We start from the raw sequence: 72,089 nt of genomic DNA on the forward strand, positions 1-72,089 counted from the left end.
GAGCAAGATGTTTTTAGGATGCTTTTTAAATGTTAAGCTTAATGTGAAAAGTCACTGGAACTTACATACAGTCGGCTCTCTGTAAGGCAGGTTCCACACCTGTGGGTTCAATCAACTGCAGACTGAAAATATTCAGGAAGGGGCTTCCCTGGTGGTCCAGTGGTTAAGAATCCACCTTCCAATGCAGGGGACACAGGTTCCACCCCTGGTCAGGGAACTAAGATCCCACATGCCGCGGGGCAAGTAAGCCCATGTGCCACAACTACTGAGCACGTGGGTCACAACTAGAGAGAGGCCCGTGTGGCACGAGGAGTACCATCCCACAACTAAGACCCAACACAGCCAAAAATAAAATAAATTTTATTTATTTATAAAATATTTGGTAAAAATCAAAAACAACAAAAAACACTCAGGAAAATAAATTCCAGAAAACTCCAAAAAGCAAAACTTGAATTTGCTGCATGCCCCAGCAACTATTTACATAGCCTTCACATTGTGTTATTATAAGTAGTCTAGGAATGATTTACAGAATACAGGAGGATGTGTGTAGATTACAGGTAAATACCATGCCATTTTATATAAAGGACTTGAGCATCCTTGGATTTTGTTATCCTGGGGGGGACACGTGGGTAGTGTCCTGGAACCAATTCCCTGCTAATACTAACTACTAAGAGCTGCCTTATTTACATCCCAACTTTATTTTTACTCTGTAGCTAAAGTAACTGCAATATGGCAGGGTTAAAGTCAGTAATTTGGCCTTTACAAAGCACTCAACACTTGCAAATATACTTTTCCAGGTCCTTCCCCCACGTCCTCCACTTACCTCTGATGTAGCATTTTCAAGCTTCTAAATAGTTCAAGAAATTTGAGCTGGAGGAAAAAAAGTGATCCTACAAATACCCCCAGGTACTGTGGGTAGTTGGCCAATTAGTCCAAGGTTAGACAGCATGTTAAATATTGAGCTAAAATCAGTCCTTGAGTTTCTGGTTCACTTTCGTTGGATACCCTCTTCAATGGTTCTAAAATTAGTAGTTAATAACCACACTCAGTTGTACAGTGGTCAAGGTTTGTGGGTGAAAAAAAGAATGAAGAGCACTGAGACATTCATTCCATCAACAATGACACCTAATACAGTGCCCCTCTGTAACATGGACATAGCAATCACACCATTCTTCTGGTGACCAGGAAGAGACTGGATAAAAGACACCAGAGGAGAACCTCAGGAAGTCCTGAATGACTCTGGCCGTGAAGGGAGCAATGAGGTTCAAGCACACAAGTTCATGGAGCAAGAAAAACAAAAATCCTCACATCTGCTCCCCAGACCCCATCCTCAAAGGCTAGTATAAAAGTAAGAAAGGGCTGGGTCAGCTTAATAAATTTTCATGTGTCTTTAGTTGCTTTGTTAAAAATAATATGCCTAGAAGCCTGCAGATGAGGTAAAATGTTGAAAAGAGGCATGTTCCACATAGATCTCTCGAGCATTCCTAACACTGCCAAAAACTCCTTAAATCTTCCGGGAGACAAAACAGTCTCCTAGAGGGAAAAAAGTCTAACAGAGCTGTAGCTGTGATTTTCCTTTTTTTTTTTTGCGGTACGCGGGCCTCTCACTGTTGTGGCCTCTCCCGTTGCGGAGCACAGGCTCCGGACGCGCAGGCTCAGCGGCTATGGCTCACAGGCCCAGACGCTCCACGGCATGTGAGATCCCCCCGGACCGGGGCACGAACCCGCGTCCCCTGCATGAGCAGGCGGACTCTCAACCACTGCGCCACCAGGGAAGCCCTGTGATTTGCTTTTATTCCTAGGGTTTTTTTCCCCCCTTAGGTATTTAAAATCATATCAGAAATAAAGATCATACCAAAAATAAATTATTTTTTGTCATATAGTAGAATGTCACTGAACTGAACTTTGCCTAACAACTAGCATAAAGTTGTCGATCTGTCTTGCATTAGCAAAAACGAAAATATGAATAAAAATAAGAAAATGAAACCAAAGAGAAATACTATTGAGAGGAAAAACAAAGACAAAATTCAAATTTACTTTGAAAAATCTGATTTTATTTTCTGAATCAAAAAGAAGCGTATTCATGTTAAATTTAGAATGTTTAGCTTTCCATTGATCTCTCAAAATACTTTCCAAATATTGTTGACAGTGCTCAGAACTGTGTAAAAGTTAACATCCAATACCACATTTTTTTTTCCAATACCACATTTTAAAGAAAAACGTTTAAATGCAGGACCTATTTCTAAGAAACCCTTCTCAAAGGTCAAGGCATTGGCAATTCTAATTTTAAAAGAAAAGAATTTTAATTATTGGAAGTTTAAGTGACAAAGGTTTTCAAGAGCTATATATCAGATCTCTTTTAAAACCGAAAAAAATTTAATTTCTGAGGGACTCATACCTGACAACTCCAATTAAACATGATACTTCCCCACCCCACCCCCAAATTACTAAATGCGTTATTTCACCTTGGAATAGGAAAATTATAAAATGTAATTTAAAAACTATACTCTTTCTATATATTAATACATCATTTTAACTGTCATGTTTGCTAGCAGAATTATAAAATTAAAACCAAATTCTACATTCAAGGGACAAATGACAAATGCTTTCATTGCTTTATTTAAGAGTCTATCCCATTCTTTGTTGTCTTCTACCCCCATATTTTAAAATCATGACCAAAGGTCAGAAGTCAATCCATTTACCTGAAATGAACAACTAGCAGATACTGGTCCTACATCTGTGTCCTTTAACAACTCAGTATTCAAAAGGCTGGGGTAGCGGGGATTTATAAGAACATGACTTAGGAACACTTTAGAATTCCAAAGTGACTCTGATACCCACATCCCTAAAATCTAACAAACGTTATTCATAGGCTATTCACGTGTACTGAAGCATGTCCAGCATGCAGGTGAACTTCTTTTACTTGTTCAAATTGAGGTAAAACAGACAAAAAATACACAATATTAACAGAAGCTGCATAATTAAAACTAACCTTCTTTTGCTGCTTATTTCATATAAACTGATTTTTAAGTTTCTTCACAAAAAAAGAGATGCTATAGCCAATAATTTCTCCAATTTCAGTCACCCAAAAAAGTACGCTTCTTCTTTCAAAGTTGTTATTAGTAAAGAATGTTTTGAAATGAAGAAAAACATCTTTCTCCAGAATGTGCATTTTGTACTTAGAGTGATACAATTTCTTATTACTTTATTTTTCAAATTTAGAAGGAATTCAAGTCTGGGTACTATCTGATATTTTTTCAGATACCAAGCAATACCAACAGGATTCATAAATATGGTTTTCTGACAGGTAAATCGGCTAACATTTACAAAATACCAACAATTCTTCTTTCAAGCTTAGGATGGCTGAGATTTAGTAGTTACGATTAGTTTTTCAGTACAAATATGCATTTAAATCTTGATTTGTTTTGGCCAACATTTTAAATAGTCAAATTTTACTCCACTTCCAGGTTTTAAATGAAAACATAGCAACAAAAAAAAACTAGTGAAAATTACCCAACTGGCACAAGTCCCATATTTCAATGTTATTTTTAACCCAATAATTATAACCTACTGCCAGTAATTATTTATATGTATCTACTTGTTTTTATTAAATAAGCACTGGTCGGTTATATAAAAGAATTTTGCAAGAATGGTACTTGGCACTGGGTTACCTTAATGCTTCTGGTATTAATAGAAGCACTTAGAAAAATACCAGCTCTTAAGCACTTTTTGTCTGTAATTTGAATTTCCAAAAGCTTTTTTTCAATGTTACTTTTCCATTGGTAGATTCTAGGGAGTCTACTCCCAGCTGATCTGGTTGATTTTAAAAAACAAATAAAAAATCCCTAAGTCACATAATAATGGGACACTACACTTGCTTTTTACAGCATATGGAAATAGTTCCAGGCAGACCAAAAGTAGAAGAAAACCTGCCAAATCAAAGTATTGTAAATAAAGTTCATCTTACGTACCCCAGAGCAGAAAAGCTCAAAAATCAAAAAAATAAAATCAAACCCCCCCCTTTCCTCCACGCAAAACCCCACCCCAAACACTTTAGTTCTGAGCCTACCATTTCCCTAAAATGTTAATACCAGAAGCTTTAAGGTACTTAAAGCTGCAGCAGTAACATAGAAAGCGCCACACCACAGGGGAAACGCTACAAAGGGTTCAGCAGCCGCCCACTCAGCCCTCACCACCCTACCCCAATAACACATAAAAGCTCCTGTGGAAGTTGTTTTTTCTTATGCTAATAAAGGCATACCACCTAGTGTGCTAAAGACTAAAAACTAGCAGCATTAGAACAGGAAAGTGAAAATAGGAAGGCTACAGGAATGATCTAAATGCCTACTTAGGAGAAACAGAGCAGCAGACAGGACCCTGGCCCTCTAGTGTTTGCAGGGAAGTGGTGGAATTAAGCAGTTAGATTTACCCACATCAACACAAATTTAACAAAACTTCTGCAAGACACCAGAATAAAACCTGACCTTTCCAGTCAAAGGGCACAGAGAGGCCTCATCCATGTCCTGGAGTTGAATGAGTTCAAAGATTGGCAATAAAGGAAAAAAGAAAGCATTAGGGGCGTGATGGGAACCAGCTTGGCAGTTTATCGAACAGTCACCCCAAGTTTCTCCAGCACACGAACACCCTTTTCTTGGTATTCCTGTCGGGTCATCCAGAAGTTGTCTTTGTCCTTCATGATGTCCGCTAGAACTGCGCCACCCAGGAATACCATGTGCTTTCTGCGGGGTGGGTCTTCAATGCGGATTTTGAATTTCTAAAGGAGAAAGAGGAGATGATAAAACGTCACACGCATGGTGCTTTCTGCTTTATGAAAATGACTTTTCTTATATTCTCTTGTTGAATTCTCACAAAGGTCCTGTGATATAAGTATCTCAGTTAGAGAGAGAAATTTTGTAATTTGCCCAAAACTCACAGCCAGGAGATCACACATCCATCCCAGTGTGCTTAGAAGAGTTGCAATGTACACCTGTGGCCCCATCGTTAACTACACTCCTTGTCACTCTCAAAAGCAGCCTGATTTGAACAATGAATTCCATGTTCACCCTACCAAGAGCCCAAGTACCAGAGCCCTGTGACAGGTTTCCCACTAATGGGCAAATCACCTGGCCAGCTGTCAAATGAAGAGTTGGGATAAGAGAACTGCTATAGTTTCTTCAAGGTCTCACGCCCCTATGATTGTAGTCCCATGCAATAGAGTAAGCTTTAAGTTCTTTTCTTATAAGCAAAGGTCACTTTCTATTCTCTCAAATTCAAACGAAATGTTCTCAAAATAAACAAGGCCTAATACGGTCAAAATAAATTATGAGGATGTTGGAAAAAATGAACACAGTAACCAAAATTAAAGACAAGCAGGAGCCACTATTAACTGTCTAACAAAGACCTCCATCTGTAGGTCAGTCAACACCTGAAAGAGAAACCTCAAAATGAAACAGCAGTTTTATTTACAAAGTCACAAATCCCACAAAAAGACTCAAAATAACTATGTCATTCTACATTGTCTTTACGTCACATAAATGAACCGTAGGATCTGTCATAACACATGACATAGAAAAACATCTGTTTACTTATTAATTCTGAGGCTAACCTACTGTTCTAACTGTTCTAGTTACTTTTTTACTCTTTGGCAGGGGTCAGCAAACTTTTTCTGCAAGGGACCAGAGACTAAGTACTTGAGGCTCTGCAGGTCTCTCTGGCAACACCTAAAGGCAGCCAGAGACAATATGTGACAATAGGTAACACATTATATGACAAAAGAATGGGTCTGGCTGTGTTCCAAAAAACTTTATAAAACAGCCAGGTTTGGTCCAGGGCTATGGTTTGGCAACCCCGCTCTCAGGGGCACCTGGCTAGCCCCTGAGGACACCACTGCCGCTGCAGCTCTCTCAACTGGCTGCTATTTCTCTCTCTCACTACCTGCCTAACTCTGGAGGTTGGTAACAGTAATTCTCGTTCACTGTTCTCCCCTCCTCCATGCAACTCCACAGCCACTCAGAAACTCATCCTATCTGACTATTCCATCCACTACCCCTCTTTGCCCAGGGCAGCTATAGATGCCCAGGTTATTCCTCCTCATACCTGCTCTGTGGCACGTGTGCGTGCTCTCTCCACCATGTCCTGACATCATCCTCAGTGATTCTGTCTTTCTCTCCCTCACTCGGCAGAACACCAACTCGGGTGATCAACTCTCTTGCTCTGCCCCTGCCTTCAAGCAACTGAACACGTGTCGGGAGAAACTCAACATCTAGCTTAAAACGTTACCTCAGCTGAGCCCCTCAGTGCTGCTCGGCAATCCCGTGACATTTCTCTTCTCTCTTGCACTCTGCAAGACACCACTTCACACCTCCTCGTCTATCTTATAAACCTCTCCCAGCTCCTTCCTCCTCTCAGAGCCTCCTAACCTGTCTTGTGATTTCACCTTTCCTCCTCCCTTCCCTCAACAATCTATTCACCACCCAGACTTAATGATCCTTTAAACAAGTCAGATCCTACCATCTCTGCGCAAGATCCTCCTTCCTCAATAGGAGGAAAGCCAAACTCTTCCCCGTGGCTGAATAAGACTTACATCCTGACTACCTTTCTGAGCTCACCTCCCAGCCCCCGCCCTTGCTCACTCTGCTCCAGCCACTCCTGCACACTCCCACCAACGTGGGGCTCTTCCTGCCTGGAAGATTCTTCCCCCCAGAGAGTCAGGCTGCCCACTGGCTCACTCCGTTCAGGTCTTTACTCAAAAGTTATCTTATCTCACGGGAGTACTTCTCTGATCACACTACACAAAGGAGCACACCGTCTCCCCCAATCACTGCCCGCTCTCTAGCCCCTAACTTGACTTCTCCATAGTGCTTATTACTACTGATATATTATTCACAGACTAAACGCGGGGATTTTTGGTTTTGTTCACCACTGTTTTGTTTCTCCCACCATCTAGACAAGTGTTTGGCACCTAGAAGGAGTTCAAGAAGCACTTGCTAAATAATCATCTGAGACTGATTTTAAATTATATGTATACTCAAAGTCAGACAAATGAGTGAAGTACTTAGACAACATGGCTCCTTTTGAGTCTTTTAATTTGTTTAATGTATGAGTCCACACACAATTTAATTTCAACAATTTGAGTCACAAATAAAAGATGTGACATAGTGTCTCTAATACATACAGCCCTCTGTAGGATGTAATCTCATTACATAAACTGACCAAAGTTGGTGAGATGAACCTCAAAGATTAATTTAGAATTAAACGACTCTTAATTGAGTGCATAGTATGTACAGTATACTTCACACAGTCCAGGGTTTGTAGAAAAAAAATCAATGCCAAATAACCACCAACTGTTACGTACTAGTTTAAAAATTTCTTCCTACTCTACACACCAACAACTACCAATTAAAGTCTGTTTCAAGAGCTATGATAGTTGACGGGGATGCAAAAGAACTGGAGACACGGTGTTGTTTACAATCTGATTGGGGAGATAAGACATATGCAAGAAACAGCCAGAAAATAACTCAGTCAGAAACATGAGACAGTCCAAGAGTAGCACTGAATGCTGACTACATATTAAAAATACAAGTTAAAAAAAAACAAACCCAAAGGGGTCTTTCTCTCCCCATAGTACAACAGGTTCTTCCCATATACTTACAGGCACCTCTGGCTCCAGGCTGTTTGTTACAGATGAACCAAAACATCTGGCCCTGGGCCCAGGTGCCTCGATACACTGAATACAGAGGTGCCCCGGCACTAGGACCGCTCTGAGACAAAGCTCATCTTGAACCATTTACTTCTTCCTACCTCTTCAAGGCTATACTAGACTGCATTAGGAATTTGTTTAGAAAGACTTCTTGCTCCCTCTGGTGGCTGTCAAGAGTCACAAACTATTTTACAGGGTTTTAAAAGTATGTTAACAGTTGGATTATTGACTACTTACAGAAAGTTTTTCCACATCTCCCTTCAACACTCGTTCTAAGTAAAGCTGTTTAAGCTCTCGTTCCAACCGTGATGGCAGCCCAGGGTACATAGTAGACCCTCCAGAAAGCACAATGTGTTTATAGAATTCAGATCTAGAAAAACACAATAGGTATTCATTAGGCGTTTCAGATTAGGAAAACAGTATCTCAGAGTTGCTTTTATTTACATCAGCCTCAGGTGGCTGCTGGGAGAATTAAATAAAATTCAACATGTAAACCACAAGGCTGAATGTTTGCTATTACTACTGTTAATAGATAATAAACCCTCTTTATATATAAAATTATTAGCATTTTGATAACAATACTTCTAAAGCACATAACATTTCCTTGCAAATGTAATTGAGTCTTTTAGTAATGACCAGTTTACATTACAAACTTGCAGTATTTGGACTGTGCTATCACAGTGCTTCCATGGAGCCACTTAGATGTGGTTGTTTACTATAATTAACCATATTCTACCACGATTCCAGTTCTTGCTTGCCCCTTTGCTTTGAGGCCGTCAGCCACTATTTTTGGTTAGATTGATGTGCTTGCTTCTTAGAGCAGTCCTCGTTTTCTTCCTTAAATATGCTGTAGGTCATGATACCAGATAATCAAACCTAAAATAACCATATGTAGTAAAAGTAACATCATCTGAAGTGAGGGTCTGAGGAACTCTTCTCCTAGTAAAACTCAGGAGCTAAGTCACATCCATTTTGGCCTCATTCAAACTCACTTCCAGGTTTTTACTTACTTTCAGGTTCTCAAAGGCTCAGGCTATTATAATTCTAGCTTCTAGAAGAAGTTCTGTATTGTATTTAATTGCAGAAGTATGCACATGAGTATGACATCAACTAAGTTGTTGAGGTATAGCTACATGTAGTAAGTGCCCATGAGCATTTATTTTTCTTTTATTTTTTAAATTAATTTATTTTTATTTATTTATTTTTGGCTGCACTGGGTCTTCGTTGCTGTGCACGGGCTTTCTCTAGTGGCGAGCAGGGGCTACTCTTCGTTGCAGTGCACGGGCTTCTCATTGCGGTGTCTTCTCTGGTTGCCGAGCACAGGCTCTAGGCACGCGGGTTTCAGTAGTTGTGACTCGCAGGCTCAGTAGTTGTGGCGCACGGACTTAGCTGCTCCGCAGCATGTGGGATCTTCCCGGACCAGAGCTCGAACCCGTGTCCCCTGCGTTGGCAGGCGGATTCTTAACCACTGCGCCACCAGGGAAGCCCCCCATGAGCATTTACATGTATGCTTTCAACACACAGGACATGCAAAACAAAATCTGAGTTGTGCTGCTTTCCAGTGCTAGCAACGTGGAGAGGGTACTGAACCTCACTCCATTGCTTTAGGAACATCAAAACTTTAATCACTACCAACAGGAATGCACTTTGAAATATAATTTTGCTATTAGTGATCATTAAATCAAGGGACAAAAGCATCTACCCAATCCCTACCATAAGAATTTATCATAATTATGAAGTCTAGATGAGATTTTTGATCATCTTCCATTAGATTTATAGCTTTTTATAAGCCAACTGCAATTTTTATTAATTTCCATTACCAGCCTGTTCCCCAGCCAGCCCACAAAAATTAGGGGGTTATTTCATTCAGGGTTAAATAAAGAAGTAGGCAAACACTTGCTTAATAAAATGCTTCTGAGTGAATTTCTCAATAACTTGAGTACAAAGGAGAGCTTTCTAAACTATGACTCAAACTCTAGATGCAATAAAAGATTATAAATCTTTTTATATAACTAAATAAAAACAAAATTGTGTATGGCCAAAAACACCATAAGAGACAAATGAAAAATGACAAACTGTCTGCAATAGATATCACAGAGCTAATATAAAAAGAACTTTTTCAAAAACTGAGAGAAAACATTTTTTTTAATTCCATAGAACAGGCAAAAGCCACGAACAGATAATTCACCAGGATAAGATATAAAAATGGCCCTAGACATAGAAAAATATATTCAACTTCAATCTTAAGAGAAACGCAAATTAAAACTACATTAAGATATCATTTCTCACTCATTAGACTTGGCATAAAAGTAAAATGCTGAAAAACTGTGTGAACAAGCTGTTGGGGACACAGGTGCCCTCATATATGACTGGTGGGAAAAAGAAAGGGTACAACTTTCATAGAAGGGAACTGAGCAATAACAAAACCACACACATTTATCCTTCAACCCAACTATCCCCCCAGACATTTTTTCAGAATATATTTGCCCAGCAGTACAAAGATACGGTGTGCGCAAGGTTATTAAATGCGGCAGCATCACACTGGAGAGAAGAATGCAACTGGAACAAAGAGTAAGGACAACCCCTAGGAAGTGGCAGATGTAGAGAACAAACGTGTGGACACCAAGGAGGGAAAGCGGGGGCGGGGCAGGGGATGAATTGGGAGATTGGGACTGACATACATACACACGTGTATAAAACGGATAATAAAAACCTGCCGTATAAAAAGGCGGCAGTTTTAGACCTTAAGAAAAAAAGCTTGTTTCAAATACATTAAGTGAAAAAAGCAAAGTGCAAAGGAGTATTTACGGTATGCTACCTTTTGTGCAAGAAAATAAAAAAGAGGGAGGAGGACTAGGGTGAAAGACAAGGGGTGGGGAGAGTCATACTTCTGAGTATACTTTTTTGTATAGTTTTCACCACCTATTCAGAAAACAAAATTAAAGATGAGCCAGGAATATCCTGTGCCACAAAACAGAATGAAGTAGAATGTGCTCAAAAAGAGATGAGGGCACATCAGAGGACACAGCAGCTTGCTTGAAGGGGCTCTCACAGGCGATATCAGGAACAATTTAGCACCAAAATGAAATAAGGCAGTAATAAATTATAATCCACCAAATAAAATCATGAGACCATACTGATAATCAACAAACAAAACAAGGGAGAAAGGAAAAGGACTTCTTTATGCTAGAATGCCAACTAATAAATACAGAATGACAGAATGAGAAAAAAAATCACCTTTTTGCAACCACCACAATACAAATGGATTTAGGCAAGAATCATCAACAGAGGCCAAAAGGGGTGGGGGCCAGAGTTTGATGAGGAACAGATTTACACAGTCTCAAAGTATCTTCCCACAAATTACTTAAAAGTCAGGAAAGGAAAAAAAAAGAAAACGTACACAGTGGAGAAAATAGGAAACTTCATTAAGAGTTTAATACTAATATCACCAATTCGGAGCAAACAGACATCACTCCGGATGTAATAACCTGAGAAGGACACATCACTTAAGTACTGTTCTAGCCAAAAATGCACAATCTAAATCTAATCATAAGAAAACATTCAAACCCAAATTGTACTCTGCAGAGATATCAATGTCATAAAAGACTGAGAACTATAATAGATAAAGGGTGACTAAGAGACATGACGACTAAATACAATGTGTGACCTTAGATTTGATCCTTTACTGGAGAAAAGAAAAACTGTATAAAGGACATTATTGGGACAGTGAACAAAACTGAAATACAGATGGTAGATAAAAGTATGTCAGTAATCAATCCCCAGAACTCAATAATGCACTGTGGCTGTAAGAGAATAGCCTCATTCCTAAGAAATACAAAGTGAATATTAAGCAGTAAAGAGGACTTATGCATACAACCTACTCAAATGGCTCAAGAAAGAAAAGAGAGAGAGAGCACACAAACATGCAGAATGTTAAAATCAGTAAAATGGAAAACTGGATCGTGTATAGGAGTTCTCTATTCTATTCTTACAACTTTCAACATTTAAACTATTTCAAAGTAAGATTAAAGAGGCACCTGAGACACAATGATATATGCTGTTCAACAACCAGTGTCATCCTATCAGAAACCTGAGTGAGACAACAGACAACTTGGTCATTCTAGCTATTTATATTCCATCTATTTCTTTTCGTTTTTTTTTTTTTTTTTTGCGGTACGCGGGCCTCTCACTGTTGTGGCCTCTCCCATTGCGGAGCACACGCTCCAGACGCGCAGGCTCAGCGGCCATGGCTCACGGGCCCAGCCGCTCCGCGGCATGTGGGATCTTCCCGGACTGGGGCACGAACCCGTGTCCCCTGCATCGGCAGGCGGACTCTCAACCACTGCACCACCAGGGAAGCCCTATTCCATCCATTTCTGATAAATAACTTTGAAACAACAATTTCTAATATACCTGGTATCGATGTCAGCTGCCTGGATTGTGTTAAAAAGCAATTCAGCAACACCTACTCCCTCAACATTGATCAAGTGAGGCTGAAACAAAGCTTCTGGTGCTTCAAATCTCTCTCCCCCAACTTTGATAATGCGGCCATCTGGGAGCTAGAAACCAAGAACAATCAGGTATCAGCAAAAGATTTTAAAAGTTCCTAGTGCTCTTTAGATGTTAGTACTTATAAACTTATAAACACCTGTTCTAGAACCAAAATCATTATCAGCAATATATTTCTCTGAAAATACATTTCTGAAAAAAGACAAAAAAGGTAAATTAAATACATCAAAATAATTGTTTTTATTACCATGCTATGTTCTGCTTTTAAAATGGTATGTCACGGCCCCAAATAGGAGGAATTTCTTGGAGGATTCGCCAACGCACGAGTGTGTGATGGTCCACTGGTGTGTGCAGGTGAGTACTACAGGTGGCACTGATCGCCCATGGCAATTGGATTTTTGCTGGGGTCAGTGCTGCTCATCATTTTAACACGTTTGGAGTTTATGGATATTTTTACCATGGAGCACAGACAGATTCAATTAAAAATTTTAAGTAATTTCTTTCACCAAGTAATTACTCTGGGAAACTTTATTATTTTGTCATCAAAACACTTTATATCACGTGTGAAACTTCTGTCAAATCATTTAATCTAAAAAAATTGTATGATTAAGAAAACTTAAAGAATATTGACCTAGACTATTTATTGGGCAATTCTGTTGTATCCTACTTACTAGGTCCTATTAAATTTTAAATGATAATGAATAAATATAATTTTAAGAAAATGAGATTTAAACAACTGGTCAGATACCATTACAACATGACCTTGTGCAGAAAACTCTTAAGTTACATCATGTTTATATTTAATTAAATGAGAAATGTTAAACAAAAACTCCCTCACAATTCACTGAATTGACCTAAGTAACAAGCATGCTTGTATACGCTGGCATTGGACACATTTCTGTACGACATACCACAATTAGTTTTACATTAACATTTCTTACAGTATATTTGTTTAAAATAACATAATTAAGATAATTATCTTTAGATTCCAAAACTGACTTTCCAATATGACAAAGCATCATGAAGCAAGTTCCTTAAGACATTTACCCCCGTTTGCTATGATTGTTTACAAGTATGTGCAAAGCAATCACTCCAAAATTATCTTTTTATAAATCACATCAATGTCTTTAAAACAAAATTTACCCTTAAAAAAAATACACCTTAAAACCCAAACTTGAAATCACCCCAAGATACATGGAAAAACTTCACATGGCACACTACTGTTACCAAAACCTCTGTACCTGGCCCTTCCAGCCTCTGATGGTGTGGCTCTTCTCAAAGCTCTATTTGCAGGCCAGCCTGGGGTCACCTACCCTAGGAACTACCTCTTGGAACTGTTAAAACTGTATGCTTCCCATTTCTTTGCACGAAATCTTACCCTTTCCTTTATTTGTCCACTCTTATCCCTCTTCATTTACTCATCAGTTCACTGTTTATTTGTTGCATGTATTTTTGTAACCTACCTCAAACTCTCTGAGAAAGGAGAATAAATAAATAAAACGTGTCTTACACTTCTAGTTCCCTTATCCTCTGCCTCATGACACTTTCTTCCAAAGTCAGGTAGGTGACAAATTATAAATCTAGGGTAACTGCCAAGAAGGCTTCAGGAAAGAATCCCCAGAGCAAATCTGGAGATCATTAAGTTGCAAAGTATTGACTTATTGACTATTTGGATCAGTATCTTCTAAAATTAAACAATATAACTTATAAAAATTTATAATTATTTTTATTCTTTTTTTTTGATTTATTTAGTTTTGGCTGTGTTGGGTCTTCACTGCTGTGCGCGGGCTTTCTCTAGCTGCGGCGAGCGGGGGCTACTCTTTGTTGCGGTGTGCGGGCTTCTCATTGCAGTGGCTTCTCTTGTTGCAGAGCACGGGCTCTAGGCGCACGGGCTTCAGTAGTTGTGGCACGAGCTCAGTAGTTGTGGCTCAAGGCCTTAGCTGCTCCACGGCACGTGGGATCTTCCCAGACCAGGGCTCGAACCCATATCCCCTGCATTGGCAGGTGGATTCTTAACCACTGTGCCACCAGGGAAGTCCCTATTCATTTATTTTTGTTTTTGTTTTCTTTTGGCTGTACCATGTGGCATACACGATCTTTAGTTCCCCGTCCAGGGATCAAACCCATGCCCCCTGCAGTGGAAGCACAGTCTTTTTTTTTTTCCAATTTTTAAAAAAATAATTTTTATTGGAGTACAGTTGATTTACAATGCTGTGTTAGCTTCAGGTGTACAGCAAAGTGAACCAGTTATACATATACATATACCTACTCTTTTTTAGACTCTCTTACCATATAGGTCATTACAGAGTACTGAATAGAGTAGCCTATGCTATATAGTAAGTCCTTATTAGTTACCTATTTTATATATAGTAGTGTGTATACGTCAATCCCAATTTCCCAATTTATCCCTCCCCCACCTTATCCCCTGGTAACTGTTTTTCTTTTTTTTTTAATATCTTTATTGGCGTATAATTGTTTTACAATGTTGTATTAGTTTCTGCTGTACAACGAAGTGAATCAGCTATATGTATACATATATCCCCATATCCCCTCCCTCTTGATCCTCCCTCCCACCCTCCCTATCCCACTCCTCTAAGTCATCACAAAGCATCCAGCCGATCTCCTTGTGCTATGCAGCAGCTTCCCACTAGCCATCCATATGGAAGCACGGAGTCTTAACTGCTAGACCACCAGGGAAGTCCCTATAATTATTTTTTAAATGACTATTATGTACATATTTGTGATAGGTTGAGTTTACACGAATCAAATGGTTTAAGAATACTTGCTTTTATTGCCTATCACTCAATTTCATTTTAATAACTACTAGATCCTAGCAGCACCAATGACATATTGGACCTTACAATTCTTAGTTGCAGGGGATGCCCTGTTCATTGTAGGATGTTTAACAGCCTTCCTGCAAAGCTGTAACAACCAAAAAATGTCTCCAGATGCACTGATCAAAGATGCAATGTGGAAGTACTTTATACCCAGATGAATGACAGACTTAAAGACAGCAATACATTAAAAATTCAGGGAGGATCAACTCCCCTAGTGTAAACTATAACTAGGTTCTAAGTCTCATCAGTTTCAATTTCAAGTTAACATTTGTTTTGAACATCTCATTAAGAAAATACTAAGTCAGGAAGACTGCCACCTACTGACTTATAAAAGCCATCCTATAGGATGACCACTTCCCAAAGTATCTCAGAACACCAGCCCCATGAAATGCTGAGGAATTACTGCAATCATGTACAAATCAGCATATCAAAGGCTCTGAGAAGTCCTTTAATAAAGTGAAATCAACTCTCTCCCAAACTTACCTGAAAATGTAGCCCCCATTTTAATTTTTGTGAAATACCTATTAACATCTCACAGAAATAACATTATGTGAAACCCATGCTGAAAAATGCTATTCCAGGTACTAGAATCTCAAAATAATATCTCACATCTAACTGCATCCTAAAGTAGAAAAGCAATACATGATTCTTGCCTTATTTCATGTTATACGGTATCCTAAAATAATTAAATCATAGAATCATAATGTAGAAAGACATTAAAGATCACACATATACATATTATAACAACCCAAACCAAAAATACTGGATTCCAAGAAAACCTCCTTAAGCATACACCAACAGCCAAAGTTGTCCATTTTAAAACCACATATATATTATACACTGGAAATACTTACTGTGTAAGATTCAACTAATACTGTAGTTTCTAAGGCCAGTTTCTGCTCTTGCTCAATATTATACCCCACATAACACAATTTTTCTTTAATCATGCGAACCGTTTCAAAATCAGCAGAATGGTTGAAGGCGTAGCCCCGCAACAGAAGCAGCTGGTACAAAAAAATAGCAGTAAATCCACAAGTAATCTGAATGAGTTCAACTCTGCAAAAGCGATTAATGCTCTCTAAATATGTCACATCAATACCAAATGCAATGGGCAGTGAAGCCTTAGCTCTTACTGAGTATTTCAGAAATGGGAATATTACTTGCCATAATAGGATTTATATTTCAGTTTCACAGAGAGACAGAATTAACAGTTCATGAATAATAAACGGCCAAAATGAGCAAAATATCTATTAATAAATAATATTTTACACTGGACTCCTGTAATTCTGCAATTTGCTCAATCAATACCATATTCATGAAATACCCCAGGTCTTAACAAAGTTTTATCCCTAACTTCTATTATGTCTGACACATATTAGATGGGCAATAGCATTTGTTAAAAAAAAAAAAAACCCACATAATATGCATCATAAACAACATTTTCATATAAAAACTTAAGAAAACAAATCCCCTTATCTTTGTGCTTATGTTCAAAAGAAATCCCTTGGGCACTCCTTTGGTAGTCACCTTCCAGTAGAATTTTGGCTTAGAATGAGAGTATTATAATTCTCATTAACAATCTTATTATTACTTTAAATGAGATTAAAGGAACCCAGTGTCAAGGTGAAGACTTAATGCAACCTAATTTACTGCACAGATTTCATCCTAGAACAGTCTCTTCACAGCAGCACCAATGACATATCGGACCTTACAATTCTTAGTTGCAGGGGATGCCCTGTTCATTGTAGGATGTTTAACAGCCTTCCTGCAAAGCTGTAACAACCAAAAAATGTCTCCAGACACTGCAAAATGTCCCTGGGGGGTAGCATTATCCCTGACTGAGAGCCACTGACTGACCTGGAGAGAATACACTAACTACAGAATTCTGGTACAGACAACATTCTAAACCTTTTTTTCCCACATTACAAAAAACCCACATGCCTCCAAATAGTGGCCTTATATACTTTATCCAGCAATGTTTTAAAGAAAATTATAACTAATTATATTCACAAGTACACTTTATCATCCACCTGTTCAAAGGAAGGTCTTATGGCAGGAAGGTTGCCTAGGTTGTTCAAGGAAGTTTTAGAGTCTTCCTCCATCTTTGAAATACCTCTCTACCCACTCCTTGGGAATAGTAAATATAATTATGTAATGATGAACTCTCATTAGTATACAAGAGATCACGTGTGTGAATCTCATGGATTTTATATGAATAATGAACTGGGCCACTCCTCTGGTGGTGCAGATTAGCTAGAATCCTGAGATGATACATTTAATTTTGTGTTAAGTTGGTACACACAAAACTACAAAATCTAATTCTATGATATATTTTTTTTGTGCTTACCTTGATAAGATATCTGGTAATATCCCTCCCAGCAATATCCAGTCTCCTGGTAAGGTGAGGGAGAGAAAAGCCTTCATACACTGGGCAAATGTGAGTCACACCATCTCCAGAGTCCACCACTACTCCAGTTAATAAGCCTGTGGAAGAACAATGAGATTGTAAATAAAAAGCCAAATCAGAAAAATCAAAGCCAGCAAATTTCAAATATTGGTAAAGAAACCAAACTAGAAACGTCACCAACCAGAATGGTCTAAAAGCCAGCATTTCTTTATTATTTGCTTATTTTGCAGCTTATTTCGAATACACAGACACTAAAGTCAGTGTTCTCTCACATGCCTCCTGTGAGACTTTTAGTCTAATCATGGGCTACCCCAGGAGATAGCCCTCGGACTATTTTTCAGACCTAGGACTGAAAAATACAACATGGTCTTTATTTTTCCTTCCAACTTAATCTGGATCCCTGAATTCCCTTAAAGTAAAATTTTCTAGAGCATCATGGATAACTTTTACGAAAACCATTGTGAAAGGTAAATATTACACAAGTTGATAGTGAACCTGTTGAAATAATCTAGTTCTTTATTATTATTTTTGTCATATGACAAAACTGTGTTTGGAAAATTTGTTGATACTAGATAGCTAGAAATCTGAGAACAATTCATCTTGACTAGCCGAAGGATCATTTCAATTATTCACCAGAAACCAAAAAGACAATGTCAGTTAAACCTCTTAACAAACAGCAAAGAAGCTGCCCTGTTTCTCATAAGTGCTATTTAAAACTATAAATGGCCACAAATTACTGTTTCACCTTCTGTGTCAGGGTTAATTCAGGAAAGACAAAACTTTTTCTGACTCATGTTTTCTAGTAGTTTTTAATAGTCTAATAATATTTTTAACAACAAAAAAAATTTTAACCAGAATATGCATTATCTACAATTTGCTCAAGCATTCTTTTATCATTGTCCCATCCCTGTCCCATCCCTCTTTCTCATTATGCACTAAGTAACTGATTTATCTTGGAATACGTTTATTCAAACCACCTCCTACTGAAGTTGATATAATCTGTTTTTCCTTGACTGATTTTTTAAGTTTCATAAAAATCATACACTGCCTCTTAAGGTTGCATTCTTTTAAACAAGAGACTTTCTATTGTAAAAAAGAAGAATCCACAATATCATTAATTCAAAAATACTCCCAGTAATATCAACTAAAGCAGCAATTTACATATTTTATTTTCCAAATAGACCTTCCCATCCAACCTCACCTTATTTCCTACACTCCCACTAGGTTACATACTGGCCTTTCCCTTACGTATTTGACCGGATTCCAGTGCCACACCCTTCTGTCACTGGATTATTCATTCTTTCCACTTCATTCCTAAGGATTCTTTAAAGCTCAATCTAGTTCTTACCTTTCCATTTATACCTTCCCTGACCACTTTAACTTCCAGCCCAGACTCCATGATTTGTTATTCCCCTCAATCCTGTCTGCAAAATGCAGTCAAACATACTTTCCTGAATCACTGTGTTACCTCTCTCTTATTCAAAAACCTTCCCTGGCTCCGAATGCTGCTTCTTACTTTTTTTGGTTTAACTGGTTAGCACTAGTCACCTTGTTTAAGAAGGAGAATTTTTCCACGGCTTAGAGTTCTTTTGATTAAGAATTCAACAGTTAAAGAAAAATAGCTAAGTATCAGGAATTAAAAGAGGGTATCTTCTCCTTGGACAGAAATAAATTTATGAATACTGCTAGAAAAATCTGTTAAGGTAAATTTCATTCAATTAAAACAAAATATCATTTCAGCAGAAGTGTCCCATCCCCACTCCCTAAATGCAACTATTATCACCAATTTCAAAGCTTAGATTCAAAAATTTTAATATCTATTTTTCCAAAGTATTTTCTAAAATAATTTCTGAAATTTACTTTTAAAAAAAATGAAACAAAATTACCTAGGTGCACACAAGCACTGATCACTCACAGCTGGGCTGTAACTGCCTTAAGGACAAGGAGACCACACGTAGCTTATGGAGTAGCTTACTTTACTCACTGCCATATCCTCTGCACTAAACAGACATCGAGGCACATGCTACACTTGGTGAATGAATAAAGCCTATTTAAAATTTTAATTCTCCCCAAGTACTTTCTTAGTATCTATATGTAGTAGTAAAGACAGTTTAAAAACCCAGTATGTATTTTGAAAAGTGATTTTTACTCATGCACGTGTAGAATCAGATGGATCACTACAATATTAGTTTCCCAAGTACAACTGACCCCTGAACAACATGGGGGTTAACGTGCATATAACTTATAATTGGCCCTCTGCATCCATGGTTCCTCTACACCCCCAGATTCAACCAACCACGGACCATGTACTGCAGTATTTACTATTAAAAAATATTCATGTATAAGTGGACTCATGCAGTTCAAACCAGCATTGTTCAAGGGTCAACTGTATTGTCATACACTGCTTAAGTACTAAGGCTTGAGACTTAATTGTCACCTCCTTCAGAAATCTTCTCTGACATGCTGAATCAATTTCTGTATCTGTTCCCCATTAGATTCTAAGTCCTTGAGGCATCTTTACATTTTAAGTGCCTAACAAACTCTGTAGCACATATTTGATGGCCCCTTAAGTTCTCAATAAGACCATCAGGATATAAAGAGTCCTCCCTACATGGCTACTATTTTATTCCCAATGGACAGCAAGGCAGTTACTAACGGCAGTACCAAGAAAACACAGTAGCTCCCCTCCATTAAATCCACCTCAAAAGTTAGGAAGGCACTCTCAAATGTCTGCCTTTTCCTTTGTATTTAATCTATTATGTATTTGACAAACATGATTTATACTAACATTTTGGCTCTATTTTTTTTAACTGCCAATTCTGAGGACAAATTCCATTTTCATTCTCCACTTTATAAAACATTTTTTACTTTAAATAGCCTAAAAGAGGGAAGCTTCTACTTTTAAAAAAATTGAGAAGTTTCTTTTTCCTAAGTCTTTCATTGTTTAGTAAAGAAAATAAAAATGTGTATATTTTATTTGACAAATTTTAGAAATTGTAGAAATATCTGAATAAATATTTTAAATATTTGAATAAATATAAATACATATATATTGTGCTCTTCTGGGACTTACAACTTACCGAAAAATCAAACTCCTCTGACATCAAACATATTTAATAAATATCTGCTGAACTGATTATACTAAAAGTTAAGCTTCACCTACCTTGAGCATACAAAGTCAAAACTGCCTGGATGGCTACATACACTCCAGAAAACTGATAAGTTTCAAACATTACCTGAAAATGGAAAAGGAAAGGGAAAAAAATTAGTATTTAGAAATTACATAGTAAGTATGTATAAGGTTTCTTGATGGTCAGAGTGGATTAGCTATCCAAAATAGAATCAAAGAACCCAAAAGAATCCTCCATTCTCTTTAGCTCTTTTTGCCTCTACTGAAGTCCTGCTGTCACAGAGCTCCAATTTGGGGGACAGATTTTTGAATACACACTAAGTCCCCAAGCATTTCATAAGTGCTACAAAGCAAAGATTTCTGAGTGTTTTAGTTAATGGCTAATTAGAGTGAAAGAAAGCATTCTGCTTTTGAACAAGGCTTTCTTCTCAACTGATGTCCCTTAAAGGAAATATCTTTTAATTTAAAGACAAACTATAGAAATTGCTTAACTGCTTACCTTCGCATCCCTCTCCCTCAACCTGGGCCAAGAAAGACTGTGGCTCTACCTCCAGCAGTTAAAAAAAAAAAAAAGGTAATAAAACAGTGGGGCAGGAAAACAAAAATAAACACAGCAACTCCTGAATGCTGGCAGATCCTGAATGCTCAGCAGCTGAGCCTGCCCTCCCCACTGGAGCCAAGGCTGCGTTCCACTCTCTGCCAAGGTACACTGCAGGGAGGAGTTCCCTCATGCCCTCTCTGCTCCCAACCATGCTCATTCTCTGTAGTGCAGGTTGGCTGGGAACATCCTATAGGATTTTCTCTGTCATCTACACTGAGCATTCCTTGATTGGCAGTGCTGACTACCGCTATGAATATCTCATATTTAGAAATTTTACAACTGACCACAATAGGAATTATACAGAATTAAAATTTTACAACTCTGGGGAATTCCCTGCAGTCCAGCAGTTAGGACTCTGTGCTTCCACTGCAGGGAGCACAGGTTCGATCCCTGGTCAGGGAACTAAGATCCCTCATACAGCGTGGTGCAGCCAAAAACAAAACCAAAACCAACAAAACTGAATCACTGTGCTGTACACCTGAAACTAACACAACATTGTAAATTAACTATACTTCAATAAAATTCAATTAAAAAAATAAAAAAATTCTAAAATATATACATACATAAATAAATTTTACATCTCTGAAACACATACTCATCAATTAAACAACTAGATATTCTAAGTAGTATTCTACTCCATCATCCTTTATTCCCCCACCACAGGGATGAAAATGGAAGAGTAATGCTATACAGTTGACCCTTGAAAACACAGGTTTGAACCGCGCAGGTCCACTTAATTGCAGGTTTTTTTCAGTAAATAAATACTATACCACTACATGATCCGAGATTGGCTGAATCCAGTGATGCAGAACTGGAATAAAGAGGGCCAAATGTAAAGTTATACACAAATGTCTGACCGGGGGGGGTTGGCACCCCTAACCCTGCACTGTTCAAGGGTCAACTGTATTTGCATTTATCAACTTGACAGTCTGTTAGAATTTGTTTTTACTTATAAGATCATTAAAAAGTATCTGTAGTTCTAATACAACTTTCTGGATGAGATTGAAGTAGGGCATTATCAATCATAGCCAAATTTGCACTCATGAGTAAAAAGGAGCATTAAACTAAAGATGAGACCTTAGAGTGCAGTAAGACTAATTCTTGTCATTTTTGCAGATTAAAAAAGTATGTGTCCTAGTCAAATAGCTAGTTAGTGGATGACACTATACCTGTCATCTCCCTAACTTTTCATTTGAAAGAAAACTTGGCTTTCATTCTGGTATTGTGTTACTTTCTGAAAGGTTTCCTTGTGTAGTAATCTTTTGATTTAATGCAAAAATATCTCTTCACTCTGATTTTGTAATGAGTTGCTAAAAATAAATAGCAATTACAAATGACTACTTATCCATCACAAAGTATTAGTGATTGTAAACCATTCAGAAAGTGTAAAATGGGGCTTCCCTGGTGGCGCAGTGGTTGAGAGTCAGCCTGCCGATGCAGGGGACGCGGGTTCGTGCCCCGGTCCGGGAGGATCCCACGTGCCGCGGAGAAATTACATAGAAATTACATCCCATGAGCCATGGCCACCGGGCCTGTGTGTCCGGAGCCTGTGCTCCGCAGCAGGGGAGGCCACAACAGTGAGAGGCCCGTGCAAAAAAACAAAAACAAAAAAAACCCAGAAAGTGTAAAATGCAATTAAAATATGAGCTAATACAATAAAGCCCATCTTTCATAGTTTTAGGGGTGGCTAGAGGAAAAAAGTAATAAAATACGAACCATAAGAAATGATATGGATTCTGTAGCTAAAACCATGATCTCAAAATTTTAAAACACTTAATATAAAAATTCTAAATCTCTTCCAAAATTTCCATAAACATCTGAAGATAGCCACTGAGTAAAACAAGATATTTACATTAAGTAGTATCTGGAAAGCTACTAAAATACAAAGCAATTAAAGGTTTCTATCTCATATATAACAAAATGAAAGACAACCTTGAAAAGTTACCTATCTAAACTATTAAGAATGTAGACTTTCTGCTCTCTGTAACTGCCTACCTCATTAGCCGTTTCAACCTCCTTTCCCAGCTCTCCTCTATCTCCCTGGCCTTTCGCTTTCTCACCTCTGTCTACTATCACTTCTTTGGAGAACCATATTATCTATATCCTCATGACTCTCCCAAGTTTTTATCCCCAGTCCCAGACTCTTCTCCTGAACTTGATCTTAATAACCATCTACTTGACATTTTTGCTTGGATGTCTAATGAAGACCTAACACGTCCAAAACTGGACTGCTGATCCATTTCCCTCCCAAATCCTCTTCTACTATCTCAGTCTTTCCCCATCCTCCAGTTACTCAAGCGAAATCTTTGCCGTTATCCCTCTATTACCCACATCTAAGAAATCAGAATATATTTTGGCCCTACCTTCAAAACAGAGCCACAATCTGGCCACTTCTCATTACCTTCTCTGCTACTACCCCTAATCCTAACCATTATTAACTTGTGCTTAGGTAACTGAAAAAGTCTCCAAACTGGTCTCTCTTGTACCCTTGCCTCCTTATGTTCTATCTACATTCAACACAGCAGCCACAGGAACCTAAATCTGAGCATGTCCCTTCCTTGTACATTTCACTTGGAGTTTAAATCTAATTCCCTATTAGAGCCTACATGGCCCTAGATTGCCCCATTACTTCTCCCACCTCGTCTCCTGTTGCTCTCCCACACTGGCTTCCTTGCTGACTCTCTAATATGCCAGGCTTGCTCCCATTTCAAGACCTTTACACTGGCTACTCCCTTTGCCTGGAATGCTCTTCCCAAATATATTCTGGCTAACTCCCTTTGTTTAAATATCACCTTCTCACAGACACATACTACCACATTCTATGAAAAACGCAGCCTCCCTACATTCCCCATCCCCCTTAACCTACTCTTTTTTTTCCCTTTAGCATCTATTATCTTCTAACAAACCATTCAATTAACTCACTTTTTGCTCTTTTGGTCCGTTTTCCCCTGCTAGAGGATAAACTCCATGGCAGCAGGACTTCGCTTTGTTTACTGGTATATTCTACTTATAAGTAATGACTAACATAGTTAGGTGCTCAATAAATAGGATCTGGGAGAAAATAACAATTATTCTTATTCCCTTTATTCTTAAGGACAACGGTAAGATAAAAGAAAAAACATGTGCTTTAACATCACATCACAGAAACACATATGTGCGCAACCCATCTAAAAACTTACCTCTACAATCTTCTCTCTGTTTTTGGTTGGGTTCATAGGAGGTTCTGTGAGCAAGATTTTACAATTCCTGGTATCTATGTTAAGTTTCTCTGGTCCAAATGTATAGTCCCACAGGTGTTTCATGTCATCCCAATTTCGTACTATGCCATTTTCCATTGGGTAATTAACTTCTAACATTGAGCGTAATTCACTTGCCTCATCACCAACCATAAGATCCTAGAAAATTATAATATCAAAGCTTTAGACCAAATTTTTGTATAAAATACCTTCAGAAAATTATCCTCTCATAATATTTTGGAAAACTTGGGAATAATTAATTTTAATCTTTCTGGCACTTTCAGACAAAGTTCTTCATTCCACAAGTTAAAAAGGTCTTTTCTTTCATGAACAATGCCTTGCAAATCTTAATCATGAATAAAATTTTTATGTACAGCGTGGTTTAAATCAATAAATTGACCTTACCTTTAATACATATGTTTCCAAAAGAAGAGCATTAGCACAAATAAACCCCACATTTTCATATTTTGGAGGGTTTTGTATGAGGTTTCATCTGTTTCTTTTGCTCAAATGTTCAAAAAATAAGGCCTGTGATATGTGAGATAGCACATCAGGGAAAAAAAAACTTGTAGAAAAATGCTCAATGCATGCAGCACATTTCTTTGTACTAAATATCAAAATGATAAGTGTAACTACTATAAAGCATAATGAGAAGCAAAAAATAAAAGGATGTTTTATTACACTGTAAGAATGGACATATGCACCACATAACTTGTAAATTTCACAAACTTCTACCTATATATGCCTCAATTAGAATTGAAATTAAGTTTCAATATATGCCTCACCAAGATGAATGATAATTTGTAGAGATACAAAAAATTAAGACAAAGAGAAGCAATTCTTCTTTAAAATTATCTCATGAGCGACATCTTCAATCTTAAAGTATAATACTGGAAAACTATGCTATTACACACGAAGCAGAATACTCACAAGTCTTGTCTCCAATGACAGCATACTTAAGATGACCCACATTTCAAAAGTCAAATTTTGTGTGTATAATAAGGCTAACAATGTCCCAGAATTTAAACTTATTTTAGAAATCGGCTAGTCAAAATGCTAAATAATCTTGATTTCTACATATACTGATGAATTCAATTAAAAAAAATACCCCTAGTATCAGAAATAGCTACTATTTGCTATAAGACCTTAGGATATTTTAAAACAGAAGTTTAAATACATGTATGACTTTAAAACTTTTAAAAATAACTATTAAAAAAAAAGAGAAGAGATAAACAAGGATGAAGACTCTAAAAACACCACCAATAAAAAAAACCAAACAGATTTCCAGAAAATCCACTGAAAGCAACAACAAAAAGGAAAAACAAAGTTAAAGCACATGCTAGAAATGTTCACTAAAACTTTTCTGTTGCAACTAATTTTGTATAAAGTTAATTTACCATAACTTAATACTCAAATTGCTTAAATATTAACTATTTAGAATCATCTGATAGGAAAATGCAAAACTAAAAATCTATATTTGTGAACTCTAGTAACTGACATGCATTTATTGAATTACTTATGGAGAAGTATACTGATAATTTCAAATACATCAAAAGACAAGATACACTGATGGACTGACAGATGGATAAATGGATAGATATGTGATATATCAGTATAGTAAACATTAATATCAGAATCTAGGTGATGGATGTATGGGTTTCACTGCAAAATTCCTCCAACTTTGCCGTGTATTCTAAACACGTCTTAATAAAATGTTAGGGGGAGGAATTTAAACCTCCAAGTACATATATTACTTTTGGCCATCAATATAACTTAATATACAATTTTGTTACTTTCTTCTAGAATATATCTTTCTTTGTGTTATACAAGGTAATAACAGATCAGATAATTAGATGGTTTATATCATCGATATATATACACAACTACATTTCAACAAATTTAGTATAAGTCTGGTCTGATTTCATCAGACTGTTTAGTTTTTATTCCATGCAAGAATAGAGGCTTACATATGTCTGATCTAATGCCAACTCAAAATAAAAGTGTCATGGATCTACTTCTAGGGCACACATACCATAAATAATTAACTGAAAAAAACATCTGGCATTGAGTATCTTACCATCCCTCTGAACAAAGAGGACATTTAAAATGGAAGAAAACGAGTATTAACTTATCAAATTAGTGCAAATAGTCTTGACTAACTCAAGCTACCTAATTTAAAAACGTATCGATATCTAAAATTTTATTTCAAAAAATCCTAAAACATATAGTTTTCCTTAGAACATTTTAACTTCCAAAACCCCAAAATGATAAAAGGTTATGTAACTTGCCCACACCTCCAAGACCAAAATTATAAGCCATCAGATCAGGCCTTAGTTTTTTACCACCCACCTCATCATTGGACCAAGCCTAAACCATCACCTATTACCTGAAAGAATGAAAAATTATAGTAACTGTCTGAGATTTTGTTATAAAAGCATTTATATTTTATGAAAAGCAGGCAATGTAGATGAGATTTGCCAAGAATCATTCTGAACAATGTCACCTCAAATTAAAAGTAGAGCAAATATACTTTAAAACCACAATTAAATTCCTAGAACAAAATTTCATAAAAAACATTAAATTAAGCCTACACTGTTCTCTACAAGTACACTTTTTTCTTAATCTCCTCCAGATTTTAAGACAAATGCATGATCTTTTATTTAGGATAAATGTAGGAATTTCCACTTTTAAATGCTTTTGTTTATTCAAAAGAAAACTTCACAAAGTTACTGTTACTAGTTAAAATACATATCACTAGAAAGGCCTGATATTAATCTCTGTCAAAGCTGCTTACAAATAATATTAAAAACAAACAAACTTGAAAATATCTACTACAGAAAGCACTTTGACTACCACAGAAAAATATGGTGAAAGAGTCAATTGCCTGGGATGCGCCTAGTTCTAGTTCAAAAGAAAAAGGTGCCACACAATGGTATTTATTTAGAGGAAGAATCTATTGTCTATGCGAAAGTCTTACAAGACTTCCACCTTTTTCTTATTTATACTCAGATAATGCAAAATCTGCTCATCGATAAAGATAATATAGGAAACAAGTCAATCTCTTTTTCTCCCCCTTTACTATTTATAGTTCATTTGCACATTAAAATTTTACTCAGTTTATTAAATACACATATGATACTGTACTGGATGCAAATATATACACATATATATAGAGGCTATGACAGGCAGTGTTCAATTTAACAATGGTCAATAAAGTGGATTTATCCAAATGCAACAACTTCACCCCAATTTTCTGGATCACACATATCCTAATAAAGCCACTTGGTTTCTAATAAAAGGCACACCACATTCCATTTTAATCGTAACATTCATCTACAAAAAACACAAGGAAAACAATTCAAAACTACGTTAGTAATTAGTTCTGATTTGGTCCATTGTATGCAATCAGGAAAGTATAGGACTTAATTAGTTGCTACCAAATTGAAGCAATGAAAAAGGTTAAAAATCAAAGTACTTAAAAATTAAAAAATTAAAATATGGAATTACCCCCCTCCCCAATACCAAAGGGACACAAAACAACAACTACTGTCCCACCAAGCAAAAGTGGAAAACAAACAGAGAGCATGTGTGTAACCTCACTTACCATCTTTTTGTTATTCTACTTCAACAGGTCAAGAAAGGTGAAGAGAGAGAAGGTAGAAGTAAGAGTCAGAAAAGGCCTAAATAAAATCCTCACTGAAATTTTTAAACATACAAGCAATAGAGACAAATTAGGTCGAGGTCAGATGCAGTACTACTACAGTTTATGGAGTTAACAATTAGGGCCGAATTAGCATGGACAGTTATTACTCCTGAATGAAAATAAACTCATTAAACAATTTAAATTTCCAGTTTTTAGTCTACCACATTTTAGCTAACAAGACACAAAAAGTATAAATCAATCCACTAAGCATAGGAATTCCAAAAACGTCATATTTCTTTAATTCGTTACTGAATTTAAGAACCTTAATTAAGGAAAATAAATAGCAGAAAAGGTCTAGCTGAGTAAGTAAAGGGTATTTAGAGTTGACTTTCCAAGCTCTAGTAGTCAAGTTAAATTTGACACAGGTCTGTTTTCTTTCACTGTTTTCTACTGGAAGACAAATTAACTTGAAAGACTTAAAAGATTAAGCAGATTGAACAGAAGTGAGCCAATCGAACACAGACTGACAAACCATACGAGCAAATGCTACTGGGGAATTCCTTAGCAAAAACGTCTTATTAGGATATCATCTAGTTTCATTTCTATCACTTGGCCTTAAAAAGCAAGAAAATGGTAATTATTATGACTATGCTGGTCAATAAAAATAGCTATATGTATCTTAATACCTCAAAAATGTTATTATCCATAAAGTATATAAAAAAGCCATTCTTCTTTAAAAGGCTGATACTGAATAAAAGTGTGACTTCCAACATCATTAAAAAGTTTATCCTTATCACTATTATTAGCTAAATTTTAAGTTGAGTTCATTTAAGATTGAATTCAATCAGAACGAAAGGAGTTCACAAAAAGAGAATACAGAATTCCACAAAATTCCCAAAAGACCCTAAAAAAACCCCCAAAACAAAAACAAAAAACCTCTCATATTGAGTATCCCTTCCGATTGTAACATAACAAAACAGAGGCCAGAATCATTCACTCTTTTAAGTCTTTAAAAAATTAACACAGAACCTAAGTTTCAGTTTGTACTTTTATTCATTGTGTAATTCAATTCTCTAGTCCCAACAGCAGAGAGCCACCAAGTAGCAAACTTCTACCACCTACTACCACCTTCCTAGACATCTCAAATAAACGTTCCAGAGAGGCACACACTAACTCACACACTAACAATTCAGTGAAGTCTTGCCAAGGACTGTCCAGATAGGACCAACAATGCTAGTCCGTTCACAAATGATTCAGTAAAAGGGCCCCTAAATGTTACTGCATTTTGTATAACCTGATCCCTAGGCCACCTGAAAAATTTAAGTCAATTGGTGACCACTGACTTTTGATTCTTTTTCTTCTACAATATTGTAACTCCCACTTGATTTTCAATCCCTTTAATAGAAGATAAAAATCTATCACCCTTAACATCCAGTCACTCATGTTAAGTACAGTAGGTAGGCAATGACAATATTCCCTTCCCTCTCCTGGTGCTAAGATAAATACAAGGCCAAATAAAGACTTGCACAGCTTCCTCCTGCACACTATGGAAATCAGTTATACTGGTGAAAAGAGAAACCAATAAGATTTATATCCTGTGTTTCCTGACTAGCTATATAAAAATGTAGGGGGATCAGGCCATGAGAACATGGGAAGGAAAAATCTTAGGTCCCAAAGAGACGCTAACATAGAAAAATATATGGAACTGAAAGACATAAAAATACCAGGCTGATTTCTTTTAAAAATTATACTAGGTAATAGGACTTTAAGTCACTAATATAGTATTCACATCAACATAAAAATCTTACTAAGTATTTTACTTCATTCAGAGAGTAATGGCATCAAGCTATACTTAAAGTCAGATGAAATTAACTTCAGTTTCTGGTGCCTTGCTTCAGGTGTTGATAAAAATTTTAAATATAAGAAATTCGGCCCTCCTCCTTTGCTTTTCAAGGCATCACATTTTAAAACTACTTAATTCAAAGAACACCTCACAGGGTTTGCTCCTCATTTATCAATAAATAAAATATTACCTTGATTTCAATGTTTCCCACTTTGGTGGTTGATCTGATAATAGGTCTTCCAACCAAAGCTGGGAAGATGTGTTCTGGAAAGTTGGAGCCTGCATATCCACACTTCACAAACTGGAAAAGAACAGTAAAAGTGGGTTAGTGTCAAGGTATTTATGATATTATCCTTTTAAAAACTGTATCTGAAAAGTACCACTTTGCATTTATATAATATTTTAAACTTTTGTTGCTTTCAAATTACCCAAAGTAGTCACCCCATCTATCATATCCTCCATTTATTTCCTTTATGGCACTACTACCAGAGTTCCCATTTCCTTACTGGTTAACTGCTTATTTAGTGCCTAGGTCTCCCCACCACAGGGAGCTAAGCTGAGCAGTTCATGCTGGAGCCCACTGCCTTGATGCACAGAGGGGAACGGACAAATTCACTCAACAAATGCTAAGGATTTTTAAAAGAGAAATGTCAGAAAATGAACAGAACTAAAGCAGCTTTTCATTCATGTCTGGCAATTCACTTAAGCAACCCCATTTTTGAAAATGGGAAAATCAAATGGCATATGGACTAGCATCAAAATAAACATTTATTAGGCATTTTGGGCTATTTACATCTTTATATTTAGACAAACGTATTCAGTAATAACAAAGGACATAATTTCATATTCAGATAGTGTACTTCTCCAATGAGGACATATCACTGATTCTAATAATACTTCCATTTTATGAATAAGAAACTGATGTACTAGGAGATTTAACAATCTACAGTAAAACTGAAAATAGAACCAAGGGTTTTTAGTTCTTATACCAATAATACAGTCTGTTTAGACTTATTTTTAAGAGCAGCCATTACAAGGAAAAGGCAGTTTAAGACTTCAGGGTGGGAGGAAGAAGCTATAAAAGAAAGGAAATGCAATCAGTCTCTACCCTCTCTCTTACCAAGCCTTTATTCAATGTATGGTAGGTACACTGTGCAAGGATTTTTGTGTCTACTGATGAATCCCAAGCACCTAGAACAGTGTCTGACACATACTAAATGCATATTATTTAACTGATCAATAAATATTAGCAGTTTTGCTGTTGACCCGTATGATACTATGATTATTTTAACCTAGAGAATATGTTTAATATTGAGAAAGTCTATTGTTCCATGGCTTCGGGTACCATATTCTCTTAGAAGAATTAAGGAGAAAAACAGAAACTGAATGTGATGCATGATAGTAATAACACAGAAGTGGAGAGAAAGGTGTTATATACAAGGAACTGTTTTGTTTGATAGTGGTAAAGGTTAGCAACTACCTGAAACTCACTGACTTCTGACTAACCCTCCAAAATATAAAATTTTTCTACTGCAAAGACAATCTTGTTGGAAATGATGTTGATGAACCACATTTAATTATAAATAGTCTAGAACATTCTGCCATGCATAATTTCAAGTCTTTTATATATAGAGCTCTTAAAAATATGTTGAAGTCATGTCTTTAGCAGACTAAAGCTACCGGTATGAAAAATATGCCTAAAATTTAAAAATTGCATATTTCCAATACCACCTGAATTCGTATCTCCTCAGTTCACGTTTACATTTTAGAAACGACATAAAACACACTGCTCAGATAGGTTTTCTTCCAAACTCACAAAATCTAGTCCTGCTTAGTTTACCATTCAGCCACATACCCATTTCTAAAACTATGATACAATTCTGACCGGATTAGCTTCCAAGGCAGAAGTTACTGTGATATGATGGCATATGCAATAGATTACCTGCTTGCTCATAACTCTCTCTCCATTTGAATAGTGGTTGATAAAGAGCAGTACACTTCCCACCCTAAAAAAGTGTTCAACAGAATTCAGAAATGCTAGTCCATTTTTCCACAATGTCTTCCCAAATAATTTAACAATGTGACCCAGAAAGAGTTGGAGTGACAACTGCCACAGAGGAAAAGAATACTACTTAGTATTTTCTAGTCTATTCAAATTAAAAGAAAATGAAAAAACCTCTCACATGCTTCTCTTCTAAATCAAACTCGCTTTTGTCCTTAAGTCAAAAGCCAGCTCACTTGATGTGAACTGAAATCAGGTGCAAAACCAGAGAATCTCTTCTCATTACCCCACCATATCCAAATTTCTACATAAATAAAATTTGTCATGATCACCAGCTTTAGTCATAATTTATACATATGTTCCAAATATAGAAACCAAATACAATGTAGACATTAAATTCTTATGTATTAACATAATGAACAGATAAGGACACTGGGTGGGTCAAAAGTGTCCATTCACCAGACTGAACATGCTCACATGGGTATAAATGTTCTTAAAAAAAATGACACAATGAATGAAAAAAGAACCTACAAGTTTGTAAGGGCATTTTTAGCATATTAAATGTAAACAAATGATTTAAGTGAGAAATCGTAACATAAGGTAAAGGTGGGGCAGGAGCCTGGGATGGGGCGTAAGCCAAGTCCTGGTGCAGGGAGGAGGCTGCGAAGGTTGACGTGCCTCCCCTCATTCTGAGCCAAACACACTGGGAAACGTGCAACACAGCAAATCCATAATCACATCACTCAACGTTTACTGATTATAATCTGAACAATTATAGATGGGTAGTTTGCATCTTGAAATTCTTGTCTGAGCATACTTCACGGGACAAAATATTTGCCAAGTGCCTGAGGTAAGATGACAAAAAATTAAGAACTCCTGAAACTATAAAAATAACTGTAAACTACTATTCCTGTGCTTTATAAAAAATGGAAATTTGGCTTTTAGTTCAAATTAAAGATACCAATCACTTATTAATGAAATCATTTATTCCACTTAAGCAGTAGCTTACTGGAAGTAGATGCTGCCATAGTAATCCAGTGCTAGCATTACTACAGGGTACTAGTGTTTGGTCAAAATGGCAAGTGCTGCACTATTTCACATTATTTCAAATGTGAAAGCATTAACAGTTACAATAACAAGAATATAATTACAATGATGTATTTCTCAATAACATATAACCAACAGACAACCTGGCATTTCCTTTCTTGTAAAAAGTAAGTATTTTTTAAAAGATCTAAACCGTGATGTAATAAAATACAAAGAAAATATTCTTTTTAAAATTATTTGTTTGGTATCATTTTTAATCCTGGAGATACCTCCCCCCATTCCAATCATTTTAAGACTTGGTGGCTTAGTTCTCTCATTGTGTGCAGTAAGGCTGTGTTTAAGAAATAGATTTTACCATATATAGTTTCCTCTTCATAGCACTGTGGTTTAAACTGGCTCCCTTACTTCCTACTGAGTCATCAAATGGTAAGAACATGAACAATATAATGTTCTTTCAAGCAACAAAAAAAAGCTCATCTACACTTGCTCTAAAAGTACCTTTCTCCCTCAAAAAATAAACTGGGATTTATAAAGCCTCATTTGGACTTATTTAATTTGTATTTTTCCTTTATTAATTTAAATTGATGGTATTGACATATTAATTTAATTGCATAGTGATTATTCTGATCTCAGACCACTAAAATATTTATTATATTTATTCCAAAGCACTTTTTTTTTTTTTTTTAGCGGTACGCGGGCCTCTCACTGTTGTGGCCTCTCCTGTTGCGGAGCACAGGCTCCGGAAGCGCAGGCTCAGCGGCCATGGCTCACGGGCCTAGCCGCTCTGCGGCACGTGGGATCTTCCTGGACCGGGGCACGAACCCGTGTCCCCCGCATCGGCAGGCAGACTCTCAACCACTGCGCTACCAGGGAAGCCCTATTCCAAAGCATTTTATAGGGTGAAACCAAACCTGTTTCTGATTTGTTTCTAACTCAAACAGTCCTAAATTCATTATATAAATCTGTATAAGCCTGATAAAGGCCATAATACTACAAATGTGAATTGTAAAAGTATAATTACCTAACACTATAAGCTACTTTGTATCACTAGACCCTAAAAATTATACCAGTCACACAGTAGGCACGCCAGAAGTCTTCACTGTTGGTGAACTAACTCAATGTTGATGAAATCACCCAAGTTTGGTAAAAGAATATACAACACCAGGGGCCCAGGCCCAACTCTTGTAAGGCACCCAAGCCTAAGCAGATCTCCACATTTTCACCTATTTGGCCACTTTCCGCAGCTCTATTTTAGGTGCAGGTTTGGACCAAAGGCTCCATTTTAGGTTTGAATGGTTATGAAGGTGAAATGCATAAAGTACTGGAAATGGATGAGCTCTTCCTCCTCTAGGAGGAAAAGAGACAGTGGTCAGCTTGGGAGCTAGTGAGGAAGAAGAGCGGGACCAACATCTGGCACGTGATCACAAGAACTCACCTACTCTTAGGGCATTTGATTCAGGGCCTGCCAGAGGGGCTTAAAAAATCAAGTTCTCAGGACTTCCCTGTTGGTGCAGTGGTTAAGAATCCACCTGCCAATGCAGGGGACACGGGTTCGAGCCCTGGTCCAGGAAGATCCCACATGCCATGGAGCAACTAAGCCCGTGTGCCACAACTACTGAAGCCCTCGCGCCTAGAGCCCATGCTCCGCGACAAGAGAAGCCACCGCAATGAGAAGCCCACGCACTGCAACAAAGACCCAACGCAGCCATAAATAAATAAATTAAAAAAAAAAAAAATCAAGTTCTCAAATACCTATAATTTTAACACCTAAAATGTGTAAGAGGCAAATTGCTTTGGAGTAACAACTATTTCCATAAGTTTTTAGAAATTTAATTTTAATATCTTCTTTATTTAATCATAGAGGAATCATTAGACCTTCAGGTACCTAAATAAAATCAAACTGACTATGAAGTATAACCATAAGAAATACAGAATCTAAGTGGTTCCTAATTCTCTAAATTTTCAGTAATATCACAGCATTCATGACTACATACCACATCAGAGCTGTTTCTTCATTTGAAGTCTACCATGTCCTATAGAAAATCTGGATAAAAATTTTAAAGTAACTAGAAACATAACACCAAATATGTAAGTTTTTGTTTGAATTAACTACACTTTTCTATTTATGTCATAGTAACTGATCGTTTGTCTTAAGAAACAAGATTCTTAAATTATGGATTAGACATAAGACTAATCAATAATATACAATCAGTTTTCTAACACAGATAAACTAATGAAATAGTAACATAAAAACTAAATATTATGGGACTTCCCCAGCTGTCCAGTGGTTAATACTCCGCGCTTCCACCTCAGAGAGCGCGGGTTCGATCCCTGGTCCGGGAACTAAGATCCTGCATGCGGTGCAGCCAAAAAGAAAATTTTTTAAAAAAAGAAGAAGAAAAAAAAACCCTAAATATTATGAGAAAACATATACTACAAAAACAGGGTTCACTGTCCTTCAAAGAGGAGGAATCCATTAAAACATAACTGACTTCAATTTCTAAAGAAAAAAGCTGACCTATTCACAAAACAAAATATATTAACATCAACTTTTAAAGATTTACATTTATTTAGAGGTCAATTTGAGCTACAGTGGGAATCAGGCTAATATTTTTTAAAAAGCACCTTTAACTGAGTTTTAACTGTAAAAGTAATACATGTTTATAGTTAGTTTCATTTAGAGATAGTTTAACAATACATGGTTTGTTAAAAAAACAAAGAACAGTTTTCCAATAATTCAGAAGGGTGATGAAGTCCTTCCCACCTTACCTCACTCTTATCCCTAGTCTCACAGGTAACCACTATGAACATACATTTTTTATGAATTCCGCCAAAACTTTCATATACACATACATTTGTGGACACATAAATATCTTTAATAAAGATGGAATTGCTGTAAAACTTTTTTTTAAACTTAACAATAGATCTTAAAAATGTTTCTATAGTGGTGGACCTGCCTCCTTTTCTTTAAGTACTATTCCATTTTGTATGGATGTCTTCTTACTCTTATCCGTTTTTAACTTAGGTCAGATAAAGCTAATATCAGCATTGCTTGTAAAAGTCTAACAAATTCAATCAAGGGCAGCATTATAGCAGTGAATATCAGCTCTTTTTTCCCCTCAACAATCCAGTTTCCAAAGGGCTTTAAAGTTCAAATAAAATATATTTTAATTCATCTATCACATTTATGGAAGGAAGGGGATAAAAGTCACAAAATACTGCAGCTCCAAGATGGTTAGGACTTGTTGTAATGTAGGGGGAAGTGATCACTACAGAACTCATCCAAAATAAGTAACACTTCTGTCTTCTAATCTGCTGACTTTGCTGCCCAAAATACATTTTTTAATTGGGGGGGGGCGATTGAAAGAAACAACTTTCAAATAATTTCTATATCAGTGTTTTACTCAGATTTTTACAATTATTTGCATTTTAGAATCTTAAATACTAACATTACCTGTATTCTGCAAGTAAGGAAAAAAAGGAGGAGGGGTACCCAAACTGATTAACTTCCCCTAAGGTTAGTGGAATTAACACTTGGGCCTTAAAGGGTGCAAGATCAACCACTGGAACACACTGGTCTCTGCGGGGCTGTACCTGGGCCAAATTTCCAGCATGCAGAACAAAAAGTAAATGATGCGCTGCCGACCTGGTCTCCCTTCCCCTCAAAAAACAAGAAAACAAAAAAACAAACACTGCGAAAGGACTGAGGCTCACTGCATGACAGCACTTCCCTTTTTTCTTTAAACCCGTTTCCTGCCTCCCGTTCTGTATCTTCAACTATACAGGAAGAGGAAGGCCTCTTGATCTTCTTTTTACACACCGGCAACCCTGGGGAATGGAGCCCTTTTGGAACACACAAACCCAGCCTTTTACCCCTCCGGCCCTTTAGCCAGCCAGAATCCCGCGGCTCCAGCGCGGGGCCGGCCCCGGCCGGGCAGCAGGTGGGAACCCCATCCAGTGCCGGCCTCGCCCGCCGTCCTGACCCCGAGCTGCGGGAGTGGCGGGCTCGGGGAAACTAAGGGGCCCGACCCTCTCGCGCGCCACACCCACGGAGGCGGGAAGCGAGGCCCTGGCCCCTTGGCCCCGGGGGCCGAGGGCCCAGGGGTGCAGCCCCGGGCGCCAAGGGCTCGTGCGCCCCTCGCTCATCCCCTGCCCGAGCCTGTAGCCGCTGCAGCCTCCCCGCGAAGTGCTTACCCCGGTGCCGTTGTCGCACACCACCACCTTCCGGCCCTGGCTGTCCATAGTGCGCCCGTAAGAGAGCCGGAGCCGCCGCCACCGAACAACCTACAACCTCCGCCGTCCGTCGATTCCTCTTCCTCCTCCTCCGTCTTCCCGGCCCCTCCCGCGGCCCAGCTTTTTTCCTCCCACCCGGAAGTGACCGTCCGCCCCTACCCGCCCCTGCCCGCCACCTACTGACTGCCGGCGCGGAAGAGGTGAGGACGGGAGGGAGGAGGCCGAGACTGGCAGCGGTGAGCTCCAATAAGAAACAAAGGAGCCCGAGGTCCCGCCCACGGCGCCGTTTCCGGCTTCGGTTCCAGCTCCGCCTTCAGGGTCGCCGCCCATGCAGGTTCTTCTTGTCGGCGTCTTGTTGCCGGTTCACCGGGTGTAAATGGCCGCCGAGGTGGTGGCCTCTGCGGTCTTCTCTTTAAGGCGTGGCAGGAGTTGGGGGCTCCTCTTACCCGGCTGAAGGAGGCGCAGGCAGATGAAAGCTATCTGGTCTGTGGCGAGACCGCAATGGAATGTGACAGAGAAGCCTGCCGGGAGGGCGGGAGGCGGCAGACAGCCTTGCTAACCCCACCATTGAATGAGGCTTGGTGTATCATTGTAGGCCTTTTCAGTGGGCAGAGCTGCGATGGTACAGACACATGAAATCGCGCGTTTACACCGATTCCTCCAATTCCAGCCCAATCTGTCTTTGCCCGGTTCGCCCTTAGTCAAGTGAACAAGAGTAGGTGCTTAACGATTCCAGCCTCATTGCTCACCTCTTCCCTTGCAGCAGCATGTTGCTTCACACCTCTTCAGTATATGTACCTATCTGAACCCAGACTCTGTGCTTTGAAATCAGACAACCCCAGTTTCAAACAAGGCCTCGCCACTCAGGAATTCTGTGATCTGGGCCCACTCTACATGAGCCCTCAGTTCAATATTATAATACCAGACTGCTTTTCAGTTTCACTTTGTTCTTTTATTAGACAGTGGTTTTCAAACCTTATAAAGGCATAGAATGCTTTATTCAAATTTAATCTTATATGGAAACCCAACATATAAAAATAGATCAAAGTATGGGAGTTCCCTGGTGGTCTAGTGGTTAAGATTCCTCGCTTTCACTGCCAAGGCCCTGGATTCAATCCCTGGTGGGGGAACTGAGATCTCACAAGGCGGACAGCCAAATTTTAAAAAAAGATCAAAATAAAGCTGCCATAGTTTTTGGAAGTTTGAGAAGTTAGTCTGAGTAGGAGGCCTTGGGGGAATCTCTTCCCTGCATCTGCTTCAGTAGTCATTGAGGTACCTCAGCCTGCTGAACTTTGCAGTAGTTCATAAATTACATGTCTGTCTTTTCTGGACCCAGTGCCTAACACTGTGTAGTTTTCATGGAATTATATTTAATTGGTCTCAGCAAATTGAATTCAAGCATTTCTGTGTCGTTTTACTTTTCCTCTTTATGAAATTAAATGGATTACTAATTTTTACTTTTTAAGAAGTAACATTTGTTTTCTTCTGATTATAAAATCACCACATGCAGATGATAGGAAATATCAACAAACATCTATTTGCTACACTAATGAAAATGCAGCAAAGCGCCTTGATTATGCAAATACAGATATAATGCTGTTGGCAACTGTTTCCTGCCTTCTGCACCAGGCTCATCCTGGTCATTTCCCTTTCCCCAAAATAATGTGACCTCACATTTTAGGTGACTGAATTTTTTTGTGTGGGGGAGAGCTTCATTTCTAGCCTTCTGCTGAAATTGTATGTATATTATTCTGCACAAAATCTTGCTAGGCAGCTATTTCCTTTTTACACATGACAAAACAGAGACTTTAAAAAAATTAATCCTAGGGCTTCCCTGGTGGCGCAGTGGTTGAGAGTCCGCCTGCCGATGCAGGGGACATGGGTTCGTGCCCCGGTCTGGGAAGATCCCACATGCCGCAGAGCGGCTGGGCCCGTGAGCCATGGCCACTGAGCCTGCGCGTCCGGAGCCTGTGCTCCGCAACGGGAGAGGCCACAACAGTGAGAGGCCCACGTACCTCAAAAAATAATAATAATAAAATAAAATTAAAAAATTAAGTCTACCAAGATCTACATGCAGAAATCAATATATTTATAAATGCCAACAGCTAACAATCTGAAAATTAAGTAAGGAAAACAATTCCATTTACAAGAGTATCAGAAAAATCCAAATAAATGTAATGAAAGTAATGCAAGACCTATACACTGAAAACTACAAAACATTGCTAAGAGAAATCAAAGATCTAGGTAAATAAACATACCATGATCATGGATTGAACACTTGTTAAGTTGACGGTTCTCTCCAAATTGATCTATAGATTCAATATAATCTCTATCAGAATGGACTTGAGGACATGGGGAGGGGGAAGGGTAAGCTGGGGTGAAGTGAGAGTGGCATGGACATATATACAATACCAAATGTAGAATGGATGGCTGGTGGGAAGCAGCTGCATAGCACAGGGAGGTCAGCTCAGTGCTTTGTGACCACCTAGAGGGGTGGAATAGAGAGGGTGGGAGGGAGACAAGAGGGAGGGGATATGGGGATATGTGGATACGTGTGGCTGATTCACTTTGTTATACAGCAGAAGCTAACACACCATTGTAGAGCAATTATACTCCAATAAAGATGTTGAAAATATATATATATAATCTCTATCAAAACCCCAGCAGCCCTTTTTCTTTTTAGAAATTGACAAGTTTGATTCTAAAATTTATATGGAAATGTAAAGGAACCAGAATAGCCAAAGCAATTTTGAAAAAGAAAAGCAAAGGTGACAGACTTCTGCTACCTGATTTGAAAACTTATAAAGCTACTACAGTAATGAATATGTGTGGTATTGCCACAAGGATAGACATATAGATCAATGGAACAGAATAGACAGCCCAGAAATAAACCTTTACATTTATGGTCATTTGATTTTCAACAAATGTGCTGAAACAATTCAATAGGCAAAGAGTAAAAAAAAATTTTTTAACACAAATAGTGCTAGGATAATTGAATATCTGTGGTGGTGGGGGGGAGAACTTTGACCCTTACCTCACACTATACATAAAACTTAATTCAAATGGATCATAGACCTAAATGTAAAAGAGCTAAAAGTCTATAAATTCCAGAAGAAAACAGAAAAATCTTTTGATGCTGAGTTAAAGATTGCTTAGATATGACACCAGAGTCATGATCCATAAAGGGAAAAAATTGACAAGTTATACTTAATAGAAATTTAAAATTTTTCATTCATGTATTAAGAAAAGATAAAGACAAGCCATGAACTAGAAGAAAATATTTGCAAATCATATATCCAACAAAGCACTTGTATCCAGAAAATATTAAGAACATTATAACAATAAGAAGACACATTACCTAATTTAAAAATGGGCAAAAGATTTGAATAGACATTTCACCAATGAAGATTTATGAATGGCTAATAAGCACGTGGAAAGATGCTCAACATCATTAATCACTTAATGCGAATTAAAATCATAATGAGATATCACTTCATACTCACCAGAATGCCTATAATCAGAAAGAAAACATAACAAATGTTAGCAAAGATGTGGAGAAACTGGAACCCTCATACATTGCTGGTAGGAACATACAGCGCTGCAGCAACTTTGGAAAGCAGTTTGGCAGTTTTTCAAAAAGTTAAACATAAAATTACCATACCCAGCAGTTCCACTCCTAGGTATATATCCAAGAGAAATGAAAGCATATATCCACAGACTTGCGTACAAATGTTCATAGTGGCATTACTCCTAATAGGTGAAGAGTAGAAACAATCCAAATGTCCTTCAATTTGTGAATGAGTAAACTATGTGGTATATCCATACAATGGAACACTGTTTGACAATAAAAAGGAAACTACATAGCATAACGTGGATGAAACTTAAAAACATACCAGCTGCAAAAGACTATGTATTGTATGGTCCCATTAACATGAAGTTTCTAGAAAAAGTAGATTTGTAGATATGGAAAGCACATCCATGATTGCTTGGGCTGGGAGCCATGTTTCGCTGAATATAGGCATGAGAGAACTTTTATGGAGTGATGGAAATTTAATAAATTTTATTTATTTTTGGCTGCATTGGATCTTCACTGCTGAGTGGGGCTTTCTCTAGTTGCGGCGAGCAGGGGCTACTCTTCGTTGCGGTGAGCAGGCTTCTCATCGCGGTAGCTTCTCTTGTTGCCGAGCACAGGCTCTAGGTGCGTGGGCTTCAGTAGTTGCGGCTCATGGGTTCTAGAGCGCAGGCTCAGTAGTTGTGGCGCACGGGCTTAGTTACTCCGCGGCATGTGGGATCTTCCCAGACCAGGGCTCAAACCTGTGTCCCCTGCACTGGCAGGTGGATTCTTAACCACTGTGCCACCAGGGAAGCCTGAGTGATGGAAATTTAAAACTAGACTTTGGTGATGGTTGCACAATGGTATAAATTTACTAAAACCATGAAACTGTACATTTGAGACTTGTAAATTATACCCTGTAAATTCAACAGACTTGTTTTTAAAAATTGTTACCTGCCCAAATTCATCAAATTATCATATATCAGAAGTAGGAATAGTTATGGGTATGCCTGACTCCAAAGTTCCGTTTACTCAGGATTTTGGGGGATTTTAGATCTGTCATGAAAACCTGAAGCTTCAGTTGGCATCCCAGTTGGCGATGACTTTCTTAGCATTTCACTTGGACCTGATTTAGCTTCTGTACTCAAATGGAAATGGATCAGTATGTTTTTATGGTTGCAGAGCAATACAATGACTGTTAAAATACACTCCTACTCATTGATATGTATTCTACTTGAGAAAGAAAACAATTGAAGTAAGGTAATAAAAATAATTAACTCTTTTCTCTCCAGAATTTATAGATAAGAATGATTTCCTTGGAATCTCTTAAAAATGCAGTTACTTGTATCTACAGTTTCTAACTTAATGAGCACAAAGTCACCTTGGGAACGTTTTGAGTAAAACTTTAATTCACTCCAAAGGTGTTCACTCATTTTAGAAACTGATAGTATTACCATGTATATTACACCTTATTCTGTACCTGAAGAACTCAGGAAGAGGACATCCATATCACTTATTTGGTTGATATGTCTCTTAAGATTCTTTTAGTCTATAACACTTCCCCATCTCTTTTTTATACTATATTTTGGGTGAATAAACTGGATCATTTGTCCTCTAGATTTTCCCACATTCTGGATTTAGCTGATTGTATCCACGTAGTATTGTTTTTCTTGTTCCATGAGCCTCCATAGTTTTTGTAAACTGGTAGTTAGATCTAGAAGTACGATTAGATTAAGGTTCAATTATCTTGGCAAAAGTATTTCATAGGCAGTAGTATGTACTTCCTGTTGCATCACACTTGAAGAAACATAATGTCAAGGTATCCCATATTTAGTGATGTTAAGCTTATTCACTGGAATTTGGTGTTACCAAATAATCTATTACAGAGTTCCTCATAAAATTGTCACTTAGGACTTGAAGCAGCCATCAATGATTGTTGTCAGATTGGACCAAAAAACAGTCAAGTACTGTTTGCCTGACCCACAATTTCTCATTTCCAAAGCTAGGAGGTTTTGACCTAATTAGCTGCGGCAGTTGCTTTCAAATAAGAGTTATAGTTTTGAAACTAGGCTAGTTAAATGACTTTTAAAATAAAAAAAAACAAATCTCATAGGCATTAAGTGTACAAAGCTATAATTTTTTTTTTTTTTTTTTTTTTGCAGTACGCGGACCTCTCTCTGCTGTGGCCTCTTCCGTTGCGTAGCACAGTCTCCGGACCCGCAGGTTCAGCGGCCACGGCTCACGGGCCTAGCTGCTCCGCGGCATGTGGGATCTTCGCGGACCGGGGCAGGAACCTGTGTCCCCTGCATCGGCAGGCAGACTCTCAACCACTGCGCCACCAGGGAAGCCCCCAAAGCTATAATTTTAGTTGGCATTTTAGTTGTGATATTCCTCGCTCAAAAGGTTAATCTCCTCCCACCTCACCATATATAAAAATTAACTTGAAATGGATCAAAGATGTAAACTTAAGAGATAAAACTATAAACCTCATAAAAGAAAACAGGGGGTACATCTTCATAACCTTGGATTAGGCTTTGGTTTCTTCGATGTGATGCAAAAGCACAAGCAACAAAATAAGAAATAGATAAATCGCACTTCACCAAAATTAAAAACATTTGTGCTACAAAAGATACGATCAAGTGATTGAAAAGACAACTCACAGAATGGGAGAAAATATCTGCAAGTCATATATCTGATAAGGGACTTCTATCTAGCATATTAAAGAATTCTTAAAATTCAATAATAAAAAGACAAATAACCCAATTTAAAAATGAGAAAACGGGGCTTCCCTGGTGGCACAGTGGTTGAGAGTCCACATTTACACAAAGATATACAAATGGCCAATAAACACATAAAAGGAAGCTTAGCATCAAGGAAACCATGAAGTAAATGCAAATCAAAACCACAGTGAGGTTCCACTTCATACTTACTACGATGGCTATAATCAAAAAGATGGAACATAACAAGTGCTGACCAGGATGTGGAGAAATTGGAACCTTCATGCATTGCTGGTGGGAATGTAAAACGGTGCAGCTGCTTTAAAAAGCAGTATTTACCTTTCTCAAAAGGTTAAACATAGAGTTAACATATGACTCAGCAATTCCACTCCTAGGTATACACCAGAGAAACGAAAACATGTCCACACAAAAACTCACACACAAATGTTTACAGCAGTATTATTCACAATAGCCCAAAACTGGAAACAACCCAAATGCCTATAAACTGAAAAGTGGATAAACAAAATATAGTGGCATGTCCATACAGTGCAATAATATTCAGCCATAGAAAGGAGTGTAGTACTGCTACATGCTACAACACGGGTGAACCTTGAAAACATCACACTGAGTAAAGAAGCCAGTGACAAAAAGCCAAATATTGTATGATTCCATTGATATGAAATGTCCAAAATAGGCAAATCTTTAGAGACAGAAGGTAGATCAGTGATTGTCTTATGACTGTCAGGGGTTTGTCGGGGAGGAGCAGAGAAATGCAGAATGAGTGTTAATGGATATGGGGTTTTTTGGGGGATAATGAAATGTTCTAATATTGCTTGTGGTGATGGTTATACAACTCTACTATTATATTGGTGTTTTTTCTAGTTTTATTGATATAGTTGACATACAGTATAGTATATACTTCAAATAAATGAATTGTATGGTATGTGTATATCTCAATAAAGGTTTGTGGTTTTTTAATTTTCAGGATAAAAGTTAAAGCAGTTCACTCAGAGACAAACTGCTCTACTGTTTATGATGGACTAAAACTTGAATTCGCTGATTCTATCAGTACTCCTTCCAATCCAAAAGCTATTCTTCCTACCAAATACTCTAATTCCGTCACTGAATAAACTCCAGGTCCTAAATGCTGTCTTGCTTCACCAAATAAAACTGAGATTTCTGGCATAAATAAATAAATTGAATAAATGAACAGATGGATGAATGAATGAATGTTAGTATTCTGCCTAAGTCAGTTGAGGGGATATGCTAACATATTAGGACTATAAGACTGAGAAGGATAGCCGTGGGGGCCATTTTAGTGGCGGGATAGTGTAGAAGTTAAGGGTTAAGAATCCAGCATCATAAAGACTTGGATTTAAAACCTGGTCCCCCTGCTTCCAGGCTCTCTCCTTGGCAAACTGCTCAATCTCTTGAATGCATTTTCTCACCTGGTCCTCACAGCAGTCTTAAAATATAGGTATTGTTAGTCCCATTTTTTTACCAATGAGGAAACTTAAGCTCAGTAAATTAACTAGTCAAGTTCACTTTTCTATAAATGGTAAAACTGATATTCAAACTTTTGTCTGCCTACTCTGAAAGCTGTGCCTCCTAACCAATCGTATACCACATACCAGTTTATTAATTTATGGTGGGAGACATACCTTTCTCTTGACCAAGAGGTTTAAGTCATCTTTTCAGAGGCTAATTTTCTAGTTTCAAACACTTGGGACATTGAATTAGTAATTAGAAAATTGATACATGAGTGTGAACTCTGAGCAGAGAAAATTGAGGATGTCTTCCATGCAGAGAGTCTAGAGAATTCTGCCTGCTTTCCTAATACCAGTAGGGCTCTGACCAGACCGGGCATCGTTATTCACTCAGTAAATGTATTTAGAACACCCATTCTATGTCAGGCCCCATTCTAGGACCTGGATGTGGTCCCAGCCTTCATGAAGCTTACATTCTAGTTGGGAGAGACAAATGTTAAACAAGTGAACTTAAAAATGCGATAAATTCAGATAACAAGAAGTGCTATAAGGAAAATAATAGAATATGACTTGGGATGGGGGACACCACTCTAAGAAGGTGACACTAACCTGAGCCTTTGTGTCCATTAGGATTAGATTCAGCTGTAAGCGACAGAAAACCTAGAACAAAGTGACTTAAAAATGGTGTTATTTCTCTGCCACATAACTGAAGTTTGTAGGTTAGCATTGTAGGGCTGAATGACACTCTACAGCAACAGGGATCTAGTCTCCTGCATCTTGTTTGCCCCCGCCTCCATTCTAATTCATGGTTGGTTGTGATCCAATTACCATTTCCACATGCCAGCCAGTAGGAAGGAGGAAGGCAGGTTAGGGGTATGGAGATGGTCAAGAAAGGCAAGCATCTTCCTTTTAAGGACCCTTCCTGAGAGTCCCATATACTATTTCAAGTTCCATCCCACTGGCTTGAACTTGGCCAGCCATATCTAGCTGTTAGAGAGGCTGGAAAATGGAGTCTTTGTTCTAGATGGCCATGTGCCAACCTAAAAATGGGAGGTTCTGTTTCCAAGGAAGAGAAGAGAAAGGACATTGGGGATGACTGGTGGTCTTTGCCTTATATGATGAGAAGAACCTAGCTATGTGAATATCTGGGGGAAGATATTTACAGGGAAGGTAACTGCAAGTACAAAGATTCAAAGGGGAAAAAAAGAAAAGAAAGAAAGAAAAAATTTTAAATGAGGTTGCTGGACTTCCCTGGTGACACAGTGGTTAAGAATCCACCTGCCAATGCAGGGGACACGGGTTCCATCCCTGGTCCGGGAAGATCCACATGCCAGGGAGCAACTAAGTCCATGCACCACAACTACTGAGCCCGTGTGCCACAACTACTGAAGCCCGCACACCTAGAGCTTGTGCTCTGCCACAAGAAAAGCCACTGCAATGAGAAGCCCACACACTACAACGAAGAGTAGCCCCCACTCACTGTAACTAGAGAAAGCCTGTGTGCAGCAACGAAGACCCAACACAGCCAAAACTAAATAAATTAATCAATTAATTAATTTAAGAACATTTTAAAAAATAATAAAATGAGGTTGTTGTGTTAATTCAAGGAACAGAAGAAGGCTATTGTGACTGGAGCACAGTGACTAAAGGGAAGAGGGTTACATGGAGGGCTTTACAGACTGCAGCAAAGAAAGTAGATTTTATCCCAATCTCAGTGGCACGCCCTTGAAAGTTTTGAACATTGTGGAAGGTTTTGTTTTAAAACTGAACGTGGAGAAATGGTAAGGACATCAGTTAAGCATGACACATTTTCTCCACTTTCTCCCTAATTCCACTAAAATGACACAAAATGGTTTTTTAAGCATAAAACTCACAAGACAAGAAAGGTGGAAAAGAGGTAAAAGAAAGCTATCAACAAATATTTGTAAGCTGCAGAGCAGATGGAGGAATGATAGTTACTAAGCAAAGCCTAGAAAGCTGAAAACTTAATGCCTGAGGTTGAGATGGGGGAAAAGAAGCAAGTCCATCCATGAGAAACCTGAAAAGGAACTGACTGAAAATAGGTTAGAATCATTTGGACTCCTAAATTTCCTCCTTCACCCCTTCCAGTCAGATGATACCCTGCCCTGCACCACATACCTCTCTTACCTACCACAATCCCCTCCTTCCTCCCCCCCCAACTTCTGTCATGGAATGGAGTGGCTTTACTCTAGAGTGAGTTAAAGCCAAAGGGACTCCATTCTCAGGGACAGGCACTGCTGAAGATAACAGGGAGATTAAGGGAAAGACTACATCCAAAAGAGTGAGACCCAGCCTCCTTCTGACTGAACTGCAAACAAGCTGGTAATCAGTTTTGCACCTCTAGCCTACTCACTGCCCACTCTGCTCTTCTTCCTCTCCTGGGAAAAACAAAGCAAAACCTATACACAGGTGAGACGTACAGATCCTGACAGCTCGGAATCCTCTAACAAAAATAGCCAACCTCTGCTAGATCACATTACAATGAAACCCAATAGTCAGCAAGACTCAGCGCCCAGTAGACAGCTTCCAATAAGTTTTTAGTGTTTCACTCTTAAATATTATTGCACAGCCTAGGATCATCAGACAGTTGAGGAAAATGTCTAACACCTAAGACAAAAACCAAAACAGTGACAGTGTAGAAAGCAGAAGAGAACTTTTTTTTAAAAAACGTCATTATAGTTAATATCTTCATATCCCCAGAGAGATAACATTTTAAATATGATAGAAGAAAAAATTCAATAGAAAAATTAGAATATAAAGTTCAAGAAAATTTCCAAAAAGTAGAGTAAAAAGACAACAGAATGGAAAATAAGAGAAAAAATTTAAAAATAGAGGATCGGGACAGGAAGTTTAATACCAGAAAACAGAGGGAAAATTATTTCAGAAACAATACAAGATTATTTCCAAGAACTGAGAAACAATTTTCTAGACATGCTCTATTTCTCAGGAGGTTACTAAAGGATGTACTCCTGGAAAATGAAGGAGTTATTCAAGAAATATAAAATCATGAGAACTAGGAGACCAGGGATTGGGGACATGAGAGAAATAAGAAGAATTCCATGAATAATGGTGGGACAAAAATATCAAGTAACAGGACAAAGTACTTCAGAAGGGAAATTATCTCTCTCTCCTGCCCACCCCTCCCCCCCCCACACACGTAAGTTTTCTGATGTATTTTAAGTGTTTGAGAGATATATACTTCTAGTGGAGAGTTTGGTAATGAATTAGTTAAAACTTCTTTAAAAAAGGAAAAATGAAGCAATGATTAAATCCAGGGAAAATTTAAAAAATTGTAATACAAGGAAATGTCATCAGGTATACTACACGGCTCAGTATGAATATAAATACTAAATAATTGTCTAATCAAATATCATGATATGTTGATGTTAGGAGGATAAGGAGTAGGGGAGTATGTGTGTGTTGGGGAGGAACTGTAAGAGAGTTAAATGATCTTTTACCATAGTTGGTTAATAAATGATGTCTAAAGTGAGAAAGATCAGGAAATAGCTGAAGAAACATGTTCAGAAATAAGGAGCTAAATATCAGAAGAAACAACTAAAAGAGTTGAAGGTAGTTTCCTTGGGGAGGCAGAAATTGAGAGTAGATGTTCATCATTAAAAGCTTTTTTAAACCATTTGACTTTTTAACGTGTGTGTGTGTGTGTGTGTGTGTGTGTGTGTGTGTGTGTGTGTTGATGTAGGTGGAATACAATTTTTTTGCTTTTTTTGGCTTTCTTTTTATCAAGCCTTTATTACTTGATGCAACATAAATTGCAAGATTATAGTGTATCCTGCTTAAATTAAATTTTAATCCTGGATTTGGGAGCTTCCTTAGGCTTTTAGATAAAATATGGAAGACACTCTACCATAATCTCATCAGCAGCACTTTTACAAATTTTGAAACTTCATTATGTACGTTGCTACCTAAACTCAGCCACTTACTGTTGATTCTTATAAGCTTCTATCTCCAGGTTTAATTCTCTGTCCTTGAGGCTTGCTGACCGACAGGTACGCAATGACTCTTTTGTTGTATAAGTTTTATTACAAGTTGTATAATAAACCTATACTACAATGAAATGTATATCACATATATAACGCATATAAAAGTAAAATATATATGCAATAAAACTGTTTATACAGTGTATTACAAAATGATATATAAGTTAGTGACAATTATTAAAGTTTTCTTAGTGATATTGTTGATACCCTGTATTACTGAAAGAAGCAACGCAAACTCTATTAATCCACACAGTTTTAAAAAGATCACAGAGGGACTTACCTGGTGGTGGCTCAGTGGTTAGGAATCCTCCTGCCAATGCAAGGGACATGGGTTTGAGCCCTGGTCCGGGAAGATTCCACATGCCGCAGAGCAACTAAACCCGTGTGCCACAACTACTGAGCCTGTGCTCTAGAGCCCGCGAGCCACAACTACTGAGCCCATGTGACACAACTACCGAAGCCCGTGTGCCTAGAGCCCGTGCTCTGCAACAAGAGTAGCCATCGCAATGAGAAGCCAGCGCACCGCAATGAAGAGTAGCCCCTGCTCGCCACAACTAGAGAAAGCCTGTGTGCAGCAACAAAGACCCAACGCAGCCAAAAAAATAAATAAATAAATTTATTAGAAAAAAAAAAAGAGCACAGAACTTAAAATACACACACAATGATACTATACATATTCTTTGTCCTTACTTAGGTATATAAATGTATGTAAAAAGGATAAACTGATACTCTCTTGGGAGAGTACAAGATTTGAAAGGGACGAGAAAGGATTTACCCTAACTAAAATATTCCAGTTTTCTTTTTTTACAGAGGGGATGTTTTCATGTATTTCCCATGAGTTTAAAAATTAATGTTTAAGTAAATGTATAAAGTTTAAAATAAATTTTATCGAGGTATAATACACATATAGAAAAATGCACAAATGATATTTTAATGGCCCAAGACGTTATCACTAAGTGAACACAGCTATGTAACCACGCCCAGGTCAAGAATGACAGTATTGCAAGCACCCCAGAAGATGTCCCCACACCTGCTTTCCATCACTGCCCTACCTCGCCACTTCAAAGGAAAACATTACTGACCTTCTAACAGCATAGATTAATTTTGCCTAGTTTTGACTTTGTATAAATGGAATCATGACACTATATATTCTTTTGTTTCTTTTGCTCAACATTTTGTTTGTGAAATTCATTCATTCATGTCATTGCTTGAGGCTGTCATTGCTCTCAGAATTTAACTATTAATAGATGACTTTTAAATAAGGATCCAGTACCACCAAAAAGTTTTTAAAATAACCAAGTAAGTTTGAGTTTCCCTTTTCACATGATTTAGGGGGAAAAATGGGCCTGACATCAGTATCCAACATCAAAATGTAAGCTCCCGACCTCCAAGTGATCTGTCATCACTGAAAGAAAAGTAAACTCTCAGAACAGCAAAAGTTTCAATTTGAGAATCATTTGAATTATCTACATAAAATGTATAAAATTTGGTTAAGTTCAGAATTTATCTATCTTTAAGCTAAATAAGATACTCTGTTACCTCAATACTGTGATTAAAATCTGATGTTAATAATTTGCTATTGAAAAGAGAAGAAACACAATGCTGGTGGGGGCAGTGATAAATTTAAATTTCTAATGAAAGATGAAAAAGGAGTATGTTCCATGGCCAAATGCCCCAACAGCAGCGTGTAGGACAGCATGAGCTTTTGTCACGAGCTGTCAGGGCCTTGAAGCTTAACAAATGAGTCTAAAATAAAGATATGTAAGTTTATGGAAATAAAAATAGAACTTAATAAGACAAAGCTCAAGCCCTGCCTCTTCCATTGGCCTGGAGGTCTAGGGTCAGCTTCTTCTACCTTCCCAGGATCACTTCTTATCTGTATTCTGGTCTTTACGAGTCCAGCTTGAGATCTTTACCTACAACTGCCAGAGGATGCCATGAGCCCTCTTCAAACTCTGACTCATCTCCTAGTCCTGGCTTTCAGAGAAGGCGTAGACAGAGAGAGGAGTGAGCGGGAATTAACTCTCTTTCTGCCACTGCTAAAGCAACATAGCAGTCTAGTTCAGTGGTTTCCAACCTTCCCAGCACGAGAACCCCCCAGAGTACACTTTGCTGTTTAATTTTGACTGTTGCTCTGCGCTGTTGCCAGACAGAGCACATCCTCTATTTGCTCACCATGCACAGGTGACTGTCTGACACATGCTCCAGTAACTTGTGGCATACCCTGAAATAATCAGTATCACTGCCATGAAATAGCAGTATCACTGATATTTGGCAGAATATTGAAAATAGCCCACAGATGCCCATGATTACCTTCAGACTTGTTACCACCCCTTTCTTTTAAAGATGAGTAGACTGAGGTACAGAGAAGTTAAAAGATGGAATAATGGATATAGTTATACCATGGAATAATGAATCTAGTGGAAAGCATCCTGAACCATGAATAAGAAGACCCGGCTTCTAATCTTCATTTTAAGAAGATTTAACTTTGTGATCCTGACCAGACTTTTTAAGCTTTTCTCACTTTACACAATTCAGTTTGGGTTTTTTGCCCCCAATAAATGCATTACTCTGTTAATTTATAAAAAGTATTATTATTAGTTATTGTTATTATTTGACAAATTACAGTTATAACATTGAAATTCATGTTCCCTTTTATTTTTTCATTGGGTGAGCATTAAGACGATCAGATAGGCTCACCTCATATACTTGTTCCTTATTCTCCTTCCTTCGTCTCCTTTTTCTCCTTAATTATCAGAACAAGATTCACCATGTTCACCCCCCATGACCTGTATTAACATCTCTAGAAATGCAATCAGTTCTTTATGTGTGTTCAGGTAAACACAGATAATTGACACATGACACTTGAATTCACACTGTAAATGAGAAATGCAACGTGTTATCACCTAGAAGAATGTTGGCATTGATGACCAGACATCAACAGTGGCAGAGAAACCTAAGTGTGCTAACGTGGACTAACTCATGTTGGAGAGCTGTCACTTAATTTTGGTGACATGGCACCTGCATTTATCACATAGTGCAGAGAGCTTGAGTTTCTTTTGAATATCTGGATGAGATTTCATCTTGGAATGTAAAGTTGCCACAGGGAAACAGACCTGTGCAAACCTGTTTGGGCATTGTTAAGGATGAATGATCACTCTTTACTCTTTCGTTAAGATTATGGGACAGGGATACTTGCCACGTTGATTTGTTCTGACAATTACACTGATGTAGAAAAAAAGGCTTTGTTAAACATTATAGATATTTTCGTAAATTTCGAGGACCTCAAGGAAAAGAGTTTACTAGGGATTTGCTAGTGTCAACTTTGTACAACCTAAAAGCATAACCTATTACTCATTTAGGAAGCATGGAATGAAATCACTAAGCATGTTACAGCATGAAACTATTCCTGAAAAATGAACACTAGTCCATTTATTGGAGGATAAGTGGAGTCAAAGGTCTAAATAAATTAAACACTAACAAAGTCTCATTCTTACTAGGAATAGTAGCTTACTGCTATTTACTGAGCAACTCTTTTCTGCCACACACTATACTAAGCCCTTCTAATATATTATCTAATTTAACTAATTCCTCACGTCAATCCTATGAGGTACTATTATCACTACTTTACAGTCAAGAGAAGTAAGACTAAGAGTTTAAAATCAACTACCTAAAGTCTCATACTTGGTAGGAACATCAGAATTCAAACCCAAGTCTGTCGGATTTGTTTTTGTTTTTGTTTTTGTTTGTGGTACGCGGGCCTCTCACTGCTGTGGCCTCTCCCGTTGCGGAGCACAGGCTCCGGACGCACAGGCTCAGCGGCCATGGCTCACGGGCCCAGCCGCTCCGCAGCATGTGGGATCTTCCCGGACCTGGGCATGAACCCGTGTCCCCTGAATCGGCAGGCAGACTCTCAACCACTGCGCCGGCAGGGAAGCCCAAGTCTGTCTGATTTGAAGTCAGAGTTCTTTCCATGATAAAATACTGCTTCTGTTTTTTATTCTGTGCTTTTTTGTTTTTAGTTAATAATTAACTACATAAATAATACATGAATTCATTCTTCTCTTAAAATATAACACATTACTGATACACGTTAAGTCTCTCTTAATACTCATCATTAACCCCAGTTCCTTCTCACTTTCCCAGAAGTAATACTGCTTTAAGTTTTGGTGGATCCTTAAAGATTATTTATTTATTTATTGGCTGCATTGGGTCTTCATTGCTGCACGCAGGCTTTCTCTAGTTGTGGCGAGCGGGGGCTACTCCTCGTTACGGGGTGCAGACTTCTCATTGCGGTGGCTTCTCTTGTTGCAAAACATGGGCTGTAGGCGCACGGGCTTCAGTAGTTGTGGCACGCGGGCTCAATAGTTGTGGCCTGTGGGCTCTAGAGCGCAGGCTCAGTAGTTGTGGTGCATGGGCTTAGTTGCTCTGCGGCATGTGGGATCTTCCCGGAACAGGGCTCGAACCTGTGTCCCCTGTGTTGGCAGGCAGATTCTTAACCACTGTGCCACCGGGGAAGTCCGAGATTATTTTTTAAATATCCATTAGATTCACAGGAAAAGATATTCAACATCATTAGCCATCGTAGAAACGCATATTAAATCCACAATTAGATACCACTACATACCTATTAGAATATTAAATGACTAACATAAAAGATAGTGATAATATCAAATGCTGTAAGGACGCAGAAACTGGATCTCTCACACACTGCTGGTCAGAATGTAAAATAATACACTCAGCCTGTCAATTTCTTATAAAACTAAACGTCATTTACCATACAACGCAGCAACTGCATGCTTAAGCATTTACCCCAGAGAAATGAAAACATACATTCACAAAGAAACCTGTATAGGAATGTTCATAGCAGTTTTATTTGCAACAGCCCCAAACTGGAAACAACCCAAATGTCCTTTAATGAGTGAATGATTAAACAAAATGTGGTACATCCAGATTAGGGAATATTACACAGTAATAAAAAGAAACTATTGGTACACACAACAACTTGAATGGATCTCAAGGGAATTAGGCTGAGTAAAAAAAAAGCACTCTTAAACGGGTGATATACTGTTTAATTCCATTTATATAACATTCTAGAAATGACAAAATTTTGGAGATAGAGAACAGATCAGTAGTTGCCAGGTGTTGGGGATGGGTATGACTCTAAAGGTATAGTTTGAGAGATCTTTATGATGATGGAGCAGTTCTGTAGCTGGATTGTGGTGGTGGTTACACAAATCTATATAGATGTGATAAAATTGCACAGAAGTACACTCATACAGAGACTTCCCTGGTGGTCCAGTGGTTAAGAATCCACCTTCCAATGCCAGGGACTCAGGTTCGATCCTTAGTTGGGGAATTAGATACTACATGCTGCGGGGCAACTAAGCCTGCCCGCTGCGACTACTGAACCCAAGTGCCACAACTAGAGAGAAGCCCACATGGCGCATCGAAAGATCCCACATGCTGCAACTAAGACCCGACACAGCCAAAAAAAATAAATTAAATAAAATGAAAATTTAAAAAAATACTGTGGGGGAAACAATAAAGAAGGCTAGATTCAGCAAATGGGCAGAATCTTGATAATCATTGAATCTGGAAGATAAATACATAGGAGTTCATTGTACTTGTCTACTTTTTACTATTTTAAGCAATTTTATAATAAATTTTAAAGTGCTTTATTATAAAAGTAATAGAAAACATGGAAGGAGGAGGGTAAAGCTTAGAAAAGTAAGAGAAAAAAATGGAGCTCATAACCTACTATCTAGAGACAACCACTGTTAAAATTTAGGTGCATTTTCTTCTAGTATTTTTCTGTGTGAATTTTGATTAGGTTTTCATAATTAAGATGAAAATCTGTATGTAAATTTGTGTTCTACTTTTTCCCTTTACATATATAATCATTTTTAATACCATCACGAATTTTCTTAAGCATAGTATTTAATGATGGCATAATAGTCCATTGAGTAGTTAGAGCTAAGCTGCATTTGCTACCTCTCCTCTGGGCTCACATGAAGATTTCTAATAAGGCATTTATTCTGTATCGCATTTTTGTGGGGAGAGGTGCAGTTTCCTCCTGTATACCAAACCTAACACAGTGCTTAATACATACTACTTTATTTACATAAATTAAATGAAAAAATTGATAAATTTTTTTGATTATTCAATTAGCTGGACACAATGGCCCATGTTACTTTATTTTACTAAGCAAAATATCATGAAAGACCATGTTGGTGTCCTTATTTGAACTGGCATTTTACTGAATTTCAGAATATTAACCCACTCAAAAATTTAAGTGACTATCCTTAGTAAACCTCTACTGGTTCTTATTGCCTACCACCCGATCTTAGAAGAACTTACCAAGCATTCACATAGTAGTCTATTCTACAATTGTGCTGGAGATCAACAAACTTGTCTGGCAGCAAACTGGTATTCCATGAATTCTTCACAAGAGTACCACAAAATCTTAACTAATGTGAAAAATTAATATTTTCCATAACTGAGTATACACATGGTCATGGTGATACCTGTCTGCTACGACCTGGAGCTGAGAAGGTGATGTGATAGAGCACAAATCAGCACCTCATTTGCTTTGAGGTATTGCCTTATAATGTGACAAAAAACAGGCACCAAAGAAAGTTTGCTTGTAACCTAGATAATAAATTAGCTGTGGGAGAATAAGATTGTCAGAAAAATCAAAGAATACTTCAAAGAATTAATTACTAGTATGTTTTTTTATTTGTATACTAGAAAGATAAACTGATTGATTCTATCTAATGAAAATGAGACAGGATTCATATAAGGAAAATAGGAAAGAGGTGAGAAAAATTACAATCTGAGAACAGTGAGCTTTGTTTTCCTTTTCTTAGCTGTGGAATATTCACTGATGGACCGTTGTAACACAGAAGAGCAAACTTGACTCCATATTAAGTCTATTCCTTTAGCTCTAACGCAGGTGCTCTGTTGCCTGTGCTTAGTCATGCTGGCTCTGCACCTTTTGGAAAAGAATGTTGCCTATAGCCTGAAATATACATGATAGAGCATTCTCAAGGCTCTGACCTTTAAAGGTGTAACACTTTTCCATTCATATGGAGATAAAAAGTTACAGAAAAGAGAATAACATTTGTCTTGTTGGAGGTTTATAGGAATATTGTGACCAGACCTGCATAGACAGCTGCAAGAACATAGGATTCCAGCACCAAGAGGTTTACAACAAACAGCCACACCCCTTTCAGTATAAAAGGAGCCTGAATTCTGACTTGGGTATGGTTCGTTGGGACACTATTCCACCATCTTCTTGGTCTGCTGGCTTTCTGAATAAAGTCACTATTTCTTGTCCCAACACCTCATCTCTCGATTTATTGGCCTGTTGTGTAGTAAGCTGTATGAGCTTGGTAACACTGTGTGATGTCTACCTGTATCCTTTATTAGCGCATTTTGTTCATCTTAGTTAGCCCAGGTCAACACATCAACATTTCTCCAGGGTTCACAAGTCAGAAGAGTAAATGGTTCTACTCAAATAGGACACAGTACTGAAGAGTAACCAAGCTAAAATTTCATAAGAGAATTTTCTCTAACAAGTGATTGGCTTAATTAAACTAAGTTAAGCTGGCTTAATCAGAATATGAAATTAGTTGACTCATGTAACTGAAAAGTGTAGGCGTGGACTTCAAGCATAATGTGACCAGAAACTCAAATAATGACATCAGGACTCAATTTCTCTTTTCCCATCTCTTGATTACATTGCTATTGTGTTGGCTTTATCTCAGGCAAGCTTTTAGCTTGAGATGGTAAGATGGTGTCAACAGTTCTCCATCCTATATCATTCTGGGTTCAAAGTCAGTTGAAAAGAAGTCTTTTCCCGTGACTCATTGTGATTAGGCAAATTTGGTCAAATTACCTCCGCTGAACTAATCACTGTGACCAGGGAATGGAATTCTAACACTTGGCCAGTCCTGGTCACATGCTCCAGTCTTGATGGAGGGACGGTACCCATTTGCTGCACATGGACCAAGAACAGGAAGAATTCCTAACAGGACACCAGAGTGAGGTTACCAAAAGAAGGGGAAATGGATATGTGCCGAACAACCAAAAAGCCACAGGAGGCCTCCGCGGTGCAATAATTATATGTATCAGTTAGGACTTTTTCTGACACAGATGAAGTAAAATCACAAATTTTTCTATGGCGGGCCAATCAAACTAAGACAGAAAGAAAAAAATAAATAACGTGCCCGCTTTGTGGTAGGTCTTTCCCAACGTACAACGTGCACCTGTGTTATACATTAACCAGACCACCTCAAAGCAGGAGCATGTAATCAACCTTTGAGAAAAATGGTATTTCTTCAGATACCAGCGCTGTAATTTTTTTTTTAATTCATTTATTTATTTATTTTTGGCTGCGTTGGGTCTTTGTTGCTGCACGAGCTTTCTCGAGTTGTGGCGAGTGGGGGCTACTCTTTGCTGCGGTGCACAGGCTTCCAATTGTGGTGGCTTCTCTTGTTGTGGAGCATAGGATCTAGGTGCTCTGGCTTCAGTATTGGCTTTTTAAAAATAAGGAAAGGGGACTTCCCTGGTGGCCCAGTGGTTAAGAATCCGCCTGCCAATGCAGGGAACACGGGTTCAAGTCCTGGTCTGGGAAGATCCCACATGCTGCAGAGCAACTAAGCCCATGCACCACAACTACTGAGCCTGTGCTCTAGAGCCCACGAGCCAGAGCTACTGAGCCCACGTGCCATAACTACTGAAGCCTGCATGCCTAGAGCCCACGTTTTGCCACAGGAGAAGCCACTGTGATGAGAAGCCCGTGCACTGCAACGACTCTTCGCTCGCTGCAACTAGAGAAAGCCGGCACGCAGCAACAAAGACCCAATGCAGCGAAAAATAAATAAAATAAATTTTAAAAAAATAATAAGGAATTGAGTTCTGTTCAAAAATTTACCCAGGATTTGTTTTAATCAGGTAGGGTAAGACACGCCCACATGGAAATGATTGTCATGAAAGAAGAAGTTTATACTCACAGATCCCTAGAAACAGGAGACCCAGCATGCCACACAGGGCTACGTGGGAAAGGACCAGGGTTGGTCAGGGGGCAGAGAGGATAGAGAGGGGAGAACATGGCCCAGAGTCATTAAAAGGGTTTTGATAAGAAAGAATGGGTGAAACAGGGTAGGTAACTGAGTAAGTTTAGGATTGGATAGTTGATTTATTCCAGTAGGCTCTGGGCTATGGGATGGTCTCTAGCTGTCTGGTACCTGGCCCTGGGTTGATTTAGGGCAGGGGGAATATTGGCTTGGTGTGAGAGTTTGATAAAGGAAATAAATGGAGAGGTTGACTCTGGATTCTTTGGTTTGTATGTCAAAGGCACGCTCTGGGTGTGGGAGAGGGAACGAGCAGGGAGAGTCATTTGCTATCTATCTCTAAGAATTAGCTAGCCCTGGGAGGGGGAGTCTTTCCAGGATCAAGGCCCCAAATGCCAGAGCATCAAGAATATAGAGAATAAGAAGGTATAGTCAAACACAGCTCCCATAACTGAAAAGTTCAGATAAATAAATTTTCCAGCATAGCTAGATATGGCACATAAAATGTTATTTCTGGGCTTCCCTGGTGGCGCAGTGGTTGAGAGTCCGCCTGCCAATGCAGGGGACACGGGTTCGTGCCGCGGTCCGGGAAGACCCCACATGCCGCGGAGCAGCTGGGCCCGTGAGCCATGGCCGCTGAGCCTGCGCGTCCGGAGCCTGTGCTCCACAACGGGAGAGGCCACAACAGTGAGAGGCCCGCGTACCGCAAAAAAAAAAAAAAAAAAAAAGTGTTATCTCTGCATTGTGCTCGGGCTCCACCCGGTGGTTCCAGGCAGTTACAGACTCCACTGCTGCCTTCTCCATCCCCCACTCCATGATGCCTAAAAGAAGGCAGCAGCTCTTTCCAACATCCTTTCTGCCTCAAACCCAGAAGGAAAGAAAGAGCTTCTTTCCTCCAAGAACCAAACAAAAATCCTGGTCCTCGTTCTAATTGGTCAGGTTTGGACCAATCACTGTGGCCAAGGAGATGTGAAGTGTTTATTGACTGAGGGAGCCCCAGTGCTCCAACCACACCGATTGAGAACAGAGAAGAGGCGGCTCTCCAGGGATGTTCTGGTGTGCTATTTTCTCTGAAGAGTGGGGAATGGATGCTGGGAAACCAAAGCAACAGCTGTTCACTACGCAATGAATCTCAGACATGTTTATCCTTGGGTAGCCAGTACCTTGTAATAACTGCTGACTTGTTTAGTGAAACTTTGAGTCTTTCAATCCAGTCACATGTGCCATCAAGAATTGTAGTATTTAAAAATGTCTCATTGACACTCAGGAGTTGAGAACCACTGTCTTAGTTTAAGTTGCTATATTAGTTGACAAGAGTTGATCCTCCACCTAACCCTCACCATCCCCCATCTTTTTTTTTTTTTTGTGGTACGCGGGCCTCTCACTGTTGTGGCCTCTCCCGTTGCGGAGCACAGGCTCCAGACGCGCAGGCTCAGCGGCCATGGCTCACAGGCCTAGCCGCTCCGCAGCATGTGGGATCTTCCCGGGCCGGGGCACGAACCCGTGTCCCCTGCATCGGCAGGTGGACTCTCGACCACTGCGCCACCAGGGAAGCCCAATCCCCCATCTTATAATACTGTCTACATGTGTCTAGTCTTTTGGTATTTCATTTGTTCTTTAAGATTTTTCAAATCGCTGTTAGCAGTTCTGTGATCACGTCTGCAAATTCTTTTATTGCAATACAATGCGATTTCTCTTGATATTTGAATTCTGCTATCATAGGCTTTAATTTCATCTTTCAGATATTCATTCTACTAACATCCATCCACTCCTTACAGATAATGTAGCAGCTCTAAGATCCCAGGGGGTGTATTGACAGATCCCTATCCCCAGCTTCTAGGGAGAGTTCTGATGGGTTTAATTCAATCAGTGTAATTCCCTCTCCCTTGCAGCATCATTGGTCTAGGTAACCTATATAGAAGCCAGTTGCATGGGATTGGCTGATCTCTAGAACTGGGTCAGAATTGGCCTGATGAAGGAAAAACATTGTGTTCGAAGATTTTAAAAATCCTATTTATTTCTTATTTGGATAGCATTGTGTCTCTACTTTCACTGAATTTATAGTGTAGTGTAGAAATGAGATATAGACAAGTAATTGACCCTGATATCCCCTCTGGAGGATTCTCACCCTCCTCTGATTGAGCTGCCTGCCCTGCTCCCATATCAGTTTAGATGGTGGTCATGGAGAAAGCCTCCAATATCTACAGAACACTGTAATTCCTTCTCAATTCCAATACCAGTATATCTGAGCAATGCATTGGTACTTCTGTCTTTAGGAGCTCATACAGCAGTGTGTGCGTGTGTGTGTGTGTGTGTGTCTATATAGCTATATTTTTCTTAGTCATTTTAGGATTGTGGATCTAAGAAAGGTCATAATGATTTATTTTCATTGGCAAAGTAGGAGATTTTTAATCTATAGATAGAAGTTTATTAAATAATGAAGAATGTGTGCACAGATTTACCTGCAAAAAGATGCTCTTTAAAGTGTTTTTAGAAACATTTTATAAATGTTTTATTAGAATGTTGCAATAAGCATCTTTAGTAGTTAAATCTTTGTATACATAAATATCTCCTTAGAGTGTAAATGCCCAGAAGCAGAATTGCTTTATACACAATCTTTAAGACCCTTATTCTGAACTACAAGCACCTTAGTTTTCTAACTCGTTTTCTTGCCTCTGATCTCTCCCTCCATTCTGTCTTCCACTGGTAAATGTATCTTTCTAAAATATTGTGCTCATTACTTTAGATCCTTACTGAAAACCCATCCTTTCCCCTTGCTGGGGCCCAGTTCCTTACCCTGATATCTGAGGACTTTCACAATCTGACTCTGCCTCAGATTTCTAGGCTTTTCTGCTACCGCTCCCCTGTATAAATCTTCCATTATAACTGAAGTCATCTACTCCCTACCCACCATTACACTTTGCAACTTCCTATCTTTGCACATCTGTTTATGCTTTTCCCACCTCCTGCAAGAAAGGAGGTGGGAATTGTACAATAAAGGAAATGTTAAAATTAGGAACGAGTAATTCAGTTTATCACAACCCTCTATAAACCATTCCCCCACCCACTTTTCCCCACTTGACCCAAACGATTGAGTTGTCCTGCCTTTGGTGCTGAAAACATCAAAGTATATGTGTTGATCCTCCCTTCCTTCCTGTTCATCCCCGCACCCTCCCCAGAGCTGAGGGCTATTCCACCTGCTGCCAGGGGGTTTCACTTCTTTTCCTTTCCACCATCAGAGTCTGGGCTCACCCTCCTTACCCAACCTGCCCTCTCACTTGTTCAGGTCCATCTCCACCTGATTCATCACTCCCCTGTTCTCCATCTATAGCCCTCTGGGTTCTGCAATTTTCTGGCCATTTCTAATCTTCTGTGTTTCTGTTGCTTACCACTCTCTCTTTGGTCCCCTTTTCTTCTTTCGTTATGTTTCCTGTCTCTCAGGTTGATGCTTCTTAGCTCCTGTGTGAAGAGACAGGCCTTCACGGTGCCGAGAGCATGCCTTTCTGTCGTTTTCAATAATTGTCTTCTCAGAGTCCATCAAGCAGAACATGCTTTTCCATCCTGCTAGGCTCTTTTCATCACGGCCTTCCTTCCTTTCCATTCCTTCCTTGTAGACAATGCAGCTGTTCCTGACACCTGAATGCCCTGGCCAAAGTCACAGAGACCTAAACCTCAGCAGTGGGGAGAATTGAGAATTTGACGTATAATAACTACAGAAGTTTTAAAGACGGAAAAAAACATTATTTGCTTCATAAGTTTTTTCAATCTCAGTTTTGATTTCTACAGCATATTATAAAAGAAAGCATACATAAATTCTTGAGTATTATTAGAGTCAGATGAACAGCTATAAATAAACTTAAAATAAAAAGGCTTACATAAAGCACAGCCAAATTGTTAACAACTCTGGAATTGTGACAATTACTAATGATAAAGAGAGAGTTTAGATATAAAAAAAGACTTAATTTAGTTAGAGAATTTAGGTTTAACCAAAGGAGACAAATACATAATTCTCAGACAGTACAGACAAACGGGTTTTGAAAAATAATTTCCTTAACTTCATTTGACTGTCTGGGGTTCTTATTCCCAATAAGAAAACAAGTTAGAGATAAAGCAAGTGAGAAAACTTAGACTTTTGTATACATGGTAGGTTATAGGATTAAATGATGGAGACCTATTATGTTGCTTTTAGCTAGAATCATTTTTCATATTATACCAATTTGTAACAATTTAAATTTATATATGTATATATAATAAAATAATTTTTATTTCATTTGTTTCTATGTCCTTTGTTCAGAGTTCTAGTTGAAGCGAAAAGAACTTGGAAATCAATATAGTATAAGATGTTCAAAGACATAAAAATGTGATTTCTTAAAAAAAAAAAAAAATGTGATTTCTTGAGAGAAAGAAAAAGGGCAGAGAGAAAATAAAGTAGAAAAATATCATTCTCAGTATTTGTAATATCCTCATTGTTCAAAGATCTTACAGGATTAAATAATAATTTGTCAAATCTTTGCACAGTCTTTTAGGTAAGGTTACCTGAAAGAGCTATTTTCTTTGTTATTTTGAATTATCCTTTAATTAACATCCTTTTAGAAAACTGTAACTCATTTGCTTTTTCTTTAAACAGCTTTGTTGAGATATAATTTGCATACTATGAAATCTACCCACTTATAATGTACAGTTCAAAAATAAATCAATAGGGACTTCTCTGGTGGTGCAGTGGTTAAGAATCCACCTGCCAACGAAGGGCACATGGGTTTGATCCGTGTATATTCACCAAGTTGTGCAACCACCATCACAATTAATTTTAGAATATTTTATTACCTCCAAAACAAACCCTATACCCCTTACGTATCATCCCCAATTCCCCCATTCCCCCCAAAACTAGGCAACCACTAATATACCTTCTATCTCTATAGATTTGCCTCTTTTTGATATTTCATATAAATAGAATCATACATTATATGGCCTTTGTGACTAGGTTCTTTCATTTTGCATGTTTTCAAGGTTCATCTATGTTGTGGTACATATCAGAACTTCTTTGCTTTTTATTGCTGAATAATTCTATTGTATGGGTATACCACATTTTGTTTATCCATTCATCACTTGATGGACATTTGAGTCATTTCAACTTTTTGACTATTATGAATAATGTTTCTATAAACCTTTAGGTACAATTCTTTGTATATAAGTACAAGTTGTGCAAACATATATTTTTATTTCTCATTCCTTTTAGGTAAAACCTAGGAGTGGAATTGCTGGATCACAGAGCGACTTTATGTATAACCTTTGAGGAACTTCTGGACTTGTTATTTAAAGTAGCTACACCATTTTACACTCCCACCAGCAATGTGTGAGGGCTCCCATTTCTCCGCATCCTTGCTAATACTTGTTATTATTTGTCTTTTTGATTACAGCATATCTCATTGTGGTTTTCATTTACATTTATCTGATAGCTAATGATGTTGAGCATCAGTTCATGTGTTTATCGGCCATTTATGTATTTTCTTTGGGGCACTGTCCATTCAGATCCTTTGCTCATTTTTAACTGGGCTACTTGTCTTTGTTAAGTTGTAATCGTTTTTTAAAATTAATTAATTTATTATTTATTTTTGGCTGTGTTGGGTCTTCGTTGCTGTACATGGGCTTTCTCTAGTTGCCGCGAGCGGGGGCTACTTTTCGTTGCAGTGCGCAGGCTTCTCACTGCGGTGGCTTCTCTTGTTGCAGAGCACAGGCTCCAAGCATGCAGGCTTCAGTAGTTGTGGCACACGGGCTTAGTTGCTCCACAGCATATGGGATCTTCCCGGACCAGGGCTCAAACCTGTGTCTCCTGCATTGGCAGGCGGATTCTTAACCACTGCGCCACCAGGGAAGTCCCAAGTTTTAATAGTTTTTGATATATTCTAGATATAAGTCTCTATCTTTTGTTGCTTGTGCTTTAGATGTCATACCTAAGAAATCATTGCCTAATACAAGGTCACAAAGAGTTAAGCCCATGTTTTCTTCTTAGAGTTTTATAGCTGTAGCTCTTACACTTAAGTCTTTGATCAATTGTGTGTTAATTTCTGTATGTGGTTTGTGGCAGGGAATGAACTTCGTTCTTTTGTGTGTGGACATCGAATTGTCCCAGCACCATTTGCCAAAAAGACTGTTCTTTCCCCATTGAATTGTCTTAGCATTCATGTTGAAAATCAACCGATCATCAGTGTGAGACTCTCAATTATAGTCCATTGATTGACATATCTATCTGTATGCCAGTACCACAATGTCTTGATTATTGTGGTTTTGCAGTAAATTTTGAAACTGGAAAGTGTGGGTCCTCCAACTTTGTTATTCTTTTTCAAGATTGTTTTGGCTATCCTGGGGTCCCTGAATTTTCATATGAATATTACACTAATTGATTTTTGGATGTTAAATCAATCTTGTATTTCTGGGATAAACCCCCCTTGGTCCTGGTGTATAATCCTTCCTATATATTGCTGAATTTAATTTGCTAATCTTTTGTTGAGAATTTTTGCATATATTCATAAGAGATACTGGTCTGTAGTTTTCTTTCTTGTGATGTCTTTGGTTTTCATATCAAGGTAATATTGGCCTCACAGGATGAACTGGGAAGTGTTCCCTCCTCTTCTATCTTTTGGAAGAGTTTTTAAGAAGTTGTATTAAATCTTCTTTAAATGTTTGGTAGGATTCACCAGTGAAGCCAGCTGGGCCTGGGATTTTCTTTGTGGGTAGGTTTTTGGCTACTAATTTTTTTTTTTTTTTTCAGTACGCGGGCCTCTCACTGTTGTGGTCTCTCCCGTTGCGAAGCACAGGCTCCGGACGCGCAGGCCCAGCGGCCATGGCTCATGGGCCCAGCCGCTCCGCGGCATGTGGGATCTTCCTGGACCGAGGCACGAACCCGCGTCCCCTGCATCGGCAGGCGGACTCTCAACCAGTGCGCCACCAGGGAAGCCCTTGGCTACTAATTTTATCTCTTTATGTATCATGTCTATTGCCATTTTCTATTTCTTCTTGAATCAATTTCAGTCATTTGTGTCTTTCTCGGAATTTGTTCGTTTCAGTTGTTACTTAATTTATTGGCATACGGGTCATAGTATTCCTTTGTAATCCTTTTTATTTATGTAAGATTGATAGTCCCGTCTTCCATTTTTTAATTTAGTAATTTATGTCTTCTTTCTTTTTTCTTGGCAATCTCGCTAAATTTTGTCCATTTTGTTGATTTTTTTTTTGTTTTTTTTTTGTTTTTGCGGTACGCGGGCGTCTCACTGTTGTGGCTTCTCCCGTTGCAGAGCACAGGCTCTGGACGTGCAGGCTCAGCGGCCATGGCTCACGGGCCCAGCCGCTCCGCGGCATGTGGGAATCTTCCCAGACCGGGGCACGAACCCGTGTCCCCTGCATCAAAAGGCGGACTCTCAACCACTGCGCCACCAGGGAAGCCCCAATTTTGTTGATTTTTTAAAGAAAGAACCAACTTTTGGTTTTGTTGATTTTTTTCTATTCTCTATTTCATTAATTTCTACTTTAATCTTTATTATTTCCTTCTTCCTTTTTTGCTTTTGGTTTAGTTTGCTCTTCTTTTTCCAACATCTCAAGTTAGAGGCTTAGGTTATCAATTTGAGTGCTTTCTTCTTTTTATTTTTTAATTTTTTATTTTTTTCTATTTTTTGGCTGCACCGTGCAGCATGCGGGATCCCAGTTCCCTGAGCAGGGATCAAACCCATGCCCCCTGCAGTGGAAGCATGGCATCTCAACCACTGGACCTCCAGGGAAGTCCTGAGACCTTTCTTCTTTTTAAATATGGAGCATTTGGAGTTATAAATTTCCCTCTAAGCACTGCTTGAACTGAGTCACATACATTTTGGTATGTTGTATCTTCATTTTCATTCATTCCAAAGTATTTTCTAATTTTCTTTGTGATTTCTTCTTTGACCCTTTGGTTATTTAGAAATATATTGTTTAATTTCTGCATATTTGTGAATTTCCCAAGTTTCTTTCTGTTGTTGATTTCTAATTTCATTCCCTGTGGCCAGAGAGTGTACTTCATATTATTTATATCCTTTTAAATTTATTGAGATTTGTTTTATTGCCTAGCATGTGGTCTATTTTGGAGAATTTTCTGTGTGAACTTCAGAAGAATTATATTCTGCTACTTTTGGATGGAGTGTTCTATAAATGACTGTTAGATCTAGTTGGGCTTTAGTGTTTTTTTTTTTTTTTTTTTTTGGGCTTTAGTGTTTTTAAGTTCTTTATTTCCTTGTTGATCTTCTGCCCATTGTTCTTTCCATTATTGAAAGTAAGGTATTGAAGTGGCCAACCATTATTGCTTTTTGGGTTTTTAAAATAAATTTATTTCTTTTATTTATTTTATTTTTGGCTGTGTTGGGTCTTCGTTGCTGCGCATGGGCTTTCTCTAGTTGTGGTAACCGGGGCTACTCTTCATTGCAGCATATGGACTTCTCATTGCAGTGGCTTCTCTTGTTGCAGAACACAAGCTCTAGGCACACGGGCTTCAGTAGTTGTGGCTCATGGGCTCTAGATTGCAGGCTCAGTAGTTGTGGTGCATGGGCTTAGTTGCTCTGTGGCATGTGGGATCTTCCTGGACCAGGGCTTGAACCCGTGTCTCCTGCATTGGCAGGCGGATTCTTAACCACTGCACCACCAGGGAAGTCCCCAACCATTATTGTTGAACTGACTACTTCTCCTTTCATTTCTGTGAGTTTTGCTTCATATATTTTGGGGTTTTGTCATTAGGTGCATATAGGTTTAAAATTGCCATATTTTCCTGATGGATTATCCCTTTTATCGTTATAAAATATTCCTGTTTATCTCTAGTACAGCTTTTCTTTTGCCTCAAAGTCTATTTTGTCTGATATTAGCATAGCCACTCCAGCTTCTTGTTTGTATCTTTAAACCTAAAGTTTTATACAATATAGTTGGGTTTATAAAAAATTCCAGTCTGACAATGTCTGCCTTTTGATTAAATCAAATCAAGTAATTTGATTAAATGACGTTATTATTATTAGTGATACATTTGGATTTACATGTGACGTTTTACTTTTTGTTTTCTATACATTCCTTGTCTTTTTGTTCCTGCAGTGCTCCTTTACTGCTTTCTTTCTATTTTTCTTTTTTTTTTTGGTGGTGGTGGTGCTGTGCGGCTTGCGGGATCTTAGTTCCCTGACCAGGGATTAAAGCCAGGCCCTCAGCAGTGAGAGCACAGAGTCCTAACCACCAGGGAATGCCCATCCTTTACTGCCTTTGTTTGCATTGATTGAATATTTTCCATTGTAATATTTTAATTATTTAAAAAATTTTTTTAGTTATTTTCTTAATGATTGCTCCAAGGCTTACTATATATACCTTATCAGAATAAACTTCAGACTTATACTAACTCAAATTCAGTGAGATACACAAATATCATTCATACATATCTCTATTCTCTTCACATTTTTGTAATATTCTTGCTATACATATTGTCTATATGTAACTGAAAATGCATTATTATAACTACTACCTTATATAATTTTATGTCTAGTAAGGAAGCTAAGTGAAGAAAGGAAAGTATATATATATATATATACACACACATATATATAGAATTTGTTACATTAACCTTCCTTTTTTACCACTTCTGATCTCTTAACTCGTTCCTGGGGATCATGATTACCATCTGGTGTATTTTCCCTACTCACTCCATAAAGCTCCCACCATCTCCTTCGTGTTGCTATTGTCAAAGATAATACCTTTCTACATATTATGGGCTGAACAATACAATTACATACATATTGTTTTATACAACTGCTTTAAAATAAGAGGAGGTGAATAACATTATGGTATTGGCACAAAAACAGACACGTAGATCAATGGGACAGAACAGAGAGCCCAGAAATAAACCCACACACTTACTGTCAATTAATCTATGACAAAGGAGGCAAGAATATACAATGGAGAAAAAAAGTCTCTTCAATAAGTGGTTCTCGTAAAACTGGACAGCTACATGTAAAAGAATGAAATGAGAACATTTTCTCACACCATGTACAAAAATAAACTCAAAATTGATTAAAGACCTAAATGTAAGACTGGGAATGATAAAACTTGTAGAAGAAAATATAGGCAGAACACTCTTTGACATTAATCGTAGAAATATTTTTTTTGGATCTGTCTCCTAAAACAAAGGAAATAAAAGCAAAAATAAACAAATGAGAAATAATCAAACTTATAAGCTTTTGCACAGCAAAGGAAACCACCAACAACGAAAAGACAACCACTGAATGGGAGAAAATATTTGCTAATAATAAGGGGTTAATATCCAACATATCTAAACAGCTCATACAACTCAACATCAAAAAAAAAAAACCCAATAAAAAATGGGCAGAAGACCTGAATAAACATTTTTCCAAAGAAGACATAAACATGCACATGAAAAGATACTCAACATCGTTAATTATCAGAGAAATGCAAATTAAAACCACAATGAGGTATCACCTGAAACCCATCAGAATGGCTATCATCAAAAAGAACACAAATAACAAACGCTGGCCAGGATGTGGAGAAAAGGGAACCCTGGTACACTGTTGGTGGGAATGTAAATTGGTGCGGTCACTATGGAAAACAGTATGGAGGTTCCTAAAAAAACTAAAAATAGAACTACCATATGACCCAGCAATTCCACTCCTGGGTATATATCTGAAATAAACAAAAACACTAATTCGAAAAGATGTGTGAACCCTAATGATCATAGCAGCATTATTTACAATTGCCAAGATATGGAAGCAACCTAAGAGTCCATCAACAGAGGAATAAAGATGTCGTATATATATATACAACAGTATACTACTCAGCCATAGAAGAGAATGAAGTTTTGCCATGTGCAACAATATGGGTGGACCTGGAGGGTATTATGCTAAGTGATATAAGTCACACAAAGAAAGGCAAATACTGTATGGTATCACTTATATGTTGGTATCTGAAAAAAAAAAACTAACTAGTGAATATAGCAAAAAGGAAACAGACTCACAGATATAGAGAACAAACTAGTGGTCACCAGTGGGGAGAGGGAAGTGGGCAAGAGCAATATAGGGGTAGAAGATTAAGAGGTACAAACTAACACAGGGAATCAACATTTTATAATAACTATAAATGGTGTAGAACCTTTAAAAATTGTGAATCACTATGCTATGCAGCTGTAACATATTATACAACCACATATTAATTTTTAAAAGTAGGGGCTTCCCTGGTGGCGCAGTGGTTGAGAGTCCGCCTGCCGATGCAGGGGACACGGGTTCGTGCCCTGGTCCGGGAAGATCCCACATGCCGCCGAGTGGTTGGGCCCGTGAGTCATGGCCGCTGAGCCTGCGCATCCGGAGCCCGTGCTCCGCAACGGGAGAGGCCACAACAGTGAGAGGCCCACGTACCGCAAAAAAAAAAAAGAGTAATGTAACTTAAATATAAAATACTACATGAATTTGAAATTAAACAATTCAGCCAACTTAAAAAAAAGACAGGTGAAGAAAGATGCATTTATACTGTTTTAAAATAATTACATAATTAGATCACTACCTTTACCAGTACTTTTTAAAAATATTGATTTCAAATTACTGTCTGGAGTTACTTGCTTTCAGCCTAAAGAACTTCCTTTAATATTTCTTGTAAGGTGAGTCTGCTAACAAGGAATTCTCCTGGTTTTCATTTACCTGGGAATATTTTTATTTTGCCTTCATTTTTGAAAAATAGCTTTGCTGGATATGAGATTCTTGGTTGACACTTCCAGCACTTTGAATATGTCATTCCAGTACCTTTTAGCCTTCATTCTTTCAGATAAGAAGTCAGTTTATAATTGTTTTGCTTCCTTTACTTATGATTAGTTGTTTTTCTTTTGTTGCCTTCAAGATTTTATCTTTGTCTTTGCTTTCCAACCTTTTTACTATGATGTGTCTACATGTGGATCTCTTTGAGTTTATCCTAGTTGGAGTTTACTGAGTATCCTGAATGTGTAGACTACTGTTTTTCATCCAGTTGAAGAAGCTTTCAACCATTATTTCTTTGAATATTTTTTCTGGTCCTTTCTCTCTTTTTCTGCTACTCTCATTACACATATGTCAATGTGGTTGTTGGTGTCTCACGTTTTTCTGTGGCTCTGTTCATTTTTCTTCATTTTTTTCCCTCTCTGTTCTTTGAATTATATAGTCTCTGTCGATCTACCTTTAAGTTTGTTGATTCTTATGACAGTTGAAATAAAGTTAGTTCCTTTAGAGAGAGCTTTGGAACTCTTTGCTCTTATAGACCACCTCCCACTGGGCAATATCTCTGATCCACTGCTCTGGAGCTGGAGTTGGTAATGACTTTTAACGGCTTTACAAACATCTGGATAGGGGTGGTAGCCCCACGTATGTTTGTTTTGCCTCTTCTGGTGTGGAAACCTCCACCTTTCAAGTAAACTGAGGCAAGGGCAATTGGGGGCCCAGGATTCTCAGTCTGCTGTGCCTGTGGTAGAACCTCCATCATATGAGTAAGAGCTGGGTAGAGGAAGTGAGACTTCAACTTCTTGGCCACACTCACCAGGAATCTTGCCTATGCAACTCAAAGATGGAGTAGATGAGAGATGCTGGTGGCACCTCCTGATGATATACAATATCCCTTGACTAGGAACTAAGGAGAAAGGAAGCCCTATCTCTCTGGACAAATTGCTTGGATTGGAGCTTCCATCAAGCTGAGCTGGAGTAGGGGAGAGAGAGAGAGCAGGTTGTAGCTCAAGTGTCACAGACTCTTGTTGTTCATACTGAAATTTAGTAGATTTCCTTGAAAAAATATTTCTTCATTTGCTATATGAACTTAGGACAATTTTCAGAGATTTTAAATGGGTGTTTTTATAGTTTTCACCAGTTATAGTTATTTTGCTGGCGAACAGATCCACGGAGCACCTCATGCTGTCATTCTGGAAATAGAGCCCCTTAAATTTTAGTTTTTGAAAGAATCCTAGAATAATGAAAGTATCTGAAGCTTTTTTGGGGAAAATATTCTTATTTATAAATAAATAACTCCTTATTATATGCTCAGTTCTTCTGCAAATAATTCTATTGGCTAGATTAATAAGAATTATTTTTTTAAAAAAACAACGTGTTCTTTTTAAAGTTATAGTTCACTGCATTCATATTTACAAACCCCATACACAAACATGTATTCCTCCTTTATTAGGTGGACTTAAACAGATACTTAAACATGAAGGCAGTGATGATTATAAAACACAATGAAACTCTAAGTTAAGGCTTTATATTTGTTTTAAAACCCATATTCATAGATAATTGTGTCCAAATCAAACCTTCATCTACAAGATTGAGCTCATCTGTGTTTATCTGGTACCAACAATTCCTTTTACTGGATTGTATGAAATATGAATTAGTAGTAACCACAATCATCTCACTTTAATGAACCGTTGGCTCCTTTCTTAGGTTTTGGTCCTTAGTTTGATGATTTAGCCTTTAGTAGCACGTGCAACAGAAGGAACAGAGCATTTCTATGTCAACTTAGAAAACCTACAAACGGTACTAATGCTTATCCTCTTGAAAGTTGGCCAACAGTGAACAACTCAGGACATCCTAAATACAGAAAACACCAAAACCATATTTGACCACTCTCCCTTTTCAAAACATAGAACATGTTAAGGTAAAGGTGGAAGGATTTCTTGATGGATAGACTATGAAGTGTGAGAGAAGACAGAGGATGATCTGATCGATGGCTTTGGGCCTGAACAACAAGAAGAATGGAGTTGCCATTAAATGAAGTAGGCAATTCTGTAGGGAGAACAAGTTTTTTGGGGGGCGTTTATCAGAGATATTTTAGTAATTAAAATATTCAGGGTATGTATTAATCACAACTCCAGCTCTTACCTCATTTGAACGTCTCCCTTCTCTCAGCTCTGACCTGCTTTAGGCTGGAGGGGGTTTGGGGGAACAGTGGGGGAGAGGGCATGGTCAGCTCTGGATCTCTTTTCCCACTGTGGTTCTCCTTTTCTCTCCTGGCCCTCACTAGGTTGTCTCTGCTCTTTTT

At 38.2% G+C, this 72,089-nt stretch overlaps 1 protein-coding gene across 1 annotated transcript; it reads right to left on the bottom strand.

The window, feature by feature from the left end:
* Nucleotides 1–2,032: 2,032 nt before the first annotated feature.
* Nucleotides 2,033–37,336, bottom strand: ACTR2 (actin related protein 2). The gene is made up of 9 exons (XM_024752957.1): nucleotides 37,149–37,336; nucleotides 30,096–30,206; nucleotides 24,363–24,578; nucleotides 20,616–20,688; nucleotides 17,393–17,529; nucleotides 15,900–16,049; nucleotides 12,113–12,258; nucleotides 7,937–8,069; nucleotides 2,033–4,774 (listed from the first exon to the last, which is right to left on the bottom strand). The coding sequence occupies exons 1-9, from the start codon at nucleotides 37,194–37,196 to the stop codon at nucleotides 4,604–4,606; spliced, it is 1,185 nt and encodes a 394-aa protein (XP_024608725.1). The 5' UTR covers nucleotides 37,197–37,336; the 3' UTR covers nucleotides 2,033–4,603.
* Nucleotides 37,337–72,089: the final 34,753 nt, after the last annotated feature.

This window comes from Neophocaena asiaeorientalis, unplaced genomic scaffold, assembly GCF_003031525.2.
Source record: "Neophocaena asiaeorientalis asiaeorientalis breed wild unplaced genomic scaffold, Neophocaena_asiaeorientalis_V1.1 scaffold100, whole genome shotgun sequence".
Taxonomy (NCBI): Eukaryota; Metazoa; Chordata; class Mammalia; order Artiodactyla; family Phocoenidae; genus Neophocaena; species Neophocaena asiaeorientalis.

What these genes read in the sequence shown, in the direction of transcription:
- ACTR2 (XM_024752957.1), bottom strand. Translation starts at nt 37,196, where the DNA reads ATGGACAGCCAGGGCCGGAAGGTGGTGGTGTGCGACAACGGCACCGGG. An exon ending in TTACCAGATATCTTATCAAG is followed by an intron (nt 16,050 to 17,392) that starts GTAAGCACAAAA and finishes TTTTTGTACCAG; the next exon opens with CTGCTTCTGTTGCGGGGCTA. An exon ending in GAGATGTGGAAAAACTTTCT is followed by an intron (nt 4,775 to 7,936) that starts GTAAGTAGTCAA and finishes TTTCTCCTTTAG; the next exon opens with AAATTCAAAATCCGCATTGA.